At 31.8% G+C, this 62,593-nt stretch overlaps 8 protein-coding genes across 26 annotated transcripts; 5 read left to right on the forward strand and 3 right to left on the reverse strand.

The window, feature by feature from the left end:
- Nucleotides 1-9,838: 9,838 nt before the first annotated feature.
- On the forward strand, nucleotides 9,839-12,096 carry LOC100815881 (transcription factor MYB61). The gene is made up of 3 exons (XM_006589027.4): nucleotides 9,839-10,268; nucleotides 10,369-10,498; nucleotides 10,634-12,096. Exons 1-3 carry the CDS (start codon nucleotides 10,136-10,138, stop codon nucleotides 11,739-11,741), a joined length of 1,371 nt encoding a protein of 456 aa, XP_006589090.1. The 5' UTR covers nucleotides 9,839-10,135; the 3' UTR covers nucleotides 11,742-12,096.
- A 7,801-nt stretch (nucleotides 12,097-19,897) lies between these two features.
- Nucleotides 19,898-29,260, reverse strand: LOC100811787 (pectin acetylesterase 6). Of its 2 annotated transcripts, none has more exons than XM_003535960.4 (12): nucleotides 28,710-29,260; nucleotides 27,755-27,837; nucleotides 27,490-27,619; nucleotides 27,281-27,354; nucleotides 26,636-26,722; nucleotides 26,432-26,556; nucleotides 26,279-26,339; nucleotides 25,958-26,011; nucleotides 25,792-25,869; nucleotides 25,278-25,383; nucleotides 20,562-20,707; nucleotides 19,898-20,113 (listed from the first exon to the last, which is right to left on the reverse strand). In XM_003535960.4, exons 1-12 carry the CDS (start codon nucleotides 28,930-28,932, stop codon nucleotides 20,000-20,002), a joined length of 1,281 nt encoding a protein of 426 aa, XP_003536008.1. In that variant the 5' UTR covers nucleotides 28,933-29,260; the 3' UTR covers nucleotides 19,898-19,999. The 2 variants fall into 2 exon arrangements, 1 of the variants encoding a protein (XP_003536008.1); XR_005886632.1 differs by lacking the exon at nucleotides 19,898-20,113 and adding an exon at nucleotides 22,722-23,942 and having other exon boundaries at nucleotides 20,570-20,707.
- A 1,081-nt stretch (nucleotides 29,261-30,341) lies between these two features.
- On the reverse strand, nucleotides 30,342-36,939 carry LOC100783266 (protein ABC transporter 1, mitochondrial). The gene is made up of 8 exons (XM_003535255.5): nucleotides 36,293-36,939; nucleotides 35,928-36,153; nucleotides 35,056-35,208; nucleotides 34,298-34,456; nucleotides 33,670-33,829; nucleotides 32,831-32,940; nucleotides 31,901-32,017; nucleotides 30,342-30,970 (listed from the first exon to the last, which is right to left on the reverse strand). The coding sequence occupies exons 1-8, from the start codon at nucleotides 36,805-36,807 to the stop codon at nucleotides 30,575-30,577; spliced, it is 1,836 nt and encodes a 611-aa protein (XP_003535303.1). The 5' UTR covers nucleotides 36,808-36,939; the 3' UTR covers nucleotides 30,342-30,574.
- Nucleotides 36,940-41,599: 4,660 nt separating this feature from the next.
- LOC100814291 (uncharacterized) lies at nucleotides 41,600-44,071 on the forward strand. 18 transcript variants are annotated; one of them, XM_014762577.3, is made up of 9 exons: nucleotides 41,600-41,617; nucleotides 41,880-41,976; nucleotides 42,146-42,215; nucleotides 42,424-42,489; nucleotides 42,565-42,662; nucleotides 42,931-43,056; nucleotides 43,147-43,410; nucleotides 43,545-43,610; nucleotides 43,716-44,021. In XM_014762577.3, exons 3-9 carry the CDS (start codon nucleotides 42,164-42,166, stop codon nucleotides 43,866-43,868), a joined length of 825 nt encoding a protein of 274 aa, XP_014618063.1. In that variant the 5' UTR covers nucleotides 41,600-41,617; nucleotides 41,880-41,976; nucleotides 42,146-42,163; the 3' UTR covers nucleotides 43,869-44,021.
- CYP28 (peptidyl-prolyl cis-trans isomerase CYP28) lies at nucleotides 44,041-47,431 on the reverse strand. Its single transcript, NM_001357154.1, has 7 exons — nucleotides 47,243-47,431; nucleotides 46,512-46,703; nucleotides 46,085-46,226; nucleotides 45,878-45,966; nucleotides 45,684-45,738; nucleotides 45,416-45,501; nucleotides 44,041-44,480 (listed from the first exon to the last, which is right to left on the reverse strand). Exons 1-7 carry the CDS (start codon nucleotides 47,312-47,314, stop codon nucleotides 44,325-44,327), a joined length of 792 nt encoding a protein of 263 aa, NP_001344083.1. The 5' UTR covers nucleotides 47,315-47,431; the 3' UTR covers nucleotides 44,041-44,324.
- Nucleotides 47,432-47,863: 432 nt separating this feature from the next.
- On the forward strand, nucleotides 47,864-51,800 carry LOC100816418 (uncharacterized). Its single transcript, XM_003535969.4, has 3 exons — nucleotides 47,864-48,473; nucleotides 50,374-50,541; nucleotides 51,524-51,800. Exons 1-3 carry the CDS (start codon nucleotides 48,033-48,035, stop codon nucleotides 51,731-51,733), a joined length of 819 nt encoding a protein of 272 aa, XP_003536017.1. The 5' UTR covers nucleotides 47,864-48,032; the 3' UTR covers nucleotides 51,734-51,800.
- A 2,685-nt stretch (nucleotides 51,801-54,485) lies between these two features.
- On the forward strand, nucleotides 54,486-55,626 carry GER16 (germin-like protein). The gene is made up of 2 exons (NM_001248827.3): nucleotides 54,486-54,721; nucleotides 54,829-55,626. Exons 1-2 carry the CDS (start codon nucleotides 54,604-54,606, stop codon nucleotides 55,374-55,376), a joined length of 666 nt encoding a protein of 221 aa, NP_001235756.2. The 5' UTR covers nucleotides 54,486-54,603; the 3' UTR covers nucleotides 55,377-55,626.
- Nucleotides 55,627-58,616: 2,990 nt separating this feature from the next.
- Nucleotides 58,617-59,647, forward strand: GER17 (germin-like protein 17). Its single transcript, NM_001254649.1, has 2 exons — nucleotides 58,617-58,731; nucleotides 59,100-59,647. The coding sequence occupies exons 1-2, from the start codon at nucleotides 58,617-58,619 to the stop codon at nucleotides 59,645-59,647; spliced, it is 663 nt and encodes a 220-aa protein (NP_001241578.1).
- The last annotated feature ends 2,946 nt before the right edge of the window (nucleotides 59,648-62,593 follow it).

Genomic DNA, 62,593 nt, shown 5'->3' on the forward strand with positions numbered 1-62,593 from the left:
CTGTGTGAGCTATAAGCCATGTTCCAGTGCCCGTCCCTTTCTCCTTCCCCTCCCTGTGTCCAATAATTGAATCCAAAGGCTTCTTTCAGATGCCATTTGTTTTCTTTTAAATTTCTATAACATTGCAACTTATCTTCTCTTTTGACAATGGAAGATATCGTCTTGCACATGTGTGTGTACTCGACCTGAAGATTGTGACATTACCTTGGATTGCCTATCTCAGCCTTCTCTCTCTCTGACCATGCTATATATTGTACCACTTCAATTTTCAGCCTCCTTACGGAAAGGGATGTAATAACTCACTTACAAACTCACAATTAATTAATGCTATGCTACTACCCACGCAACTCAGGATAATTAAAGTTCTTCTTTTTTCTAAATTGAGCAAATGAAATTCTACTATCGATTATTGACTTTTTAATTAAAAAAGTATATCATGACTTTGAAAATTTGTATTTTAAAATAAATGTATTACATATAAATGATTTTATTATTGATTAATAAAATATAGAATAACCTTAAAATATTAAATATCTAATAATAAATATACTCTTATTTGTTCATTTAAAAAATTATTTATTTTGAAATTTTTAATCTTAACCTTTTTTTTAATTGTTCTTTCTCTTTCTCTCTCATGTCCAGCCAGTTTTGCCCCGAAGAAAAATTTAGACAAAGAACTAGTGAGTCTTTTCATAAGGCATATGCAAGTGAAGAAAAAGCAGGTTCAAGTAAATTGGAAGTGAGTTGTCTCAAATTGATTTTGTGGTCAAGTAGAGATATACGTGCACGTAGAGGATAATAATAATAATAGACACGGCCTAGTAGAGGCAGAGGTACGTACTGAGGTAGGGTATAGGAAAAGAGAATCATCGTTAAGAAATTTTTAAAAATAAAAATAAAATTGCATGTGTTTCTATAAATATAAAACTTGGGGAATGGGGACCCAAAACCTTCCTAATGGTCTACTGCGCACCACCCTGCTGCTTAGCTAATTGTGAATGACATATTATATTATAATATTTATATCAGTTATTCATATTTTTTATGAGGTGAATATAAGTTATCTAATGAGTTTATTAGACTTATAAAAAAAATTAGTATAGATTTAATAAGTGAAAATCGGTTTATCCCATTAAAGAATAATGAGAATTTTAACACATTAAAAACCAAAAATACGGTTATGGTTCCCAATACATTAAATCATGAAACAATTTTTTTCCCACATTTGATGAAAAAACGAAAGTCTCTTAAGAAACATAACTATTGTCTAAATTTAGCTAAATTTGTTTAATCAATCATTATGAATTTAGATATTTTTTATAATTTCTTTTGATAATCTAATACAATATGTTTCGAGTAATTTTTGGGTATCAATGCCAGCTTGGCCTTAATTCAGAGGGTACAAAGGTGAGGAATACTTAAATCTGAAATGGATAGGACGGGATCAGAAGCACACTCGTGCGATATATATGATTATTTACTTGGTTTAAGCAATGCATGCATACATTATTGAAAGGTTACGCAGCCATCTTGGTAGGCCATGGTGTAATCTTCCGCAGTTGGCAATTTCTTGCAGAGGACACAGCTGTTAATTACCAACTCAAGTTCCCTCTTGGCCTAGCTAGGGAGAATATAATAAGCATATGTTATACCACTACTTTTCCCTTTTATAATCTATCGCTAGCTTTTGTTCCCACCGCTCTTAATTTTCTTTCTTGTTTCATGCAACACATATATGATATATAACCTCTTTTAACTCTAGTGTTAAATGCGCCGACGGGTGTGCATTGTGTTTGGTGTTTCATCAATAAATGTCGTTAATTAGAAAACGATCCTCTCCAAGGTGTAAAGTTACAAATGAATTGGCCTCTCTGTTTCAGCCACTAAACAAAACAGAATTCCCTCGTTATCCGTCTTTTTTTGTTAGGTTTATAAAAATTGACAATTAAACAATATAGTTTCGTTTTTACATTATATTCTTGCATACATACAATGCCAATGTTTAGGACGAATTTTATACTTACAAACGGGAGTAGACACTGTGTGAGATTGAGATGACTTTGGGGAATGTGAGGTACTAAAAAAAAGTAATTTGTCAAAATTTGTCAAAATTTAAACATTAAAAAAACATTTTTAAATTTTAGAGACAAAAATAAATATATCCTAAATTTAGAGATTAAATTAGTAATTAAACTTAAATTTTTTAGATAATTAAGTACATTTCATATTTAAGTATTTGTTTTATATTTGATTTGAGATTTAAATATTTTTTCTCCTTTTGTTGCAAATATATTACTTTTTTTTAGTCATTACATTTTTTTTTAGTTTTTGATGACATGATACTTTTGATGTGGTGACATTAACGTTTATTTTATGGCATCATTAGATTTTAATCCCGTGAACACATGGGTTTGCTTAAATTTTATTTTTATATTTGTATTTATTTTTTAAAATATAAGTACATAAATAAAATTATCAATTGTTAAAATATTCAATGACATATTAAATATGTTAATTATTGGGGAAGATGCTAAATTAATCTTTAATTAAACTTATGTTGTCTTCAAAAAATATTTAGCCTATTAGAATATTTTATGATTTATTCTTTTTTAAGAAGTATTAGTCATGCAATATCTATATGAAATGTATTAATTGAAAAAAAATGTAAATATAACAAATATTAATATTTTTAATTATTTAAATTCAAGTGTTTCTATTTTTTGGATATTATGTTAACATGTAATTGCTTATTGTATTTTTAATAAATTAATTTGAATGTATTTATTGTAAAAATTAAAATATATATTAAATTTATTGAAATATTTTTTTTATAAAAATATAGTTGTTAATTATTTTAAAATAATATTTTAATAATTTTGAAAACAATATTATTAAAATTTTGAATTGATTAACCTTATTACAGCATAAACTTAAATGCTATTATTATTATTATTATTATTATTATTATTATTATTATTATTATTATTATTATTATTAAGTTTTAAATTTATTTATCAATAAGGATTTTAATTTTATTTTTAACATGTAAAAATTCTATAAAAATTGAAGAGAAGAAGCATGTAAAATCGGTTTAAAGAGAAGAAGGAACACACATAAGAAGAAGACACAATAAAGAAAAAAAAAACATAGTAAAAAGTGTTGCTTTCTATTTTCTCCTTTTGTATTAATGTTAACTTTTTCCTTTGTTTTTTTAAGCTCCTAAAAAATCAATTAATCACCTATTTATCGTTGTTTTTTTCTGTTGTGTATGTTGATATCAAGGCATCATGATAAACCTGCAAAATAGAACACACATTTATTTAAGAGATAAAAGTGATTACACAAATTCGTTAACCAATTTAAAATCATCTTTTCTAAATTCAAATATGTAACTACACACAAAACAAAAAGATATAAATTTAGATAAAGAAAATTCACCGAGAAGACAAAATGAACAAAAATAAGTATATTTTTGTTAGATAAATAAGATAGAGATTCATATTAACAAAATTACCTAGAGGAGGCGGCAAAGGATGATCAAATTCTGTGTGTAGAGTAATAGAACCTAAAATACAATTTAAACCAACAAAATCAATGAAATTAGTGTAAAAGTGAGAAACTTTTCTCCCAAAACCTTGACATAGCAACATGGATAATAATTTGAAATTGGTGAATGTAAGAAACCTCTGTAGCTTTGAGTGGATGTGCAATCTTGTCAATAATGATACAAGTATTGAACTAATGATAAGGTTGAATTTATAAATTGATCTCTATGCTAAATCTCAATAATTTTATGTTAAATTTATTTTTTTAATCAAAATAATTAATATGTTTATACATTTGATAGAAAAAAGAAACTGACCACTAACACAATTTTATTGCCAATTAATTTCAGTTATAAATAATAAATAATTATTATAAAATGGACTTTATGTTGCAAATTAAGAAACGTGAAGTTTTTATTTTTTGTGAAAGGGAACGTGAAGTTTTTATTAAAAAAAAAAAGAAACGTGAAGTTATTTAAAAGTATATAATTTTAAAATATTTTTAGAAAAATAATAAGGTGTACATAAATATTTTAAAAGGGTCATGAATTTATTTTATAAAGTATTTTAAATTTTTGCATAAATTATTAATAAATAGTATTAAATTTAATATTGGTATGTTTTTAAAATAAATGAAAATTTACTCTATATTTTAAAAATAATCATTAATTTAAAAATTAATAATAGAAAGTAAAAGTAAAAAAAAGCCATAAGAAAAATAATCAGCCTTTAAAAAGAATCATAAGTAAAAGAAAAAAAAATAATTCATTTTAAAATAATCATTATTTTAAAAATTAGTTGTTTGAAAAAATTAATAATCTTTCATTAATTATTATTCAATAAATATATAAAAGATAATAACTATATTATTTTACTATCTCATCTCACATGTAATTTGTCAGAGTCTTTGATTTCACAGGAATCATATTATTTTTCATGGGAAGGTAACAGATGCACATGTGATTTTGTGATAGATTCAAACCTTATCTTGATCGTAACTTTTGTATATGGATCATAGAACATTGACTTATTCCTTTAGCAACTGACGTTTGTAGTCATTTGTTGTTTTAGGTCAATTGTATTTTTATTTTCTTTTAAATATTTTCATGCTTATGTATTTTATTTTTTTTGAGATCACACCTCATCACACCTTTTATTAATATATTGATCTTATTTTATCTTTTAAAAAAAGTTAACCAAATAAATTAAGTTCTAAATTTATTTAAGGAGACCATGTAAAATTCATCCAATAATAAAAAAATATTAAAAAAAATATGCTGTTAACATTTTTTTTAAAGTAATTAATAGTACCATATAATTTAGGAAAATGATTTTTACTTTGTTGTGTTTGTTACCCTGAGGTGCTGGTAAATGGTAATGGTATGATGATGTCTTAGCTAGACTATTATTTCTTATAGGAAAGAAACGTCAATTACTAAGTAACAAATGTTTTTTATGAATAAATCTAAAACAGTATAGACAATACTCAATAGTTGACTAGGGAAACAGCTCATGTGCAAGAATATGATAAGCTCGCCAGAGTATATATATTAGTATAATATATGAAGATCACGATAAGCCGGAGTGACAGTTTCTACTTTCTAGTATCTTTTCATCTTTTTTTTTTTTCTTTCAATTTTCTTGAATTATGTAGTTCCTTGATTCGTTTATGATTGAGTAATACTCCATACATTATTAAATATGCCAAATTTAACAGGACATTGCTAGAGGGTAAAAGAGGCCACTACAATAGTGTTATAAACAGACAACACATATATTATTATTATAATATAAAGGAAAAGACTCCCATATTCTCCTTCATTTGGAGGTTTCATTCTAATGCTCTTAGGCGTATTTTTCGTTTATGCTACTTTTATAACATCGAACATTTTTATTTTCTTTTAGGAGAAAGAAAGAAATAAGGTCGGGATATGCCTTTGGCTGTCTGTTTGTAAGCATGCATGCATACATCCGGCCGGTGCTGGAGAATATTTGCTTATCACCATGGCACAAACGCATTATTCATTATTTTCCCCTCTTTACCAACTTAAAACAGTTTCTTATATTATCGAGTTTCATAGATATAATCATTTCAGTTAAGCTTAAAAAATTGGAGAATCTCTATAATTTAAATTGATAAATGGCTTATATGCCGCCACATAGCACCATCGGCAGAAGGTGAGATATTTAATTTGAAGTAGCAGCCGTGACAAAGAGTACTACTGGTTTTTGTCCAGCCTAGAAGTGCATCATCATCGTTAGAGTTATGTATTTGAGGTATTGATTATGTTTAACTGCTTGATTAATTATCATAACTTTATTGTTGTAAAAGATATACTTCAAAGGATTAAGATTAAGAGGAGATGATCTTTATATTAATTCTTAAGTGATATAAGACTTTGTAGCTATTAAAACAGTTTTAATATGACAATATAGTTTTAGGCCGAGCCTTTTATTGGATTTGACATATCATTAACTTAGATTGATCCAATTTGACTTGATCGGTTTTTTGGTTGAACTAGTAAATCAGTATGATTAATGGGTTATTAAGTATTTTGGTTTAATTGTAAATTTTATTACTCAACTTACATTATTTTATATATTTTACTATTCAAATTTTATTTTTGTGAATTTTACCAAGAAATGGCATTCCCAAGAATTTAACTAAAGATCTAAAAATGATTTAGTGGATCAACTTATCACCAAATCACCATAATTAATTATTAAATTTTAACACATTTATTTTATACAATTCAACTAATGATCAATAGGTTGACGACAAATTAAATTTTTAGAACATAAATTGAGAGTGATAATAAAACTAAAGTTACATGTCTCTACTAAACCTTAAACCTTAAAAGTGTATAACTTACTAGAATCGCCGATCTTACACTAATGAAATTTGAGTAGTTTACATGTGAAATATAAAGTCCAAATCTCATTATTGTTTTTAAAGTTATTCTTCTTCCTCACCAATTATTTTCTTAGCATTTAACAGATAAAATTAGTGACTTATTATAACTATTAAATTTCAAGAAATAGTGAGGATGATGAATAACTCTGAAAAAGTTATTCTTAGTATAAGTTGATCTCTCTCCTCTCTCAAATTTATGATTAGATGATCATATAATTTTTTATTATTATTATGACTTTTAAAATAATTTTGTAAACAAATTTATTATATATATATATATATATATATATATATATATATATATGTTGTGATTAAATAATATTGTAAAATTATTGTGAGAATAGAGTAGGGTAGTGTAATGCCTATTTTCTCAACCTCTCTCAATATATAACCTTGAAACTTGAAAGTGTACATGTAAATTAAAAGGTATTATTGTTAATTTATATAAAAATATATCATAAATTTGATCAACTTTAATTCAAAGTACACACTGTCATTAATGTTTTTTTTATAGGTTTTCTTATCTGAGAAATACTTTGTCTATTTTTTTTAACTACTAAACGCACTCATCACGTACATTAATTTAACAAATCATATTAATTCCCATAAACTTTCACTTAATTCTTTTGGTACAGATCAGCATTTTTTATTATTTTAAGAGATTAACGATGCCGTGAAGTGGAAGGCAGCATCCTAATGAGTAAATCAAGAATATACACCGTTGGTTTTAATCTAATACTCTCTTTTTTTTTAATGATTTTTTATCCAAAAAATAAATGTGGGAAAAGCCCCAAAAACCGAATGAACTACAGCACTACATTACATCAGATGAGTAAATAGCATTTTCTCCGCTACATATATATTATATAAGAATTTCTCTTGGAAAATTATTCCAGAAGAGGAACTGATGCATGAGGAAAACAATTAACGAGATTATCCAAGTCTCAAACGCGCATAAAAATTATTAATATTTGATTCTAGAATAAAAGCATAATAATTATGTTTAATATATATCTAAACTGCAAGTTTATAACAGATGTTAAGTTTATGATATCCAACACGCGCGTGTATATATATAAGGTTTGTTTTACAATTCATGCGAGTCGGGGCCTCGACAGCTCATGATATGCAATAATTCAGAGTTATCCCTCCCCTGTTTTTTAATGTTGTTCTCTTGAGTTGTTTTTTACCTTAAAGAATGTGAGATTGATGATTTTTTTCCATTCAGTTTCCCTGATTAGGATAATGTTCTTTCCATGTCTGAGTTTTATGTCAAATTGAAGAGAATATTCTTTCCAATTTTATATATAGATGTCTTCTTAATTCTTATCTTGTCTGGGTTTTTAAGAAAAGTAATAGAAAAGATGCAGAAAGCAACCACAAGGAGGTAATTAAGCTGTAAAGAAAAGCATAAAACATCAGAAAGAGGAAGAAAGCTGCACTACAACCCTTAATTTGTGCTTTAGCTTCATAAAACATAAACATGTGCTTTGTGCATTTTTGTATGTATACATTACATGTGTAGAATATATTAATGAATAAATATTACTATCTTTCTCCTCTTTAATTTTTAGCATTTACAAATAAATATTATTTAATATTTAATGCATGAAAAATCACTAAATATTCCCAAAACTGCAACTATTATTACTTAGATTATGAAATGATTTTTTTATAATTTCTTTAATTATTATATAAATATTAATTGATGAAAGTTCAATATTGAATATTTAGTGTCGAAATATTTTGATGTGATCAAACATGCCCTAATTTCACAGCATTTATCATATAATTAGTTGTCACTTGGCAGAGACATGTGATATCGATAGATAATATGAATAGATTTTCTTGCAAGATTTTATTATTAATATGTAAATATTAGTATTTCTTTGATTTCCTCCCTCCTTTCATATAAACATATTATTTCTTATAAGAAATAATGATACAAAATCAAATTAATCAAGCAGAATTTCCCACTGTATGGACAAATCAATATAATTAAGTTGTTTAATTATATATTGGACGAATGGAACTTTGGTCAATATATAATTATAGATAATTGTACTAAATTTTCAACCGACAAAATCAGCTACTCGATGATTTCGCTCGTATTCATAATCAACAGAAGAGCGTTTATTTAACGGTTTGAATAAGTTCCTACCTAGTCAATTAAATAAAAAATAAATAAAAGTGAGGAACTTTAATTTCATTTGTACAAAGAACTATTGCACATGTGAAGATCATACATGCCGGTGGGATGGTTGTGGAGTTAATGAAATTTTAATAAAACCATTACAAAATTAATATTAAGTGAAATCACTAATGCGCCCAAATAGTTAGTTGTCTATAATAAAAGTTATGCTTAAAGTGGTAGGTTAATTATTGAGAAAAAGATGTTTTGTAAAATACAGATACAAGCCTATAGTATTCAAAACAGTTAGCACCAACGTACTAATAGGAATATTTTCCAAACTCCGTAGGTTTAACCTATTATCTATGCGTCTACGTGACCAACATCGCTATACATAACATAATTTTATTAGTTTTGTTATTACTTCGTAGAGTAAGAGTCAATGTTTTAAATGAGTGCAGACAAAAGGAGAATTGAGAGAATTCAATCTTCGAAAATGGAAACAATGATCAGAAGAGTAATTTGCAGCACCCGGTGGATTTTAACAGATAAAGGAATAACATGCATTATTTCAGATAAAAAAAACAAAAAAAATAAATAACGAAAAATTGTTCTTTCCACATAATGATGGAACTTTTCAAAGAAAGCATGACATGGAGGAATCGCACATAAAGCTCAATGAGTAAAGAATAGATAGGTCCTATTTTATTTAATTTTTTTAAGACACAGGTTTTACACTACTAGCAAAACGGGTATTTCGCATTTCGCTTTTCACAGACATAGACTGGCCGAAACTGTAGCATGTGACAAGGAAATTTTGCTATGGCTGTTTCTATATGCTTTCTTTTTCTTCAGGAGACTATAATCCAATTAATTCAGGTTTTTGAATAATGAGGACTCAAGTTAGTAAGATAACTTCTTAGGTAACTAACTTTGTCAGCATATAGTAAAATAATTCTGCCATCAGTTTTTCTAAGTATCAATTTTTTTTATCTTCAGTCACAAGCATTTTTTTTCCCTTATAATGTTTTCACTTGATTATGATATCAGCAAAGGTGTCCCACCATTCCTGCAAGAGGCATCAATGCTCACACCTTCGAAAAGACATGGTACACTGTTTCAAGTTTCAACCCCATTTTTTTCACCTTGCCAAAATAAATAAACCTTCCCTCCTTTCAACTCCGACCTATATACAACAAGAAGTCCTATTTCACATTGTTGAATCTCTATCAGATAGATCAACCATATAATTGTAATTCGACCCTTAAATACATTTTTTTTAAAATAAAGAAAATACAAGGAACCTTGTTGACTATGACCCTTCTCATGGGGCCTTGCTCTTATATTAGTTCAACTTCTTTTCTCAGCTGCCAGTTCATTTTCCTTCTTCATATCATCTCTCTCGCTGTCACATTCTCTCTATCTATCTCAGCCACTCCAATAGCTTTGGTTCACTGCCACCCCTGCTGACATTTTTCTCATTGGAATAAACAAACTTTGTGTTAACTGAAAAAGGTTTTTAAGGGAAAAAGAAAAAATTACAAAATGGGAAGGCACTCTTGTTGTTACAAGCAGAAGCTTAGGAAGGGTCTTTGGTCTCCTGAGGAGGATGAAAAACTTCTGAGGCATATAACAAAGTATGGTCATGGATGTTGGAGTTCTGTGCCTAAGCAAGCAGGTAATTAATCAAATTATCCAACTAAGCCTCCTTTAATCTCCTTTGTAACAAAAAGAGAAATTTTTTTATTCATCTCTCTGTGAATGATATGAATTGGCAGGTTTGCAAAGGTGTGGTAAGAGCTGCAGGCTTAGGTGGATCAATTACTTAAGGCCTGATTTAAAGAGAGGAACATTCTCACAAGAAGAAGAAAACCTTATCATTGAACTTCATGCAGTATTAGGGAACAGGTAATCTTAATTGTAATTGTAATTCAATCTCTCTCATGATTGAATTAATCAATTCTCTCCCTTTTTTATTTTCTACTGTGGTTAACTTTTTTTTCTTTTGCTTGACATGCATATTATTATCCTGTGCTGTTTCAGGTGGTCTCAAATTGCAGCACAGTTGCCGGGGAGGACAGACAATGAAATAAAGAATCTGTGGAACTCTTGCTTGAAGAAGAAACTGAGGCAAAAGGGAATAGACCCTGTCACACATAAACCACTTTCTGAAGTTGAGAATGGAGAGGACAATGGTAGGAGCCAAGAGAAAGCACCAGAAGTGTCTAACGAACTGAACCTCTTGAAATCAGAGAGCTCCAAATCTGATTCAGCTTCCTATGAGCAGAGAACATCAATTTCTCCAAAAGCCTATGCACCTGAGGTGGATGGTTCCTGCAGCTCCAAGATTGAAAGCAATTTTGTAACCAACAACAACTGTTACAGCAAAGACTTGTTCCTAGACAGGTTTATGAGTTCGAGTAGTAGCCGCCAAGAGAGCTACACCAATAGTTGCCAGCCCTTAGATTTGATGGGGAATTTTCCAATTCAGATGAGTTATGCAACCAATGATCACAGTCTCCCAAATGATTCAAATTCTGGTCATTGGTTCAGCCAAACTGGAAGGCCTTTTGATATGAACTCTGATCAGTTTCCTTTCAATGCTGTTGCCACTTCTATTAATCCAACACCTACAAGTACAACCAACTTGTTTCTTCCTAATAATTCTTTTTGCTACAAGCCTTCTTCACTTGCTGTTCCCTCTGACAGTGTTTCCACACCCTATGGATCCCATTACTGGGAAGCCAGTGCCTCCAACAACAGCAATAGCAGCATTAGGAGTAATAGCAGCACAGAATTGAGAAGTAGCAGCCCCTTGAACAACATCTTTTCTTCTTGGGGATTGGCAGATTGTAGCATCTCTACTACTACTACTAAAGAGGCACAGATTCATATGATGGAGAATCACAATACAGAAGAACCTAAGTGGGATGAGTACCTTCATAACCCTATCTCAATGCTGGCTTCTTCTGTACAAAACCAAGCTCCTGAGTCTTTATGCAATGAGATAAAAACATCCATGCATTTGGTACCTGATACTTTAGGGGCTATGTTACCTCATATTCATACCAAGCAGCACGAACAGTCTCAAACTTCTAGTTTCTTTTCCAAGGACATCCAGAAGCTCAGGGCAGCCTTTGGACACATGTAAAAGGATTGGAGAGAAAAACACAGATTTTAGAAAGGGTTCCAATTCAAGGGATTGCTATTCTTAGTACAGGTGTGTGAAACCACAGATTTTTGCTCTCGTATGTAGGTCTAATACAAAACATTTATTTTTACCTTTTTTTTTTTTTTCTTTTCACTTTGTTTAACATTTGTGAGCCAAAAACCATTTGTCTTTTGCTTTCTTCTTCTCGGGTGTGGGGTAGAATTGAAGAATAAGGGTTGCTATTCTGTCTTCTTTCTACTCTTTCTTTCTTTCTTTCTTTGCTACACACTGTAACCGCAATGGTGCATTTTGCATGTCCAAGTTCAAAGCCGTCGCAGATTTTAATATTGGTCCATGCAAAGTTTCATTTTTATTTTGATGCCAGGGACAGAGTTACTTTACCTGCAAACAATTTTTCAGAAACTCTTCTACCCGGTTCCCGGTATGATCTTCTTTTCCCACTTTCATACTACTGAAAATGACACCAAACTAGTGTAACCAGCACTTTTACCAATCCATGGTTCTAATGGTTGTCCATCGTTTTCTAGACAGTAGAATAATATATTCACTTCCATACTAGCCTCGACAATTTTCCACTATGCAAGTTTTGGGAGTGGATCCCTTCATGCAACATGACAAGTCATGTCATGCGTAAATTTTACATTTTCTTTCTGCCTTAAATATGAGCTTTTTTTTTTGGATGTAAGTTCATTTTTTTAATTTTAATTTAAGTAAATATATGTTTTTTATTTTAATTTTTTAAAATATTTTGTTTATTTTTAATTCTTATAAATTTATATTTTTCTAATTTTGATTCTGTAAGTATAAATTTATTGAAATTATACATTAAAAAATTAGAAGAATAAAATTAAAAAAATTAAAAAAAACAAAATATCTTTTAGGAATCAAAATTTAAAAAAGATCAACTTATATAAACTAAAATTAAAAAAAAAATCTTGCAAAAACTAAAAATAAAAAACGAGATGACTTACAACACCAAAAATATATTAAAACTTTTTCTCCTTAATTTACTGTATATCAAGAAAGAGGTTGACACAACTTAGGCCTCATTTTGTCGTGTAAAATTTAATTATGAGAGAATCTATTAACGTGAGTTTTACTTTAACTACTAGGACCACGAGACCGTTAGTTTTTTCCTTTGAGAAATTACAAGTGAATAATCATTTTTGCTTACCTCACCAAGAAAAAGACATGACCAAAATGAAGGTTAATTTTGAAATCAAAAGAGAGATTTTTTCTAATTTAAAAAAACAAAGAGGGACCATGTTCCCCCTGAATAATTATTAATTTTTTAGATGGATGCCTCTGGATATTCTTTGACATTTGAACACGCACAAAAGAGTAGCATGGTCACGTACGTTTGGGCAAAGTTAAGTGACACCACTCAAAGCCACCGATAAATTGAAAATCGCTTATTTCCGTGCAATGAGACAAGGACTTCCAAGCTAACAAGGGCCACATTAAGTATGCCCTATGTCTTCTAGTTACTTTAAGACACTTCAAAGTCTAAACATTATCCTAAACAACGCATTGCTAGCTATAGAGTTATTAAGAGACCCTCCAATTTCAAGTGGTGGAACAACTAAATTCCATAACGAAAAAATTTCCTACACGCTCCAAATGTTTCATTATTTTAACAATTTTGAATTCTGATTACCTACCTTCTTAACTTACCTTGTTAGAAAAGGCAATATATCTCGTAGCAAAACAGAAAACAAAATTTTGTAATCAGAGTGCATGTTTAGACCTTGATTAATTGTAACGCTGACATGATCATTTAGTTTGAAAGTTATAGGAAGATATACGTGTGAGACTGAAATTAACAAGTACCTTACTTTCCTTTCAGAGCACTTGGACAATGGACATGAATTAGAAACTAAATAAAAAACTACCACCCATTCACTGTAATATATCATAGAAGACAGCTTAATTAAATACAAGCGTATGGACTCAGTCTTTTTTTTTGAAAATTTTAATCAACACTGCACGATAAATGAATGGAAGAGCAAAGAGAAATACGTACATGATAGTGACTGGAGAGAGAGAGACATGGGAAGCGGAAGCATGAATTGTATTATTGAAAAAGTGAATTACATGTACATATACGAACTTAGAGCTACTTTGCAGACAATGCATCTAACTAATGAAAACTGTTGGTAACTATAACTAACCTGAAGTAATAATGTTAGTAAATTGGTCAGCTAATGTAACTCAACAAGTTACTAATATAATTCCTATATTATAAATTAGAATCTATAAAGAGAGTAAAACCTACATACTCTCTATTAAATATTTTCAAAATTCTTATTTAAGAATGCTAACACATTCTCTAAAAACAATACTCAGTTGCTCTTTAATTAACAACTCTATAAGTAATTTTATGAGCAAAACAACACCATTGTTGGAGTGCATCTCATTTTTTCCATGTAAGAGCAACAGTTGCTCGGAAGAGAAACACAATTCTTTACTTTTATGGATTCCATGAAACATTTAGCTGTGATTTTTATTATTTTTAAATGTATTTATTTATTTTAATTTTATTTTGATTTAAAAACTTGTAAAAAAAAAATCTTTTTCAACGGTCTCAACCTACTTACTTATTATTTTTCTTATCTACATACTTGATTTTGTTAACTGATTATCTCTTTAATTTGATCGTTTTCATTATTTATAAATTAAATTTCAATAGTTTTTAAAATAAATTACTAATAATTGAAAATAACATTGTATCATAATATAAATTATATATTGTAAATCTAAAATATAATTCATATGTTCAAAAAAATATTTATTTATTATTATTTTTATTAAAATATAATTTGTATATCCATAAATTTTTATTCATTATAAAATTTAGTTATATAATATTTTGCAGAGTATAAATATTATAAAATTCGGGAGTATGCCAGTATTTTGCAGTGGAGATCATATAAAATCCAGGGAACAATAAATAACAAGTTTATTTTTCAATAATAATAGATTTTAAGTTTTTGGTATCACTCCTTTGATGATAAAAAATAAATTAAAGATATAACTTGATTAACTTCCATTCCCCCAAAATATTTTTAAAAGTTGGACTGGACCTGTCCAACGTGGACCGGTTCATTTGGGGCATTTCCTGTTGTTGGACCCTTCAATGATAATATATATGATCTCAAAAAGATCTTAATTTGTGATATTTTATTAAAAAAAAGATATATTTATTCCAAAAATATATATCTCCAAAAGTATAACAGGTAGTTGGTACAAAGGGAGAAAGGGAGATATAGGGGTGTACTTAGTATAAAGGTGTGTAAATAGCAAAAGCCTTCCAACTGCTCTAGATTTATATTCGGCACTTGCTCTTTACACTCCCATTTCTTCTGGAGACAATTAAGGTATACAATTGATATAGTGGGTAATTAAAATATAAAAAAGTGGGGTTTGCGTTGTACTAGAAAAATGGATGAATTGGGGTGTACTTAGAAAGTACCTTTATATTCTCGCTTATTTCTGATTTCACCATATCCATATCACACTCTTGGGAATAAGGATTAATGGATCTAGTCAGTAGTCACTGTCACCTAGGTATGTTTAAATAAAATTATCCGTTCAGCATATGCAAAAAGAACCAAGCCACTAAACTTGATTGATTTTTTTTTTTTTTTTACTTGAAAAGAAGTTCTTTTCGTGACATTTCGCTTTACTTTTGCATATAAAGTAATTGATTTGCTTCACAGAATGGTGCAAATAAAACAAAAATTAGCACAGAAAGTTGGATTTTGTGAATTGAATTTTTCTTCCCAAAAGGGAACACGAGATGATTTGGAAATGTTAAGAGTAATGTGGAAAAGTCCTTTGATTATACCTCCAAGATAATGCACGTACGTAGTCTGATCATGAGCCCTTTGATCAAAAAGTCAAAAAGCCTTAAACTTGGGGGTTCTTGTAATTGGATATTTGGATGGATGTTATAATTAATTAACACTATCTTCCACTAACGGTGGAGAAGAAGGTTCGTGCCAGGCTCTTTTCTCATTATTAGTACGTTTTTCCTTTATGTTTTGGTGCTTAATCATATTAATACAACCGAATTGACCTAGCTAGCTCGCGTGAATGTGTAATATAGACAAGATAATATACCAGTTAATTATAAAATGAAAAAAAAAAAAATAGCATCAAAGGTTGTGGCGGGAGTGATATCACAAACCATTATAAATCCGTAGAGTGCTCAGTTAATTATATACCCCTAAAGTATCAGTTGCAACATGTAAGAGTTTGATCTAACCATAAACTTATAATTAACTCGACTGTAAAGTATATTTAATGGTATAATAGTGTATCTTAACGTACGTCTTTTAACTAAGCTAATAAAACTTCTACTAAATAGGTTAATAGGTGTAAGACTTTATGGAAGCTAATAGGCCTAGGCATTTAAATAGATCAATAAATATACAATCTCAAAATATTATGATAAAAATTTAATAGTAATAATAACGATAATTTAAAAACATATCAAGTTTAAAATGTTTTCTTAGAAGGTTTTAAAAAATTTGACCAATTTATCTATTTTTCTTAATAGATAAGTTTGGGTTTATATAGCAACTTATCTATTTTTTTCTTAACTAATTTTGGGTTTCAAACTAACCATGATTCAAAGAAGTAAAATTAGTTTTTTTATTAGACCAAATCAGAATTTGCTGATTACAATCCAAACACGTACACCCCCACTGCGCTTTGAAAATAAAGAGAATGAAAAAAATAAATGTATATTGTAAAAATGAAAAAAAAATTATTTAGTCTTAAATCATCATCATATATAGTCTCAATATATCAATCTTTACATAACTTATAATTGAGATATTCAGAGGGTTATCTAATATTTTTTCTTAAAATTAGGGAGTATGAGTGAAAAAATAAGGAGGAAAAAAAGTAAAGGAAATAGAAAAATAATAGACATGAGAAGAAATAAAGAAGTGGGATAGAAAGAAAAATAAAGTAAAAAATGAGATAGAAAAAACTAGGCATAAATAGGCAGTCTCTTCCCACCTCTCTTGACTTTATAAGAAACGTATGATTCACAACAAATATACAACGCCGCTACATTTCCTTCTTTCTTTCTTTTTTTTCTCAATTCTCATTTCTTACACACACATGACACAGCACTGCTTCACTCACTACTCTATATCTTCTCTCAATCCCACTTCAACCAAACCACGCACACTTATTTTTCCCCCCAAAAAAACACTAATAATAAATATGATATAGTTGCTTATGATCATGATGCTTTCTTGTATATACTATAATGATCATAAGCAACTATATCACACCATGCATATGGCTACGTATGACACCATGGCCTTTCAGTTTCACTCTTCCTTGCATGTTGAAGACGTTAAAAACGAACATATATGATCCTGCATCTCTAGTCCTGGTACGTTTAATCTTCTAAAATTACACTACACTCTTACAAGTTACAACAAAACTAACATATATGATCCTTTCCGTAAAGTCTAGTCTTCCAAGAATATGTGCAATAATACATCTAGTCAATCGTTTACACTGTGAAACATTAAATTTAGTCTGCTTGCAACTATAGCCATAATTAATTTACAGTCTTTTTGTGTGGTGATTTAATTTATGATATATCTGAATTCTCTATAAGAACGACCTCTCTAATCGAGTTCTTTTTATTTTATATTTTTGTCCTAACTTTGTAATTAAGGTGACGATCCAAGAGATGAAAAGGCTCGGCTCAAGATGTGGGCACAGGCGATAGCAGCATCTGCATCCAAATATGGTTCTTGATATGGTAATTTTCTCCTAACTAAACCCAACCCCTTTTTCTGTGGAGGCTGTATAAGATCTAACTATGGCTATGTTGGATTGGTGAAGATGATGGAATTGAGAAGAATATGATATCAAAAAGGATTCATGAACATTTCTTATCTATTTGACACCTCTGATAAAGATAAAAATATATAAATATAATAAATGACATCGTAAAATAGGATGAAAATGTAAAAGAATATTATAAATATTAATGAAGTATTTGTAATAGAAAATATATCATTATTAGTAAATGTATTACGTTTCATTATTTATTTATATTAGTGAAACAATAATGCAATACTTAATTGTGGAACACTGGAACCCTATTTTATTTTATTCTATTTATTACCTTCATTTTTTTTGCCCCTCTAATTTGTAAGGAATGAGATTCAATAAGAAGCTTTTCTTAAAAAAAATGCAATTAAGAATTTTAATTTGTTCTATAGTGTATCTAAACAAGGAAACAAATTATTTTATTTCATCGTGCTTCATTTTATTCCATTCTATTTTAATTTATTTCATTTTATCTCATCTTTTTTCCATTTATCCGAACATGGAGAATAGGGTTGTATAATTTTCTTTTGATCAAATTCCCCAACCCTTTGGGAGTGTTGGTTTTTCAAATTTATCTCCCGTTTTTTTTTTTTTTTTATGGATCGTCAGTTTCGTCACGTTTTAACTGTATAGTAGTGTTTGAAATGAACTAATGGTGAGAACATAATTCAGATCAATGAGGTAGAAGTGGATGTGTTGGAAGTTTTAATGCATAAAAGTCAATTAGTGGTCACTACTGCTACTACTTTCTACTACTTTGAGTACATAACAAATTGACACAGAGATCCTCACCTCACTCTCGGTTCTCCTTTGATTTGTACAATAGAAAATTTGTTTGTTGGAGTTTTTTGGTTGAGTAAAAAATAGCATTAGAAAGTACTTTTATTTATTTTTTTAGACCACATGTATATTTCATGGGAGGTAATGTCACTCGAGTCAAATATAACTATTATAGATGGATTTCTTCTTCTTCAAGTATTTAAGACAATTACATACAAGGTTATTTTTATTTTTGAATTAGAAATCAATTATAAATTAATAGCATTATGAGATTTTCAACAAAATAATCGTGTTTAGATGAAGGCTAAATGACAAAATTTTAAATATCGAGTAATTTAATTGAAAGCAATTAAATTCCAATCAACTGTAACTTAACTTGTTTGGATTATAAAATTTTACAAATAATTGAATTTTAAATCTAATGTTTCTCATGATTTCTTCTCATCGAATCTTGAAAACTTTAAAAAAAAGTTATCTTATGGTAAGGATGCAAATTCATTTACAACCACTTCTAGTCACCAATGGAGGTGTTGTCATGGTCTAGCACTTTGCGGAAATCAATGACATTGACAATGGTGACGATACAATAAAGGTTCTTCACGATGTTGATGGCTATGCGGTGAATGGGATGTTCATTGAGTGAAAGACAAAACAATGAAACTCAAGCTTGAATGATTCAACATTATCAACCACTATGCGAACTTTGTAACACCGCTATCCCTATCGTACTAGTTAGCCACTAAGTCACTAAAAAAATGGAAGGGATAAGGAGATGGAGAGTGAGGAATTTTTTAAATCCCACCTATTTTGGAGGAATTTTGAATTCCTAATCTTAACAAAGGATAAATTTTTTGGAAAATTCTTCAAATTCTCCTATTAAACATCCAAAGGGAACATTTTAATTAACAACAATTAAAATACCCTAAAAAAACACATTACCCGCTTTAAATGATTTACCCAAAAAGGTTAAGACTTGTTTGCGTGCACCTTAAGTCATCATCTATGACTATTGCAAAATTGTTCATAGTGATTGTTTAACTTCATGACTTCGATTGAAAAAAATAATTTTGATACATTCATTTTCCCATGATGATAATAACTCATAATTGAGGGTGACTAATAAGTCAAGCACCAGATCAACAGTCCTAAAGGGTTTCTAAAAAAACTTTATTCAGAAACGCTTGACGCGGTGCCTTTTCAAGTAGAAGTTCTGTACCTTTGTTGAATCGGGTTTCAATTTTTCGTGGTCTTCTTGTACCAATTTGTCACTTGATTGTAAACATGAGATGTATGATCAATTAAAAGATGTAAAAGATGCCACAAATTTGCGAAAGAATGTCGTTAAGGGAAAAAATTAATATTGTGAACGATAAAAAGGTAGCAACCAATGCACGAATTCATTGTCCATTTTTGGATATTTATAACCAAGAGTAGATAAATGACTACTAATGAATCTTATTGACATAACTTAATATCAGTGAAAATGATGATAACCAAGAATTGTCCTTCCATAATAATTAATGAATGTTGATTGTTGAATACTCATTGCAATTACAAGGATTAAAGTGTAATGAGGAGACAACAAATTTTGTTCACTTAAAGTTAAACACCAGATTATGGCAGCTGTTGTCACATGGGTAAGCACAGTCAATAGCTTTGACAACTTCTCGATCAAAATACCAGTCTCCAACAGCAACTGCAATTGGCTGCATCGTAATAGATTATTATTTTCTGAGACCAATAAACAGAATAGGGGGGAAGGCATGAAGCTTGAGTAATGAATTATGAATTATGAATATTTCATCCAAGGCATTAAAGTCGTATTGGACTAATCAAACTTGAGTTTGCAGTCAAAAGAAAACAAATTAGTCTTTTGTAAGAGTTGAGTCTAAACAAATATAATGGAGCATTACCCCTTATTCCCCTTATAATTTCTTAAATCTAACAATGTTGTCTTAATCTCCAAGATGGTTTGGACCATCATGGTCTCTATTAATCTCCACATGACACCTAATTAAGTATTATTAATTTTTTCTTGTAAATTAACAAAATCGAGTACATGTCAATTAAGATTATTCAAGGCAATAGACAGGTAGTGGTTCCAAACTACTTATCTATATCCTAAGACAACGGAAATCTAAATTGAGCATATACCTTGTCCTCGATAAGGGGAGAGTCATCAGCAAACCATGTCTCCTGTCTCTCAGACTGACAATGAGCAAAACAAGAATTTATGAATAGCCCAGTTTGAGATGAGCTTGAGAAGTCTTTAATGTCACCCAGCATTTGATTTCTGAAGTCTGCTTCAAAGAAGAGACATGATATGTTACAATGAAATCAGATAATTGCATATGTACCTTAATTGATGTGAATTATTCACGTTAGTAGATATACCATTTATTACAATAAACTTAGAAATTTTCATATATGTACTATTGAAGAGACTAGAGGTTGTGAAATGCTTGAGTGCTAAACCCAGTTGATCTATGTTTATCTAGACTTAGGGAGTAAATACAATGTGAAATTTATAAGAATATTAATGAAGTTCTAGTACCTATGTATATGCATGTGAATTTCTAGATACATGAATATGTGACTAACTAGGTATATTAATAACTATTCTTTGTTGGAATAACTATCCATACAATGTGTGTAATTCCAACACTCCTCCTCAAGCTGAAGCATATAAGTCAAATGCTCCAAGCTTGGAACAAATATTTTGAATTCTTTGTCCCCTTAGAGATTTTGTAAAGATGTCTGCTAGTTGATCATTAGAACTAACGAATTCAGTAATAACTTCCTTAGAAAGGACTTTCTCTCGGACAAAATGACAATCAATTTCAATATGTTTAGTTCTCTCATGGAATATTGGATTAGAAGCTATATATAGGACTGTCTGATTATCACAACATAGTTTCATTTGTTGAGTATTTCCAAACTTCAACTCTTGAAGTTGTTTAATCCAAATGAGATCACATGTGACTACAACCATAACTCTATATTCAGCCTCTGCACTAGACCTTGCAACAACATTGTGCTTCTTACTCTTCCATGAGACAAGATTTCCTCCAATAGACACACAATATCCTGAAGTGGAACGCCTATCAATGGGTGATCCTGCCCAATCTGCATCGCAAAATCCAACTATTTGAGTGCTTCCTTTGTCTTCATAGAGTTGTTCTTGTCCTGGGGTCCTTTTAATGTATCTCAAAATTCGAATTACTGCATCCCAATGATCATTATGAGGAGATTGGATGAATTGACTCACCACTCCAACTGCAAAGGAAATATCTGGCCTTGTAATAGTGAGGTAGATAAGCTTCCCAACCAATCCCCGATATCTTTCAAGATTAGAAAAAGGCTCCCCCTAATTGGGTAGCAATTTTTAATTTGGATCCATGGGACTATCAATTGGCCTACAATCTAACATACCAGTTTCTTTAAGTATGTCTAACGCATACTTCCTTTGTGAGATGATAATCCCATCTTTTGACCGAGCAACTTCAATTCCAAGAAAATATTTAAGTTTTCCCAAATCCTTAGTCTGAAAATGACTAAATAAATGTTCCTTTAGTTGAGCAATTTTTTCTTGGTCATTTCGTGTGATGACTAGATCATCTACATAGATCACTAAGTAAACCCATTTACTTGATGAGGTATGACAATAAAAAAATGAATGGTCTGCTTCACTTCTTTTCATCCCAAAAGCCTAAACAACAGAGCTGAATTCTTCAAACCATGCTCGTGGGGATTGTTTGAGTCCATAAAGAGACCTCCGAAGTTTGCAAACCAAGCTAGACTCCCCTTGAGCAACAAATCCCGATGATTGCTCCATATAAATCTCCTCTTCTAATTCCCCATGTAGGAATTCATTTTTAATATCCAACTGATATAGTGACCAATGACGGATGGCAGCTATGGCAAGAAAGAGTCGAATAGAAGTAATTTTAGCCACAGGGGAGAAAGTATCTCCATAATTTAGGCCATAAATCTAGGTATAACCTTTGGCTACCAATCGAGCTTTGAGGCGATCAATCTGTCCATTGGCCCCAACTTTTATAGCATATACCCATCGTCAGCCAACAGGTTTCTTGCCTGGGGAAAGAGAAACCAGCTCCCAAGTACCATTATGCTCTAAAGTCTTCATTTCATCAATCATGGCTTGTCGCCATCCTAGATGATCAAGTGCTTCACAAAGATTTTTAGGAAGAGAAATAGAAGATAAAGAGGAAACAAAAGAATGGTATGAAGAAGAGAGACAATGATAACTTAAGAAGTTATAAATAGGATAAGGATTACGTGTAGACCGAGTACCTTTCCTAAGATCAATGGGCAAGTCAAGATTCTCTTTGAGTAGGTCCATGGTCGGGTTGTCCGCTGGGGTAGGACATGATTTAGCTAGTCTTTCATTACCTTCAAGTTTTGCGTCAGGAATTCAAGGACGACGTCGATATACGATGGGTGATCTTTGAGTCTGCTCAAGTGGAGGATTGTCAGGAATATCTATGGTAAAATCTACAATTGACTCTGATTCCTGCAAAGAAGGTGATGGACCAAGATAGGGAATAGGAAAAAATTCTTGAAGAGTATTGGACTCAACCATGGAGGAAGCAAAGTATGGTTTTTCTTAAAAAAATGTTACATCTGCAGAGATATAATAACGATTGTGAATAGGAGAGTAACATCGATAAGCTTTTTGTAATCTAGAATATCCAAGGAAAACATATTTGATGGCTCGAGCAACAATCTTATCAAGACCTGAAGATAAGTTATGAACAAAACAAGCATCTGATTTATTAGGAAACAAAATGGAATGTGGTATTTTATTTTTAATAGAGGAAGAAGGCATTTGATTTATCAAAAAACAGGTTGTTAAAACTGTATCGCCCCAATGCCGGACAGGTACATTGGCATGAAGTAATAATGTCCGAGCAGTCTCAACAAGATGCATATTCTTCCTTTTGGCAATGCCATTCTGTTGAGGAGTATGAGAATAAGAGGACTGATGGAGAATGCCCTGCACTGACAAAAAGGAAAAATAGAAGAAGAAAAGTATTCTTTCACATTATCACTCCTAAGGATCTTAATTGTCTTACCAAACTGAGTTTTAATTTCATAAACAAAAGAAGTGGGAATGGACAAAATTTTAGATCGTTCTTTCATTAAGAAAACCCAAGTACATCGAGAAAATTCATCAATGAAAGTAACAAAATATCTATAGCCCATAGACAAAACACGACTAGGACCCCATATATCAGAGTGAATAACCGAAAAAGGGGAATAAACACGAATTTCAACATGCCTAAAAGAAGAACGGACATGCTTTCCTAGTTGACATAACTCACAAAATAGGTTCTTTATTTTTTCAAGACTCAAAACCATTATTTTTAATTTAGATAAATGTGGGTGTCCCAAACGTTCATGAAGGAGCTTTTATGATGTGGCAGCACTGCAAACCAAAGAAAGATTAGGCTTGAGGTAGTAAAGACCATGAGATTCATGTCCTACGCCAATCATCCGACGTGTACCACATTCCTATATGACAAAGGAGTTAGCATCAAATGTTATTGAACAATTATGAGAACGAGTAAGCTGACTAAGGGATATTATATTGAAAGGACAACTAGGTATGAGCAAAATAGAGTTTAAAGACAAAGAAGAAGTGGGTGATACATGGTCGATTCCTGTTGTTGCAACTCTAGAACCATCGACTAAAGTAATGAAATGAAGAATTTTAGGAGGAGAGAGGGATGAAAATAAAGAACACTTGTAGTAGATGATGTTTGAGATTCCTTGGTAGCTTTTAGTTGGAGATACTCTTGATAGTCAGTCTCTGAAAACTTTATCTCAGGTGTTTTAGACTTTGAAATATTCACCTATTTTTCGGGGAATCCGTGAATAGAATAACAAGTGTCTTGTGTGTGGCTCACTCTCTTACAGTAAGAACATTGAGGGTGATCTCCTCTTCCAGCTCGTCCTCCTCGATTTCCATGACCATCTCGTCCCTTCGATTAGATAACATGACATAAGTTTTAATACTGTCAACTGAATTTCCTCCTATTATTGGTGAAGGGACTCGAAGGAGCCGTGTAATTAAATTCTCTAGAGAAGGAACTTCTTGGCCAGTTAAGACTTGATCACGAATATGATCAAAATCTGAAGCATCCCACGTAGTACCAACACCATATATAGATTGTCAAGTTTCGTCTTTATGTCTTCAAGTTTATCGACTTCCAATGATAATTTTAACTCCTCCACTACAGATTGGGCTTTCGAAACATAGGCAATTTTTTTCCATTCAATTTTTTTGAAGTGATTGTTGGTGTTCCAGAGATAGAGAAGACAGGACCATCAATTTTCTGAGAGTCTGAAGTCATTTCAACACTTGTCAAAGAGTTGTCTAATCGAAGAACTGATCACCTAGGAAGGAAGAGGAGAGGCCGACGACGGTGGATAGTGGGCAGGTCGATGGAAGGGACTTTTGGATATTGAGTTTGTTGTTTGGATAAAGGGACAAAGATGGGACTTTAGGTTCTACTGACCAGATGTAGAAACCTTTAAAGAACAAACAAGGTGGCTCTAGATACCATATTGAAGAGACTAGAGATTGTGAAATGCTTGAGTGCTAAACCCACTCGGCTGATCTATATTTATATAGACATAGGGAGTAAATACAATGTGAAATTTATAAGAATATTAATGAAGTTCTAGTACCTATGTACATGCATGTGAATTCCTAGATACATAAATATATGACTAACTAGGTACATTAATAACTATTCTTTGTTGGAACAACTACCCATACAATATGTGTAATTTTACAGGTACATAAATTTTTGTGCATAATTCACAATAGGAGATTGAAAACACCTTGAAGGAACTGCATTTGAGATGAGCTACAATTTGCATGGTTCGATTTGCATTCATTCCAAGAACCAAGGCGGTCAGCTGAAGGTGGGGCTAAACTGGCTTGGACCTGATGAAAACAAAGTTCTCATCATAAAAAAATAGTAGTAATCAGGTAAAAGTACCTATAAAAAATAATAAAGGTGTCAACATCAATGATCACAGTAATTGTTATTGATGATCATGGTTTGACTGTTGGGCTCAGATTTCTTAATTGGGGGATGGTAAAAGAAGTTCAAGGTTTGGGAAATGTTAAATCCAAAATAGTATACCCTATTTTACAAAAGAAAAAAAATGACTATGGGAACCATTTGAGGCAAAGGGCAATCTCAGACAATAAATTAGTCAAGCTAGAACATAAGGTGCCCATGTGATAGAACTTAGAGGACAAATGAAGATATATGCTCCATGTAATTAGCATATAATCAGGTACATCATTAAGATAATACAGGATAAACAATGTGCTGATTCATGTTACCTGCCACACATCATAAGCAGCATTGAGTAGAAACAATGGGGTCTCAACATGTTCGATCATATTCTGAGGAAAGAAGCACTGTGGGAAGAGACCCGGCATGATTAAATTATGAATGTATAAAGCAATTTCAAGTTAAGAATAGCGTGACATCCAGAATAAGAATTACCGAAGTTGGGTCTAGTTGGTCGAGACAACTTTTTGGCAGATTTTTTTGTACATCCTACAATTTCAAAACATCATACAGATGACATATTTGTACAGGTTTTCTTAACCTTACATAAAAAATAATGGAAGAATATACTGATACGGTTGTGTTAGACAATCGTATGTATCTTCATTTAACAACTTAAGCTTTTAAGATCCCATCATTGATGATTAAATTGTATTTTATCTAAATATAAGCATAACCACATAAGTCAACTAATCCCATCATTGATTATTAACTTCTATTGAAAATATTTTACTACATAACTAAATTAAATTTTACCTGCAACTGAACCACACCTCCGAAAAGAGTCCTCAGTGTGCGTCCCCCAGATACATCCATTCTACATGATTGGATAGACCATTAATTATACCTAAGTTTCTAGGCAAGGGAACAGGCTAGAGGATGTAATATAATGAAAAATATAAAACTTACGCATCAAGAAAAAAACCTCCATCGCTCAAACATTTAACTTTGGAAGATTTTCCAAACAAGCTCCCGAACTCATCACAGTGTATTATGGATGCCAGACCACCCGCAGAGCATCCAGAGAGAAGTGCCTGATTTTCATTTGTTGATTAGCATTCATGATTCATGCATATGAAAGACTGAAACACAATATAAAGAGACATAGGAAACCTGATCGGCTTTCTGCATTCCTTTGGACATTAATTCCTCCATTGCAGCTAGCCATATTTTTTGTCCTCGAAACTGGAGCTGTGCAGACTGAAAAAAGAACCAATCCACATATCAGTGCAAATGCAAATTCCAAAACAAAGGATCTTTCCATGACAATTAACTCATCATCACTAAAGGGTATATAAGAGAAACTTGTTCATTAGAAAATATATGTTATCCTCACCAGCAAATATTCACAAAAAACAAATAGTTTTTTTTTTTCACAAAACAAATAGGTTTGTTAGTTTTGCATTTTAAATAGTTTTATAGGATACCATACTGAAATTTTGCAAATTCATGTGCCACTACTGTGAGAAACTATATTGCAAAAGGTTCCTGCATGAGGTGCCAAACATGATATATATGACTAGGAGAATCCTATTTATCACCTTAGAGATGAGGTAATGCTAGTGCTACATTTTATTTTATTTTTGTGTCCCTAAGTTTTGGTACAAGCTTTTCTATTAGAAATTGGTGATTTTATTATGTAACGGCATTGATTGGATGAATCAGCAGTAACTCAGATTTCCATCGAAATATGAAGGGCTGTTAATAGTAATTGTATAGATGAAATTAAAAAAAAGGTGGTATGTTACTCTCACTGACCTCATCTTCACTATCTCCACTGAAAGATGCTCCATCACAGTACCGTAATTTAACTCTATTCCAGTTAAAGAAATCTGTACATGGAAGATTACATACAGAAAAATGACAGAACACAGACTTGAGTATACATAATTGCAGCCTCCAGGAGGGGAGATTTTAATTGAACTACAGTTAAAAAATGCACGCATGTTTAAGATAAAGGGAAAAACCAGGGTTTTCTTCAGGTTTGTTGCTCAATATTCCCGTGAATGGTATTTGATTTTCCATGTATTTTGAGGATCCACGACGAGTATTTTTTCTATAGACACAGTTTCTGATGGTATTACACCATCCTCCTCCCTGCAGGTATTAAAAAAGTATCAGTAATAACATGAGTAGAAGTTAGAATGGTTAAATAAATACTTCAAATATTATTTTTTCTTTCTAATCTATTGAACCTTGAAACACTGTTATTAAAACTAGAACATTCTTTACCTCCAAATGAATAAGCCAACTATCTGCACCAGATCCAAATCCACGATCCAAATGGTATCCAGGCACCGTTCCATCCAAACAGACTAGCATTATAGGAGAAAAATCCAAAACTTATTTGCCAGATTTCAAAGCAAGTAGCAAATTTATGGATCTGACCATCTTTACTCTTTTCAACAAAATAGGTTTTCCCATCAATTATGGAAAACTAAACCAATTCAAACAAGCACACCCAAAAATATGAGGCATATTCAGACAGTAATCAATCAAAATAATATGCACTGCAAAGAGAGACAAACAAGTTATATTCGTGTGGGGCTATAACAAAGATAATTTGAGATAGGGAGGTAACAGGTCTATCTTCATCTTGAATCCCCCCACTATGGTATCTCATAAGTCATAACTAAGAATTCTGATTAGGAATTAATTAATTGGAGATATAAGGTTGGTTTCATGGTGAAGGGAGAAGGGAAGGAGGGAGAGGTCAGGAATTCAAATCCCCCTCTTAACAAAAACTAACATATTAGTAACAACTTCGATAAAAAAAAAAGAAAAAAAAAAAAAAGAAAGGAAGTAACTAATTTCTAGAGGAAAGAATTTGGAGGAGATAAGCAAAGAAATGCAACTCCAGCAAATAATTAGGCAAACTAGAGAAGAAGAAAAAAGTACATACTGCTTTTAAAGGAGAAACACGAAATGGGGGTTAGCTACAGATTGTGGAATTTCATGTAATAGCTCAAAGGTATATTATTATGCGCAAGACTCTCATCTAAGGAAAGTAATCCACTAAATTGATTCTTACAACCATCAATACCCAACAAATCAGATACAGAGAATGCAATGTGAAGCAGTGAAGTACTAATGAGTACCAATTACATAGAAACTCAAAATGCAGATTTCGAAAAGAGACACATCACACAAAGAAGCCAAATAAAAACAATTTAGCTGAGAGAGAGACCAGCTCCTTTAGAATCAGCTTCATGAATGAGAGTGAGGTCCACCATAAGAGGTTGAGGTTGAGGTTGAGGTTGAAGTTGAGATGAAGAGGAAGGTCTTGTTGTTGAGACGACATCATTTTCTAAGAAAGAAAGCTCAGAGAGTGTCTCAGATCCAAAGGACAAGATCCCAGAAACTAAGCATGCAACTTCAACAACAACTACCAAAACCAGCTTCATTGTCATCTTTATTATGAAGCTGACAATGTTCCACTCTCCCCAGCTACAACTACTTATTATTATTCACACACTCTATTTATCTGTTACCTCTTGTCTTTCAATATTTATTTGCTTTAAATAAGAACCATTGGTAGTTTCTCACTTTCTCTTCTCATGTGGAGGAAACAAAGCCTATCTTACTGATACTAAGTAACAGACACAAAGATTGTAGACCCACGTCGTAATTTTCTTTTTTTTTCATTATGATGTTTTTCTTCAAACAATCACCATTCACGATATTAATGATTAAAGTTTAGTCTATGATGTCTTAAAAATTACGCAAGATCTTCATTATGAAGCGATTCCTCTTGCTTTCCGTTGAGTAGTTATATTGAGAGTGCACCCATAGCCACGTACCCATCAAATAAATCAATTATTTTCTTTTCAGCCCCCTTTTTTGTTAATTGGTGGGCTATGTATGGAAAGCAAATATTCTTAGCTTCTTGTTACTAAAAGAAGAATAGTGATAGTTGTTTTGCTCCCATTAACTACTCTTTTTGAAGAGGTAAAACACTATGATTGTCATCACTAATTGAAGGCACTGACGGAGCCAATCACGTTAAATTGTATCTATTATGAAAGGGTATCAAAATTTTCCTGTTCGCTATTATAAGATCTATAAATTTACACTTCACTTTGAGGTTTGCTCTGCTTTATTTTACAAAACATGGTTCATTATGCTCTTGTCCGAAAACATGCAGATGGATACTCGCTTGCAATTCTATATTTCTATTAATCAACTATCCCGATAATATATATAATTTATTTGAAAAATAAATAAATACTTTTTAACCTTTAATCGTATGAAGTACTTTTATTTCTAAAATTATTAGGAAGGCATTACTTGAATTTACTTGTCACGAGCTGTTCAATTGAGATCTTTTTTAGTGTTGCTAAATGCTAAATCAATAACTACATGCGCAAGTGATGTGTAAACTAATTAGCTCTGCTTTTTCTGTGTGTTCAATTCAGTGGACCCAGGGGTAAAAGCAATGTAATGCCCAAAGTTTGCTGAGTCCACTACTTATTGCGGGAATTGATTCTTTGCAAAAGTAGGATTGCATTCTACCGTAAGGTAAATTAATCAACATTCCGACTCCGAACAGCTTAAATTACAGCCTAAACTATTAATTTACGGTTTACAAATATACGTTAGAAATGATTTATATCTAAGTAATAGTCACACAAGTTTTGCTCAACTTTTATGTTTATAATGAGACACTACCCAATGGCATGCTTAATAGCTTGTTTTCAAAAGAATCACGTTTAAAAAATTCGATAAATCTTCCAAGAGTAAGTTGGTTTTAACTTTTTACTAGCAGCACTGTCAAAATTCACAATGATGATGTAAAAATCCGACACAATACAATACAATACACATCCAATTCGAAATACATTCTTTTAAGGAATCAATCACCTTTCAAATAATCTATCTGATTAAAACTCTATAGGCAACTAAAGTTACAAATGGGGAGGGAGCAAATTGTCCCCCGAAAGCACTCCATTTGTGGAGCAAAGTGAAATATTCCTGTTAAGGAGCCTGGATCAAAATTAGCTTCCCACGGATTATTATTATTGGCAAAAATTAATTGGAGAAAAAATAATTAACCTATGCAGACACTGAACCAGTGGATAATATCTCATTTTCTTCACCAAACTTATGATGCTTGTATACTTCAAGCAGCAGTTCCCTACATGGGACAACGGCCCCAATCTTAATGCATGCCAAAAAAGCACCGGAAAGCTTTCTGTGCAGACTATAGGCTTCATCAGGTGGAGGAGTGAGCCTGTGTCTGAGCATTGTTGCCCCAAGATGAGAAATGCTTTGAGTAATGTTGGTTGATCGGAAATCAAATCCACCAGGTCTTGAGAATGGCAAACCCACAATAAACCCAGCTTGGACGTGGGCATCTAGCATCACATCTGATTCCATTCCAGTGAGGAACCCTAGTCTCCTGGACATCTCAACAACCCCATCGCTATCACCATTTGCACATGCTAGAACCTAATCAATTATGCATCATAGACAATAATAAGAATCCCGAAGAATTTTCTGCTCAGCTTTAGAAAAGGGTATAATAGTCAACTAGCTCTACCCCTCCCACCAAGTTGAAGTAGAAAGTTCAAGCAATCAAGTGTTAAGCCATAAGATGAAAACATACAGTAGAAAGTTGAAATTAAAAAAAAAAAGGTACTTAATATCTGTTAATCATATTAAATGAAACAGCCTAATGATCACATTAGATTAGTTACTAGGATGGGAACCATTAATAACGATCATATATAAGTGCAATAAACTGCTATGTACTATGTAGGAAGTTTGGGATATATGTTAGGACCAGTTATGTATTATTAAATGTATCTGTAGTATGATATAGGCGGGATTTATGTGTGTTGTAATTCTGTCAGTTTTGACAGAATAATCTCTTTAGGAATCATTAGACTCTGGGACAGCAACCCTTAACTGTATCATGTGAATTGTAAGAAAACTACCAAATTATCAATTGGTATTAAATCATATTACGATGACATGACTAATGAGCAATGGCATTTCAATTCTCTTTCCATATATTCTTTAAATATAGATCATTCCATACAGAATCAGACAAACATAACCTTTAACACGGTGTTCAACTTCCATATATTTATTTATCATTAACTTCAACTAAACCAATAATTTACCTTACATTAACAATTTTCAATAGAGAATCTAGTCACTTCCAGTTTAGAGTCAGTTTAATGTCAGTTTTTATTTCAATATTGTTAGAAGAAAAAATAGGAAGCAGTCAAGAACTGACATCTTTACTAATCTAGTTTGAATATCCAAATCTGAGTAACATAAAAATTAAACAGGTGAAACAATAAAAAATGAAGATTTCAAACCTCAGCATAGTTATTGATATAAAGAGATAAATTTGAAAGGAAGAGAACCAACCATTCTTAAATAATCATCAACAAATGTTTTAGGGTAATCACGTGCTGCTCCAAAATCAATCAGATTGATTGTCTTTGTAGCTTCATCAAATAAGAAATTACCCCAATTAGGATCAGTCTGCATTAAAGAACACCCTCCAAGGTTAGAAGAGATCAGAAAATCAGATTGGAAGGTGTGGTTTAAAGAAAAACTTCATGTTAACACTTAACATTGAAAGACATGAAGCAACAAAACACAATAGAAAGTGAAATTCATTAACATAAAATCTCTCTCTCTCTCTCTGTGTATACACACACACACACACACACACATACATGCTTTCACTGTATCTATCTTTTTAGATACTCGGTATTTGGAAGGAAAAAAAAAAGGTGATAATATGTGTTAGCCTCCAGTAGTCTAATAGTGTAGCTACCAAGTGAAGACTGGAAGTTGATTAATGCCTTGTCAACTGATTCAACCAGTCCCTACAAAATGGTATCGCCTAGGCTATAGTATTATTGGTATTGGTAACTCTATATCAGCCCTAGTCACTTCACTTATAAGATCACTATATCATATCAGCTTTGCTTTACAGTGTACAGGAAGTAAACTATGCACAAAATAGACTGAAGTTTTTCCTCTCAAATCTTAACCACTTTGCAAGCATTTAACATGGAATTTTTTTTATAGATACTATGTCAGTGAGGATGATAATTTCATTCAGACCTAATCCTTTGTCATATTTCACTCTTTTTAACAGTAACATATGTTTACTTGACTTAAACAACACCTGAACTACGTAACTAAACTAAAATTCATCAGATACACTTTAAATTTCATATGCTTGAACCATAATTCTCTGATTGCTGATACTACAATCAGTAACTCAACAATAGCCTTTAACATTTTACACGTGCACATATATAAACCCAGGGCAGAATAACATGCCTGCATAAATTGGAATACAAATAACTCCATCAATGTCAGTTCTAATAACTTTTTCCCGATATAATTACGAGTTTCCTGGTCCAGTAAAGCCACTTTATCAATTGTAATTCCTGTTGCAAGAGAAAATCACCCCATGTTCAAACACAAGCTAAATATTTAATTCACAAGAATATCATTCTATTTATTTAATCTAAATAATGTGAGCAGATTCATCGTTAAACTGAATAAGAAATCCAGAATTGTTGGCTACATATTCTTTTTCCCCCAATGGAATAATTAGAAATTTGTAAATAAAAGAAAAGCATCCCTTGTTTAATGAGAAGGACAAATAGCATCCTTCTCACCAAAAGTTAAGAAATACTTGAGCAAATAAAAAATAAAAGCATCATGCACAAATTTTTGTTCATAAAACTATCTGATTAAAGGTAACAGAATTTCTCAAAATATAACTATACAATGAATTAGATAAATGTTTCTTATTGTTAGGCCATCTTTCTTTTCACTTTTAAATAATTAAAAAATGCAAAGATGAAATAATTGAGTAAATGACTAACAAATGAGATTATATGAGATAAATAGGAACATCTACAGGAAAAATCTTCTATCCAATTTGGAAAATTATATCTTCCATGCAAATAATACTATATATTGAAAGCATTGCCATCTAAACAGGATGTCAAATGCAGCTGCAGCTGCTTCAAACACCACATACGATTTAAATCTTTTGAAACACTTAAATGTATAATAGCTATGCAAGTTACGGTCCCAGAAAGCTCTGTTTGAGAAAGGATGTATCAAAAGAACGCATCACAAGAACTGCTGAAATTCGTTATAATTACCATGAACAAGCTCGGTAGTTAATACTCTTTTGCTTGAAATATCATCCACAACTATTGGAACATAAAGTCCATCTGTGCCAGTAAGAAGATCTCGGAACCGCTTCTGATTCGCTGCCTCCAACTTGTAATCACACTCGCGAGATAATTCTTCTTTGGCCACCTAGAAAAAAATATAGGAAGAACGTAAAAAAGCAAGATTTTAACATATAAACAATTAGACATATATTCGTCAAATTATGGAGACATTTTTTCTATATGATAGGTAGGACTGTAAGAGACTCCAGATCAATATCCACCATAGAAAAATATCATACTGCATCATCCCCCTAGGGCAGAGTACATGGAACATTAGGTGGATGAGTTGAAAGGTGAAGAGGCAAAAAGAAAGAGGTAGTAATGAAAGAGTTGCACAAGTGTGTACACAAATCAAACTATTACAGATTGAATACGGTTTAGGATCTCACTGATAGATTTGAAGGCATATCACTCAGTGAAAAGAAGAGAGGGGCTAAGGGATCTCACTGATAGAAAATTTGCAGGTTTAAAAGACTACAAAATGAGAACATTGATATAAACACACAACTGAAAGCATGCATGAATTTATTGAATTATATTAATAAATACGCACCTTTATAGCTCTGTCAAGATAAAGTCCTTTAGGAATTAAATTTGTGTAGTTTAAAAGAAGCTTCACATTCTCAATGTCACTATCAATGCTATCTGCCACACCAGGATACTGAATTTTCATTGCAACTTGCATGCCATCCTTCATGACAGCTTGGTGCACCTAAATTCCATGAGGAACCTAATTAAGCAATACTATTATACTAAGAAGAAGTGCCCCAATATAGAGTTGCATGATATTGCTGTTAGGACATATGTAAAAAAATTGTCTTGCTAAGAATTATCGAACATAAGATTTCATATGTAAGGGAAGAAACTATAGCAAAATTTGGCATTCTTATAAGAATGACTTTTATGTTAGGATGAATCCAAAGTGAATTAGACAGTCCAAAGTCACCTCAGTCTGGCTTTATGGAAAGTATGGATAGCGGGACTGAGTTTTCAAAGCGTCAACATATATTTATTTGTGACTGATATGAATGTGACTACCACAGATTGAAGAACTATTAACTATATATAACTTATAAATCTTTAAGATATAAAAAAAAAAATTGTAATATCTTAGACCAACTTCCCTAAAAGCTTGTGTTGTAAGGTGAAGGGCTGAAGGCTAAAGAATAGTTTTTATACATTTCTAACACACCCACGCAAGATTGCAAATTTGAAGTGTGGACAATGCACAGGTTCATACTTTTTCAAATGTAATGCCCCCCTCCCAAAAAAGAAAAAGAAAAAAAAAAACAAGTAAAGAAGCATACATACCTGGCCAATACTTGCAGCAGCTATAGGTTCATAATCAAAACTAATTAATTTTGATGACCAGCCAGGACCTAATTCAGCATTTAAAACTTGATTAAGCTGGCTCTTTGGCATCACATCTGCACCTTGACGAACAATTTCTAATGCAGCCAGGATCTACATATATAGGATTAAGAGTTCGTTTAAAGTCACATAAAAATATAAACAAAAGTAATTTACAGATTCCTCCAACGAACTGAACTCATGACCCTTCAATAAGAGCAAACATATCTGTTTGGAAAGAATAATTTTTCTTCCCAGCATTTGTAAAAATACAAAAGATACTAGCAGCTAATATGAAATTATAACCACAAATAATAATAATAGGATTTTACAGCCTAATCAGTAAGTTGGAGATGACAAGCACATCTAACCATGGAACACATGATCATGGAAAAGTACCCAGTAAGAGGATCAGTACCCAATAAGCAGTCTTTAGTTATTTGTTTTCAAAAATTGCACTTTTACTCTCTGTCCAACCTCAACCATTTGAAGGAAGGATGCATGTCTGACTGCTGATGACATCTAATCCTTGTTCAAGTACATCATATATAATTACACTTACTGAAACAAAGACTTAGAGCCTATTCAAAATTCAATTCAGTGCTGTAAATGATTTAGAGCTGTATGTTTGATACATCCCAAAAATTAAGTTTAGAGTGTTGTACACCCATCATTTAATTTGAAGTGAATTGTAATCTTAACCTCCGTAGTAAATAAATTACAAGGATAAGCTCATAAAAACACCGTTACTTATCACTCTAGAGACAATCACACTTTAGAGTAGCTATTTTGATACCAATTAAGGTGCAAGCATAAAAGACATGTCCAATTACCGGAGCAGGAACAAGAGATTCATCCTGTATGCTCAACATCTGCCCAATTTTGAGCGCCGCTCCACGCATTCTGCATAGCGCAAGAGCCAAACGTTCGGCATTTTTTTCAGACAAAAACGGGGAAAGTGCAGATTGATTGCCTTGCGTAGTAGGCGTACCAAAGGCAAGCCTCTTGGCAGATTCCTGAAGTGTCCCCCACGCAAGACCTGCTCCTAACCCAGCAAACCTACAATTTCATACAACAACAACAAACAAACAATTGAGCTACAAATAGTAAATGCTGATTTCATCACAATTCAAAACAACCAAACGCAATGCATCATACCATAGTGATGAAATTTCAAACGAAATCAAACAACACTAACCCAATAGCCCTAGAAAATGGAGTTGCGGGAACCTTCCTCTCCCTCGGTCTTCGTTTCCTCAACGGGGGCGGAGAAGGTGCCAGTGCCGGTGCCACTTCCTCACTTTCAACTTGATTAACCGTTTCAGCAGAGGTCACAACCTCACTTTTCTCCTCCTTTGCATCGTGATTTGCGTCGGAAGAAGACTTGGCAACATCGTCAATATTTGTTACTGTAGTGGTTGTTGTCGGTGTAGAATGGGATTGAGAAGAAGGAATGTCGTCGGAGAAAAAAACAACGGAACTAGACGCAGCAGCGTCGTGGCGTCGTGTGGCGGTAGAGGAGGGAGGAGTATCGGGGAAGTGGCGAACCTTTCCTTTGGTGATGCCGGAGAGGTCGGTGGCGGAGACGAGAGCTTTCTTAATTAGGGTTTGGAAATCTGAGGTTGTGGAGTTAGGTAAAGAGCGCTTCGCGAATTGGTTGGCGATTAGGGAAAAGCCATTGAAGAGCCTTGTGAGGTCCCTGAAGGAGGCCATTACATTAGTTTCTTCAGAGATTCATAATCAAAATGTCATGTTGTTGTTCTTGTATTCAGTATTGACTAACTAACTAGCAGCAAGCCAATGCTCGTTTTGGTGGTTAGTTTTTAATTCATGTGTCGGGAACCAAACACGTGTACGTGGCCTGCTTCCCCTCCATCAAACTAGGGAAGGAGGAGGAAAAAAAAGGATTCATAATGATTTTTAGTCTTTTCAAAATTTTGTGCTTCTATTCTAATTTTTCATTTACAAAATTTTAATTTTTTTTAAGATTTATACAGAAACACATTTTAAGTTTTGGAGACATGTTATAATAATGTGAGAGATTGCTAACTCGTTCAAAAGTAATGATGGTTCCTTATTTATATATTTTATTTTAATATAAGATTATTTTTAATGAAAATGTACAACTTAAATTATTTCCAACAACATGTTATAAGGAATTATCTTGAAAAATGAATCTAAGGTTTCAATCTCATTGGATAGAGTCTCACAAGTTTCTTTTCAATACACTCTACATGAAGGCAACTCGTGCGGATTGGCTTGCCAAGCATGGATCATCTCATGATGAAGCTTTTTAATTTGAAATACTTATCCACAGATTATTTTAGCCGATGCTGTGGGGATTATGAGGATTCGCGTTTAGTTTTGTCTTTGTTTGTTTTTTGTTGTTCTTTATTTTTTTTAAAGCGCAAAAAACATAATTGTTGTATAAGAGAAAAAAAGAATTTTTCTAAAATAATTGTCATTTTAATTTTTTTAATAATATAATATTAATTATTTTTTTACTTATATCATTTATAATATTAATGATAAATAATAAAATTTATAAATAAAATAAGGATGGTATATGAAGTTATTTTTGTAAAATTACTAATCTTTTCATGTAAAATATGTTTAATGAAATTATGTGTATTTTTCATGCAAAATTTATGTCATTTATATAATTTCATTATTAAGAAAAAGAATATATTATCAAATGTATAATTTTAATGAAATTATGTGTCTTGGTGAAAAAAAAGAAAGATTGTATCTATTTTTTATGCAAAATATGTTTTCATCTTCAAATATTGTATATAAGTAAAATTAAGTTGGATCTTCTTTAAGCAAAGTATAAAGAGATGATGGTGGTAGTGACAACAACGATAATAACAATAATTGTAACAATAAAGGTGATGACAATCAAGATGAGGGTCATGTCTAAAGAATATGAGGCCTAAGATAAAAAAAAGAATTGAGGTGAAAAATAATTCATCAATTAATTTTAGTATTTCTTCACTCTTGATAGATAAGTTGCTAATTTATTTAATCTATTTTGTAATATTATTATTTTTAGCAAGTTTAATTTGAAAGTTTTTTTTTCTATAGTTGAAACTACGGTTGCATGTAGTGTTCAATAAGCTCGCTAAATCTTAAAAAAATAAGATTAATATAATATTTTTCAATTTATTTTCACCTAAAATTTTAGATTTTTGGATGCAAAATAATAAAAAAACCAGTTTCATGTAATAAAAATTGTTCAAATTAAATCCCAATGATAAAATTATTATTAGCTTTAATTAAATTATCTTAAAAATGGTAAACTTATCTTTAAAAGAGTACATTCAATTATTAGTTTTAACTGCTGTATTATTTAATGCAGTTAAATAATCAATAGTAGGTCTTTCCATTAAAAAAAAAAAAGAAGCAATAGGACAATACAAAGTGCACAATTTTTTTAGTTATCTATTAATTAATGAGTGATATTCTAATAAACATGTAGTATATTAATTATATATATATATATATATATATATATATATATATATATATATATATATAATTAGAGCCTATTCATAAAAGAAAAACAAAATTAGAGACATAAGACAATTGTCTTAAGTGTTTTGTGGGTTACACGCCCCTTACTCTTTAATGATAATTGAGATATTTTATTAAGATATAATTTATTTGTTGAGTTACTTAAAAATTTAATGATTATATTAAATTTTAATTTCACCTATTTATTATTTTTAATCATGATCTAATTATTATTGTTATTAATTATTTTCATATTTTAAAAAAGAATATTTTCACATGAATGAATCGTATTTTTGTCATTTGTCAAACAATTTTAACTTTAAAGTATATTTTAAACTCTACTCAAATCAAAATGCTACCTAAATATAAAAATATATTTAAATTACTTTAAAATATATATTATGTGATAATTAATCATCTAATTAAGTATGAGTTTACAAGGAAATATTTTAGCCGAATCCCAAATTCCTTTTCTTAAGTATATAAAAGGCTAACAGCTATTCAGTGAGACATGCGAATTAAGAAAGTTGTTAGGGAATACTGATCAGTGATAATATTATTTATTTTTTTACAAACTGATGACCGATGAGTGATGATCATGCACTAATGGTCACTTGATAAACATTTATTAACCGTTGATTTTTATCAAGTGCAGGACTGAAGCTAGTTGCTGATTAGAAAACAATTAAAATTATGAGAAAAAAAAAGTTATGTACTAAAATATAAAATTTTTACGTAATTATTCAATCACACTATTATATATAATAAATTTATTAACTTTTAAAATAATTATCTTAAATTAATTAAAATAATAATTTAATAATTTATGTTTAAATGATTATATAAAATTTAATTGTACCAACAAAAGTTTAAGCCCCGTCAGTCCCAATTACAGATCCCAAATTTCCAAATTTGGAAAGCACCATAGAAAATTTTAACTAAATTCATAATTATGTAGTATATTATAAACTATTATACATGGAATATACAATTGGGTTAATCGGTGGCCTGCAAGTATTTGATAGCAATTAAAAAAAATTAATTGCATGCACTTAAATCTCATCCCACGCTCCAATGTGTGGACCTATTGAATATGACTCCTCTGGCTTAGATGGGAAATCAAGATAATGTTTTTATTTACGAGAATGGAAAGAGTACTAAACATAAAGAATGCAAATACCAATCATCTTATTTATTTATTTATTTCTAATCAATTTTTGAATGTTCCCGATACTTCCCCGTTAAGCATTTACAAATAATATACCTAGATTTTTGTATATAACTTTGTTTTGCTTTTCCACGTATATCTTTCTTTATAGGTAATTTCGTTTAGACATTGCCAAATAATAAATGTAGGCAATTTGAACTCTCTATTAATAGAAATTTGAACTCTAATTCATCACCTTTTTTTGTGCAAACTAATTTTCCTGATGATCACGTTATAAAAGACTAATTATTTCTACAAAAGTCAACCCAATTCATTAATCATGTATCTTCATAATACGTATTGTTTCTTGTTTTATGTTTATTTGATTTGGGCTAATAATATATAGTAATTATATTATATATGAAATAATATTTTTATATAATTTTATAGAGAATTAATTCATTATATTAAAAGTTGAAAATGTTATTAAACAAAAAATTTAAACTAAACAATGAAGAGATAAATAATATTAATGTTTTTAATGAATATCTATTTTAAAAAATTATATCAAGACGCCAACACAGTTATGGAGCAAAATAGCAGATAAAATGACAAATCTTATAGCACATTTTTTTTTATTCAAGTAAATATTTTCTAATTTTATAAATAATTACAAAAAATGCTTCTGTTTTTATTTTATTTTTCTTTTAAAAATCATATAAAAACCAAAGACAGGTAAGCTTTTATTATTTTCATTATTCTCATTAATATTTGAAAAGGAAAAAAATAAAGATAATATAAATTTAGTTTCTCTTACTAAACCGTTTAAACTTCTTTTTATTATTTAATAAAGAATTAATGAGTAATTTGTTTAAGCTTTTTTTTTTTAAATAAAAATAAATATTTTTCTGTTTTTGATGTGTTTGTCTGAATGTTTTGTAAAACAAATTTTGACATTTTTTTAAGAAACAAATTTTAACTATTTCTTATAAAAAAATTAGTTTTTTTTTTTAAAAAAAACATTTTTTAAAATTCTTTCAATAAATTTTAACTAACTGGGTCAATATTGTATGGGGCGGGGTCTTACTCTCCTGTCTTATTCCATGTTGCCGTGGCAATATGTTTACCCTTAGTGGTGAATGGTGATGATTCAGCTTCTACTAGTAGCAGCCTAACATGGACGGTGGCATCTGATTTGGACGCAAAAGACATTAAAGTAATAGCTTATGAATGGTCCTAACTCCTAAATCTTTTATCGTAATCATAGACCCAATTGGTGATTATATATGAAAAAAATCGTGTTGGAATAAAAATATTTATGTTTATATGTTCATTGATATCTGATAAAAAATAATTATTATTACTATTATTTTTGATAAAAATAATTTCAAACTAATAAGATGATAAAAAAAAATATAAAATATAGTTATATTCCATCATAGTTAAACGAATAAACCTCATCTTTACCGCTATATGCCTCCTTTTTTCCCTTGGCATGAAAGTCTCATACCAAATAGCATAAACTGATCCCATTCCTTTGAATCAATTTTATATGGTTGGAAATAGTGCCCCCAGCAATTTACTTTTCTTCAAGTGGAGCACGTAGAGATAACACATTGTCAACATGCATTGGAGCATATATTTAATACTGTATGAAAAATGGAGCAATTATAGCACAGAAAGTGACTGAAAAATTAACGTTTGATGACTAATGTCGAATTCTAACAATTGAAAAATGACGATGCTCACCACCTCAGAAATTTTTGTCACCTCGCACATTATGCTTAGTGGTGGGTCCTCCTACAAAATTCATATACACGTACAAATAGATTTTGTGAGCCACGACCATTTCGTGCTGCAGAGGTATTACATTCAAACACTCTAGTTTACTTTTGGGTACATGTATTGTTTCGTTTAGTTTCATCCCACTCAACGTATTTGTTTTTTTTTTCACCGTTCACTAATGTCTTGTTAATGTGTGGAAAGTCTACTAGATATTATCTTATTCTAAGTAAGTTTATGTGGTTCACATTGTTAGGCATGTTCCACGCAATGAATTTAACATAACCCATGAAATGACTAATAACTGCTAACTTGCTAATTTTTTTTTTTTTTTTTAAATCAGGCAGATTCATGTGGAGGGTATCTAACTATAAATTTGAGAGTTGGGTTTTGTCAGTTCAGTACTACTCTTTTGAGCTACTTGATCGGTGGTGTATTTGGTGTGTTGATGTTTTATTAAACTTTTGTACTCTTGCTTTGAAACTAGTTGGTTAGGCAAGTTTTAGTTTTCTATTTTATTTCAGACTTTTCAGGTGCTCATATTCTTATGATGATCATCAAACTGCAAATATAGTGAGCCCATTAAGCTATTACTGAAATTTGTTGCAGATTTGAAATTCTTCTAAGATGGATACTTCTTATAGGACTGGTGGAGTCAAGTACGAGTGCTTGCTTTTTGGTATGATTGGTGCAACTCAATAACATTTCTGCTTTTTTTATTTAACTTCCTTTGGCTCAGTTTTATGTGGTATTGTTTGAGAATTAGAAGACATTAAGACAAACCAAAAGAAAGAAACAGAAGGAAATAAGGAATTCATTATGCAATTCTCTGTTTCAAATGAAAAAAAAAATTGGGACTAATTTCTGATTCCAAATGTTGGTCACAGATATGGATGACACTCTTTACCCATTGAGCTTAGGTCTCAATTTGTTTTGTCGCAAGAACATACAAGGTACATATATTCTAGTGTTTAGGTAAACTCATATGTGATACAAGTACTATTATAGTTGACCCATCTTTTTTGCAGAGTATATGTTAGAACTCTTGCATATTGAAGAGAGTGAAGTGCCAAAAATGTGTTTGGATTTGTATAGGGAATACGGGACAACTATGGCAGGATTAAAGGTATGAAGATTTGGTATTGCTCTCATTTTTCTCTTCATCATACTTCTGAAATGCTGATTCACTGTCAATGATATTATCCCAGTGAGTTTATATAATTTGAAGAGAAATCCTTTTTTCTACTCTTGTTTTCTACAACTAGAAAGAGAAAAACAATTGAAAGATAAGAAACATGATGTGACGGAAAGAGATAGAAAGAAAAAAAATGAGTTATAAGAAAAATGTTGAAAGAACGAAATAACTTTAATTTGATTTTATAATTTCCTCTCAGGTCCTTGGTTATGAGTTTGACAATGACGAGTTTCATGCTTACGTGCATGGAAGGTTACCATACGAGAAACTGAAGCCTGATCCAGTATTAAGGAACCTTCTGCTTTCCATGCCTCAGCGTAAAATAGTATGTCAGGGAAATGTCAAACCTTCTACATAAATTTGCACAGTGAGGAGCATTCCACAATATTCTTTGACTTGAAAATGTTATTTGCAGATATTCACCAATGCAGATCATGCACATGCAGTTAAAGTTCTCAACAGATTGGGTTTGGAAGATTGTTTTGAGGGCATCATATGCTTTGAAACGCTTAATCCTCCCAAACAAATCAATTGCATGGATGTACCAAATGATAATCATGTGCTCACAGATTTAACAGAAAATGGATGTTTCAATTCCCACCCACAAATCCTCTGTAAACCATCTGTGGAAGCCTTTGAAGCTGCTATTCGGATTGCTAATGTGGATCCAAAGAAAACAGTAAGATTGATTACTTTCCTAGAAAGTGACATGGGAAGATTACTTCTTTTATGTGGTTATTTAGACATGTTTTGGCCCTTTGTTTTTAAAACTCTTGGAATCAATTCATAATAGTTCTCTTCTATGTCCTGCAGATTTTCTTTGATGACAGTGTTAGAAATGTTGAAAGTGCAAAAATAACTGGACTTAACACTGTTTTAGTAAGATACAATTTGCTATCTATGCATTTTATGAGAAGATATAAGAAATTAATAACACATTTGTCGTGCAATGCAAGCTAACAAGTAATAACTCATTGTTGGCAGGTGGGCCATTCAGATTTGGTCCCTGGAGCTGATCATGCCCTGAACAGCATTCATAATATCAAAGAAGCGTTACCTGAAATTTGGGAGATTGAAGATGGCAACCAACAGCAAAAGATTCAACCCCCAACAGTTGAAACCATGGTCCTAGCTTAAGTTTTACATCGATAAAATGTTTTTAGCAGACTTATCAAGCAAATCAAGAGTTTCTACCTCTGCAGTATGTTTCTATCTAAATTTACAATAAGTTTGAAATTGTCTCCACGGCATGGTGATGCTTGAATATATAAATCTTGCAATTTGGCATCACGAAACGGATGTGAAATTATTAAGTGTAAATCGCAGAACTAAAAATTTGAGAGAAAAACATCTACTCATCTACTAAATAAGGGTTTTCGTACAGTTTGGTAATACAAAATATGGGTGTTGTATCTCTCAGAACAATGGTAATTAACTAAATGCACTAGTAGTAACATTCGATTTCTCCTTCAGCCAGTATCAATGATAATACAAACATGTAAAACATTGCAGATATCCATATCCCTCAACACCCTTCTCAACCAAAAACTGTGATTGATAGTCAGAAAATTGTACTGCACTTCAGTGCAAAGATCAACTATCTATAGGCAGCTCCCCAGAATCAGCAATTTTGCATGGCTTCCGAGGGTTATCAAACTTGCCTGTCTCCTGCGATTCAAGTGTCCTCACTACATCCATTCCATCAATGACATGTCCAAACACAACATGGCGATTGTCTAACCATGGAGTCTACAACATGAAGTAACATCATTTACTTAGTAAAAAACCAAAACAAATTTTAAATGATATGTATGCAATGGTTGGAATGAAAAAGATTAAGAGGATAGCTTAGCTAAGAAATTGAGCATTAAAATATGTGAATCTATATTCCATCCTATTCTTACAGCTGGAATCTAACATAACACTTGAAATCTAGCAGGTAGAAGATATAATAGTTTTAGATATGAAAACCGATTTGAAAGAATAACCATAGCCTTACTTATTGAGACTTCTTCGGCTATGTACAAAAGATCAATTAATGGATATTGATTGAACCTGAATTACACTATAGTTCCTTTTACTTTTATGAATTCTTGACTGTGGTTCCATAGTTTCAATTGCAGTAATGTTATCCCCATAGTTATTAAATTGATTCAAGAAACGCAAGTCAATATAAGGCACTTCCGTATCAGCAAAAATAATGCCCTGCAGACATCAAATTGTCAAGGCTTAATTAGCTGCAACAATTTGAAAACTACCAGGATACCATTGGATGAGGGAGACAAAAATTGAATTTCAGTGAGAATATGAGATCAGAAAGTATAATTATGCATAGATGATGGCGGCTACAAGTGTCCTACTCTACTTTAAACAAAGATTAGAGACCTTTGGCCAAATAAAACCCATGACCAAGAATAAGAGAGAGTTTTACTTGGGCAAAATAAGAGTTTTAAAATGTAGGCTGAATGTATTAATCTGGTCATCATATAAAGAGATATTATGATCTTCTGCTATGTGGTTTCACTGTTTTCACTAAAGTCCTCCAAAGTAATGTTATTTCTAAAAAATTCTTGTTTATAACGACTAAAGGGGAAGGATGTGATCGGAATTCAGAAAAAACACATAAAAACATATATATGCCTTGTCTAATTCTTGGATGTGAAAGGACAGCATATGTCTCTCACCTGTACAGTGCAGATAAAAAATTGACTGCCATTGGTATTAGTACCCGCATTTGCCATGCTCAAAACTCCAGGACCCACATGCTTCACTGCAATGTTTTTTTTTTTAATAAATGCCAACTAAATATCAGATATCCTTTATTTTAAAATCCCTATCTGAAGAAGATTAATTAAACAGTGTTAAATTGGAATACTGGCCTAAGAAATTTTTTGAATACCAATTACAATTAAAATATTTAAACTCAATATGACTGATCCAGAAGAGATATACAGTTAAAATTTTCATCGTCAAAGCTATCACCATAGATACTGATTCCACCAGTTCCCTGCAGCCAATTAAAGCAATTTTGAAGTGAGAACAAACATTATTACCCTAAGCACGATGCATATACACCACAGTGTGCAATTGCATGCACACATTAGCATGTATATGCAATCATACCTACAAAATATAACACAGCTCACATTTCCTTCAGTGAAGTCCCCTCCCTGAACCATGAAATTTTGTATTATACGATGGAAGTAGGACCCTTTGTAGCCATATCCTTTCTCTCCTACACAGAGATGATTCAACTTGATATATAAAATGCCGTGTCACACAAACCATTTCATTTCACTACAAAAATCGCCAGTACAACAAGAACATTGCTGTAGAAAAAATTGATTTCTTGCCTGTACATAAAGCCCGGAAATTTTCAACTGTTTTAGGAACATCTTCTCCAAATAGGCCGAAAACAACTCTGCCAGCAGGTTCACCCCCAATTTCTACATCAAAGAAGCACTTGTTTGTCACTTTGGCTTGCAGCTGTAGAACCTAATAGTTACAGAACCATGTAAGATAACAAAGAAATATCATAAATCATAGCAGAATTGCCAAGAATATTTCCAGTTAAAGCAATTCAATAAATTTCAGGACTAACCAAACACTAATCATTCTAAATGATTATGTGATTGCACAAACATATCCTAGTACCCAAGTGGGCAGAAATAAGCACAAAGTGCAAGTTAGAGATTCTGAAGGTACTATCCTACTACAAACATTGGCATAGAATGTGTGCAAACAAAGTTCCAAACCACAAATTTAAAGTGATACACTTACATTTTCCTTAGCATTAGTACATGTCATTCTCCTATATGTGATTGATTTTGCTTCAGATTGTCGTGAGACTGAAAATCTGGCAGCATAGTGAGATCTTGATGCCAACGTTTTACCGTAACCAAGCTGTGATTTGGTACTGCTACGGACCACATGTGTCATTGAAACCTTTGACACATCTTGGCTAAAATTCCCCTGAAAACAACAATAAGAAAAATAAAAACATTATTAAACAGACAGCTGATTTTAGTAGCAAATTCTTTTGCTGACTGATATTATAAAGTTAAAAGTACACACTATGCTATACATACATAGATAAAGATGAACCATGAAACATGCAAAGGTATATGAATTAGGTTAAATTAAGTATTTTGATCCTTTAATTTATTATTTATGTTGAATTTGAACTTTTAATATTTTTTAATTTCATATTCTAAATTTTTAAATCAATTCAATTTAATCTTTTAATTAAAATTGTAAAAAATCATATTTTGTGACAGTTTAAAATTCTCATTGATTTTAAATCGTCATAAAATACATATTTTTTTTTTAAAATTAAAAATTAGAGGACTAATTATAAAAAAACAGAACATCAAACTGAAGTTTAAATATTACAGGATTAAATTGAATAAAAAAATTAAAAGAACAAATTCAACCTAAATAATAAAGAGAAATTAAATACTATTTTAACCTATGAATTAATAAGATATGCGCATTTGCGTGGAAATAGTAACCTGGACATGGCGATGAAAACGAGGAGGTAGGTTCTGACTTTGCACCAACTGCGTTGAGAATGAAGATGTCATGACTAACCTGTGCTCTTTTTGACCCTTGAGTTTAGCTTCTCACTTCAGATGAAGATGCACTGCCACACAGAGGGGTACCCAAAGGCTAAAAGGATAAAGATAATCTGTTCTAACTTTTATTTCCCCCCCTTTAAAAATGGTTTCCAAATCCAAAAAACAAATAAAAAGAAGGTGTAAAAAGATTAAATTTTTTAACTAAAATAAAGTATAAAAATATAAATCCCATCTAATTTTACTTTTATTTTTTTTCGCTCTCTTTCTCTATAAATGAACTAAAGCAAGCTTGGCGTTTGCAACACAAGACCAATTTGTTTCACGACCACTTCTACCATATATACAAAAGAGAATTTGAAATTTAAGTATTTGTGCATTGGCCCTTGTCGAGCACGAGCAGGGTCATTATGTAAATAATGTAAAATTCCAATTTTTCATTTATAGTTATCTGCCAAAATTAAAAAATATCAATACATTATCAACTAAAACTAAAAAAATAAACTTAATATCTAACAATGAAAAAGTGCTAACTGAAAAAACCATAAATAGTTGTAGTAGCATAGATATTCTCGGCTTGGACAGTAAAACTAGGCTGGGGCATGCAGATACCTTGTTTTGTTTTGTTGGTGAGGAGTAGAAGTTGGACTTGTGGTTATGCCGTTTTGCAAAGGTAAAAAACAAAAAGGGTATGTTAGAGAACTAAGAAGAGAGCACCACAGAAACAATGCGCGCCATTCCTGTTTCCCCAGAATCACACTGCGTTTTCCTATTCCCTCAACCAACAACCCCTTCCTTCTCTTCTAATTCCATTGCCATAACCCACTCCTTCCACCCTTTTCATTTCAAGCCCCACCATTCCCTATCCACTCCCAAACCATGCTCCTTCAAGTTCAGATCTTTGTTATACTGTGCTTCCAAATCCGACCCCACCACTTTGGAAGATGATGAGGTGTCAGAAGAGTCCTTAGTTGAGGATGGGGTGTGCATAGAGGTGATGAAGCTGGAAAAGAACTCGCGCAGAATCCAATCCAGGATTTCCATCGAAGCTCCTCTTTCTGCTGTTTGGAACATTTTGACCGATTATGAGAGGTTGGCTGATTTTGTTCCTGGCCTCGCTGTCAGCCAATTGCTCCAAAAGGGTGACAATTATGCTCGTCTTTTGCAGGTTAATCACTATTACTCATGTTATGCTCCAAATGGGGTTCTTAAAGTTTGCTTCTTTCTTTTTTTATCAAATTAGTTGCATGTTTTTTTGGCAATTTGTTAATTTGGTAAGTCTCAATTAATGTGCTAGGGTTGTTTTGGGCTTGCTTTCATTTCTGAATCGAATTCCATTATTCTTTATTAATTTGGAGACGTAAAGTGAGAAGATTAGAGTAATTCCCCAATGTCCTCATTAGAATAGAGGTTATTTGTATTGGACAACTCTCGTAAGAACTGGGGACTAGTGCAGTGAGGTATAAAGATAAAAATTTAATTGAATTTTGTGTTGCTATTGCTATGTAGGGGATCTTCCTGTACTTGATAGTTTATTTTGTATTCTCTATAATGGAACTCATGGTCCTTGTGGCCTACTTGCTGGAAATTGCAATGTAAATTAACAGAATAGCACTTAATTGAGAGGCTCTCACAACACCAGAGTTTTAATGCTATATAATTTGTTTGGTGTATGCCATGAATTGTCGGTCCTTCAAGCCAGTTTTAAATCCTAAAATATTACTAGCATTTTCACCAGACACGCACAACTGCCTTACAGTAGAGTGGATAAGAAAAAAGAAAAAACTAGTGTTAATGTTGGATGGAATGACTTTTGTCTTAAAGACGTGGAACATCCAGCTTCATGATATATGATTGTGCATTATGTTTGACTAGAGCTGTCTGACTTTCACAGATGACTTGTAAAGCATTTAGGGTGTGTTTGAAATATGTTAAGGGACAATACAAGCCAAATAGCACAGTAAAATTGCTTGAGTCTGTTAGGATATAAGGAGAAGGGAAAGTTAGCTAAGATAGTTAGTCTGTTAATGAGTTAGTTAGTTAGTTAGAGGGGTTTATTAGAGATAAATAGGATAATAAGGATAGGAGAGAGGGAGATCTTTTCATGTGTAGATTGAGCATTAGATCTTTGTGAAAGGAGAAATCTTTTTGTGAAGGGGAAACCCTTGGAGGAGACTTATCTCTCCTATTTTCTGTTCTTTTCTTACTAGTCAATAAAATCCTTTCTTTTCTTTCACATTTCAATTCTTGGTTCCCAACAGAATCACAACACAAGTTTTTCTTCTATTTGCTGTTTGATGGTCAATGCACACACGACAGTGAATTTTGTGCTATATGCTATTTGATTTGCACATACTAATGCAAATTTTACTATAATACCCGTTGGAAAGAAACCCATATTGGAATGTGTTCTTGAACATTTTCTGCACCAACACAGGCCTCAACCAACGCACCTTTAGGCATCATTGTGGGTGATGATGGCATGATGCATATGTATCTACACTGTCAAAGTACGGGAATACTAGTGTTAGTGATATGTATTGCGCATTAGTTGGTGCAGTGTTTTACTTTGGAAATGATAGTGTGATCCTATGCTTATATTGATGTCTTAGTTTTGGAGACAATGAATGATTTTGAATGACTCCTTGTTAAAATCAAACTCTATAGATTCTGTTTGGATAAATTTTTCAATATGCACTTATAGGAGAAGAAAACATAATATAAAATGAATTAAACTATTTCCATAAGTTAAAATCAACTTCTAAACCTTAGCTTTAGGAAAAGTTAAATGAGAGAGTTTTTTAAAAGTTGAAGTAGATAAGTTGATTTTAACTTATGGGAGAAATTTAATTTCTTTTTATCATCATTTTCTTTTCTTCTTATAAGTACTTTTTGAGAAGGTCATCCAAACAGAGTCTGGATATGATTACATTATAGTAAGGCCAACCATGGTTTTACCTAATTTACTGCCACCTGTTATCTGATCTATGAATTGATATCTTTTGGAATTTTCTTTGTTAATGCATTTGGCTTGAATTATATTTATTTTTGTTACACTATCTAAACAGATTGGACAGCAGAACATAGCATTTGGGATAAAATTTAATGCTAAAGTAATTGTAGATTGTTATGAGAAAGAATTGGAGACTCTTCCTTCTGGTATGAAGCAGGAAATTGAATTCAAGATGATTGAAGGAGATTTTCAACTCTTTGAAGGAAAATGGTCTATTTTGCAGGTAAGATCTTAATTTGTTCCCTTAATTCTAGAATTCTTCTGGATCCAGCATAATACATCATATTAATTTGCATAAATCATCAGTGTATAGGCACGTTTCTGTATCATAAATATTTTTCAAATGTTTAGGGCTTGTTTGGAGTGCTTGCGAGTTTTTGGTTTTTGGGTTTCAAATGCAATTTTCAAAACAAAACGTGTTTGGCAAAAAAGGAGTTGAAATGATTTTTAAATTATTTTCGAAACATTATTACACTCAATTTCAAAACCAACAAAAAAGGTTTTGTGAATTTGATTTTTAGTTTAACAAAAAACATACATTTCCCACATTCGACAATGATACTTTTTGTTACCACCACCCTTACCACCGCCACCACCACCATCATTGCCACCACCAAATACTGCCTTCGTCATTGCCACCACCACGACCACCTCACTACCAGCATCGCTATCACCTCCACCGTTGTTGTTATCACCACCATCAACACCAACATTACCATCACCACCAACATTGTTACCACCAGCCCCATTAGTGTCACCACGTCATTGTCACCATCGTTGCCACCGACATTGCTTCCATCACCACCATCAATTTCACCACCATGTCATTGTCGTCACCACCACTACCAACAATACCACCTTTGTCACCGCCACCACCCCAAAACATGCCCTTGACTTTTAGTTTCTAAAATTGACATTGTGAATTTCTTAATGGATCATTCATGGCTAGTCTTTGTTGGAGACCAACTAGAAGTGAAGGTTATTATCATATCTTGGAAACTTAAATTTGCTGATTATTTTAGGCTATTGACCAAGTTGTGGCTATGATTTATGTGAAACTTGGCAGCTATATTATTGATGAAAAGGAATCTCTTTTGCTTTTAGCTTAACTTTTTCAATATTTATTTTGAAATTTTGAAACCACATATTCTACGGGGTTGGCATACTAGTACACCACTAATTAGACAATGATGATGGTTTTGCAGCATTTCAACAACGAAAGTTGTGAACAGTCTCAAGTCCGACAAGTTAGTACGACTCTCTCATACACTGTTGATGTTAAGCCAAAGATGTGGTTGCCAATTCGTCTCATAGAGGGTAGACTTTGCAATGAGATAAAAACGAACCTTGTATCTGTCAGGGATGAAGCTCAAAAAGTCACTCTCAAGACTGTGCAAACACATCAATTCGAATGAGTTATGTAATTAATGATATATTGTGGATCATACAAAAAAAATGAATACAAGTATAGTTCACTCGTCACTGCTCATTTTGTAAATCTTCATGCTTGGGCTTATACGCCCTCTAGAATATCTTCAAGGTCTGGACCACCCTGATCTTTACGTTGAAGGTTGAACCAATATGCCATTTTAGACTTTAGAGTTAAGAGAGAGTTTACAATGCTGTTGAATGTTGGGTTTGAACTAACCATCAGCGGTTAAGCAAACAACAATTGGGGTGGATGTGGGGTTTGTTGGTTTTCAGAGTTGGGTTCACAGTAATGTACTCTTTGTTAGACACACTTAACTCTTGGTTAAAGTTGATTAAAATCTATAAAATGAGATTTACCAAAATTTATAATTTTTAATAAATTTCAACCCATGATATAAAGTGTGTTAGATAATATACTACTAACAATTCTCTGTCATTTATATTATATCTGCATTTGTTGAGGGTGCTTAGGTAAAGGAGTCATATACCAATATCTTAGTGCATATTTGAATTAAAGTTAATGACCCTGTTAAATATGAACTACTAATATATTGTTAAAAATAATCAATAAATCACTAAAAATGTTAAAATAATATTAAATATTTTCATTAATAAATTCTTTTTCCATTTTCTGTATTTTCTAAATCCAATCCCACCTCCAACGAAATGTCTATAGTATTAGGCACTGCATATTGAGAGATATGTATTGAATGTTGGCCAAAAAAAAATGCACTCAAACTTTAAATTTATTAAACGATATAGCACACGCTTTGTCAAATTCTATCAGTTTTCCAGCACACAGTGGTGTTATATCTGTAAATTGGGTGGGTATTATGTTTTCTATGTAGGTGGTATTTTAGACGTGGATGTATGGTTTGGAGAAATATCAAGGGAGGAAATTTACTATAAGTGTGCTGGAAAACTGATAGAATTTTTGGACGTATGTGCATATAAAGTGAAATATATTCATACCGGTACCAATTATAGTTCAGTCTGGGCGCTATAAAGTGAAGGAAATTATTAGATTAAGGTGTTTTTAGGTATGTTTGTACATTCTCGGTGAATTTCATTTTATTATGGGGTGGCAGTGCATGTTTGCACATCTTTTTTGCTGTTGGATAGTTGGGGGACTGTCATGTATTTAGCTATCTCTAGATTCTCTGTATTTTTTCACTGAACTTTGTCACAACTTTGCCAAATGAGGTGTTTTAAAATAAAAATTTATTTGCCTTTCAAAAAAAAAAAAGTTATAAGTCACCCAAGAACAAGTAGATATAGGGTCTGTGTGGATGATTTTTTTAAAAAATACTTTTAAGAAAAAAATAAAGAGAAAAAAATGAATTTCTCCATAAACTAAATTGAGTTTTCCATTAATTAATTGATAAATATTTTCTCATATAATTTTTTTAAAAGATGAAATAATATCTACAAATTAACTAATGAAAAGTTTATTTTAACTTAAAAGAAGAAGTTTATTTAATTTTTTTCTTCTAATTTTCTTTTTTAGGAGTATTTCTAAAAAAGTTTACCTAAACATCCATAGCCAAATGTCATATTTAACGCCGCTTCATGCAATGATTGAAGCTTGCATGTGCCAATGTTGCGTGGCATGCAGAAGCATTCTTAGACATGCACCGTGTTCCTGGAATGAATGCAGAAGTGAAGAAGAGTGGATAAAATTGGAAGAAATTATAAATTAAATGGGCATGTATTTAAACCAAAACCAACATTTTAAAGGGGTAGTTAATTACGTTCCATGTTCAACAAGAAACAAGAAAGTCTCTACAGAAATGGGCTTCTCGAAGTTCTGATGCCTGATGGAAACTGTCCACTGACGTTGATGGAGACTGTGTAGAAAATGAGAACTACAAGTTCACATTTACATCCTCGATAATCAAGAGAATCAAGTTTACCTAATTCATAACACATAATAGTGCGTGCCCAGGACTAAAAGCATAACAATGAAAGCAAAGGTAAAACTGAAGCTGTGCGTGTCGCTTGTAAACAAGGCCAATCCATTCTCCAAGGTTGTTCGGATTTACTATAATATATTTAAGTCGAAAGTTGAATTCGAAAAAACGTTAGGTCATAATCAATTTCAATATTAGCTTAAATTACTAATTTGATAATTTAATCATGATTTAACTAAATAATATAATAAGATACAGTCAAATCAGAAACATGATTGGTGAACTGTTTGAACTGAATTTGGTTGGAGAAAAAAGAAAAAGAGGAGGAAAAAAAAAGATAGAAGATGAGCTTTCGAGTTAATCACAATGCATGGCAACTCTGGATACTCAATCTTACATCTCTCAACTCTCACCAAACCCCTCTTAATTGGATACTCAATCTTCGAATTTTCCCTGCAAGCAACATACCAATTAATCTTTTTTTTATATAAAGTAAATATATTTTTCATTGTACGCAATCCTGTTTAAATTGGGTAAGACTATAATGTATAACAAAGTTTTTCCGTATTTTTAATGTACTTACATATTCAAGACTCAGACATTGAAACCTTTGATTACCTAAATTGTACATTTCTTTTGTCGCAAATTAAGGCTTAACAGTTTATTGAATACCTCATAAGCATTTTTACTCAATTGCTTTGAATTTAAGTTGAAGGACTTCATTAATACTTTACCATCACATCACTACTTCCATCTACTCTGCCCATAACCATTCCCTGTTTACAAATGATGCTTATATAAAGGAGAGCAACTTGCCACATTTCTCACCATCCAAAACAAACATTCCTCTCTTATCTCTAGCTATATAATAAACTTTTCCTGTTTCCACTCATCGATATCTAACGCTTTAGTCTTGCAATTGATATATAATTATCATCCAAAACATGTCACCAACAAACAACACTTTTGCAATTTTTGTCATCTTCTGCTGTGCCATATCCTTTGCCTTCGCTTCTGACCCTGACACACTTCAAGACCTTTGTGTGGCACTTCCCTCTTCAGGTAATGTATATACATTACTATTCACCATTTTAATTTACCTCTATTCTCTTATAGTTCAAATAAATGTAACAAAATTAGTACAGTGATGTGTAATTAATTATGTGCAGGTGTGAAGGTGAATGGATTTGCCTGCAAGGCAGAGTCAAATGTGACAGAAGCTGATTTCTTCTTTGCTGGTTTAGCCAAGCCTGGAGTTATCAACAACACAGTGGGATCTGTGGTTACTGGAGCTAATGTGGAAAAAATCCCAGGACTTAACACATTGGGGGTGTCATTCTCAAGAATAGACTACAAAGCTGAGGGACTTAACCCACCTCACACACACCCTCGTGCCACTGAGATTGTGTTTGTGTTGGATGGACAACTAGATGTTGGATTCATCACCACAGCCAATAAACTCATCTCAAAGTCAATTAAGAAGGGTGAAATCTTTGTGTTCCCAAAAGGTTTGGTGCACTATCAGAAGAACAATGGGGATAAGCCTGCTTCTGTGCTTTCTGCCTTCAACAGCCAACTCCCTGGCACAGTGTCTATAGCTGCAGCTCTTTTCACTTCAACACCAACTGTGCCTGATGATGTTCTTGCTCAGGCTTTCCAGATTGATACTAAGAAGGTTGATGACATCAAGGCCAAGCTTGCTCCTAAGAAGACTTAATTTTAAGTTGAGCTTAATCATATTCAAGAGAGAGAGCAAGATTCAGTCTTTTAAGTCTACTTTCCCTATACTTTTCCCTATAATTCTTGAAGGGTTATGACTCAGTATCAGTATCACTTATGGTGTTACATTTTCCTCATTGATGTGGTATCGAGTATTATAATATAATTGTATCGCGGAATTATGGTACATGTTAAGAGTAATCAAAATTTAATTCTATATACTGTAGAAGCTCTCAACTTTTTTGTGGGTATATATATTAATTTCTTGTTTTCGTGGTTCATTGATTTTGTATACACTGATCAATAAAGGTTGGACCTTTACCACTTCACTTTCTCTTTCATGCTGGTTGGTAGTTAAATCAGTTTGGTAAGATGCGGACATCTTAAAGTTGGAGGCACTCAAAATATTTTTTGTTGAAAATTAATTTCACTTTTCAATGACCTATAATTAAAAAGAAAAAAGAAAAAAAAAAAAGGTAATGGACTGACTAAAGTGAGTGATTTAGATAGAAAAAGATATCCATGCAGATTAAATATCCATGTGCCGTTTTATAAAATTAAAGAAAACCAAAGAGTCCCCTCGAGACAAGAAGACAGCTTAACTTGTTAAGTTGTAAGTTATGAATTATAAGTACACACAAGTTTCATTTATAATTTGCAGTGTGCTCCATTCCTCTCCTTTCTCATTGCCGCAGGTTATAAGTGCACACATGCATGCAATTAAGTTTGATTGGATCACTCCATTGAAATTGAGTCAGATTTTAAGCATAATGCATGTGTGTTTTTGTTTGATTTGATTTATTTAGTTGTTCTTTCGAAATTAAGAAGTACTTAGAAATGATGGTCCGAACCATCCAATAATTTCTGATCCATATGTGTATGTTGTGTATTTTTGTTTTATATCTTTGTGCTAGACAGTACCCTTAGGTAGCAATGGTGGCACCAGAACCTTCATAAACCTCTGTCAAGGAAAAACTGATGATGAAGCAGCTAGCTAACTGCATTGTACCAGTAGGTATGGTAAGGCATTGAGTGTTGAACGGTAAAAACGTTAGGTTTAAACTTTGGCATCTCATTCTCATGTGATGCGTTACCGCTAAGAACATGGAAGATTCCAAACAACAACAATAATAGCAGCAGCAGCAGCAGCTGACCGAAAGAGACGTGTTCCGATACACGAATTAAGATCAACTAGTTCAATCTGAAAGCAATAATGTCAGAGTAACTGTATATCATCATGGTTTAAAATAAACTAGAATAGAATGAGATATGTTTTTCTTTTATATTAAACAAACAAAATGATAAGGTGATTATTGGTAAATAATAAATGAATTTAATTTAAATAAATTAAGTTTAAACATTATTTATTGGTTTAATTATCTTTTCATTTATATATGATAAAATTAAGCTTATAAGCCTTTAATAGCTTATAAAATGACCGTTAGGAGCTCAAAAACTAGAACCTTAGAAGCTAAATGATTAGTTCCTATATTTTATTATCTTATTTTGGTTACTTGTAGTTGTAATTTTTTATAACTCCTTTTAGTTTACTGTCTAAAGTTTAATGTCATTATATCGTGATTCCTTAAAATTGTTACAAAGTTAAAATTGTTTTAATTTATTTTGGTTTTTTATAGTCAATTTTAGTTTTAAAGTGATCTTAAAAGATCTAAACGTAATGACGTTAGACGATTCTAGACAACAAGAGTCAAATTACAACTATAACGACCAAAATGTAATATTTTAAACTACATAAATAAAAAATTATTACAATAAGAACCAAAAGGATAATTAAATCTTATTTATTAATCATAGATTTTCATATTCCCTTTTACAATAAGTTAACAATTTTATCCTAATTACAGTTACACTAGTAGGATTTTAATGGCTTTGAAGAGAAATCAAACTTACATCCATGGAGAGGATGAGATTAACTATGTGAGAATTAGCTATGGATCGTTTCCAATATACTTCTTTCGTCTTTAATTATAAGACTTTTTTTAAATTTTTTTTATAAAACTCTTTTCTAATTACCAAATGTATTAATTATTTTTTATTATATATTTTTACTTAATTATTATTTTCTAAACATCAATGAAAAATAATTAAGTGGATAAAAAAATAAAAATAATAATTTATAATAACATAAATAGTTGACATATTTGATGTGATTAACTAAACTAACTAGTTAAAAAAACGAATTAGTTAAAAAAATCTTATCTTCCACTTAAAAGATAATAAATTTTTATCATTTCACTAATTTGGAAAAACCATTTTTCATATGGGCCTAACAGTGAAAGCAATGGTGGAACTGAACCGGTGCGTGTCGCTTCTAAAGGGCCCTATGCCCCCATCAATTTCCAAAGGTTGTTCAGGTTTGGCAATTGAGTCTGTTAATTTCTCTTAAAACTGACTCAAAAGATAATATAATTAATTAAATCCAAATTGAATTTGCAAAACTTTAATTTAGGTCATACAGTTACATTAATTTAATATTATTTGATAATTTAATTACAAACCAAATAACTTACTGTATTAGAAAACTATCGAACCACAAACATGATTGCTAATATTAGTTTTAATTACTATTTTGATAATTTAATCATGATTAAACTAAATAGTATAAGAAGGATAGTCAAATCAGAAACATAATTGGTTTACTGTTTGAACTGAATTTCATGGAAGCAAAAAGAGAAAAATGGAGGAAAAAAGATAGAAGATGAGCTCTCGAGTTCACCACAATGCATGGAGATCAAGTCCTGATCTGTCTTTAATCTTGCATCTCTCACCAAACTCCTCTTCATTAGATAGTCAATGTCTGCATATTCCCTGCAAGCAACAAACTAATCTATACGTTGATTTCTATTTACATTAATATTTTTCTTTTCTAGTAGAGACTTAAAAAGTGTATTTTTATTTTTATTTCTGTGGAAATGGACTTAAAAAGTTTATAGAATTCCTGTCAAGTCTTTTTACACAATTGCTTTGAATTTAAGTTTAAGGACTGCACTAATACTTTACCATCACATCTCTCCCATCTACTCTGCCCATAACCACTGCCTGTTTACAAATGATGCATATATAAAGAGAGTAACTTGCCACATTTCTCACCATCCAACACAAACATTACACTCTCTTCTCTCTAGCTATAAAAAATATACCTTTTCAGTTTCCACTCATTGATCTAAAGCCTTACTCTTGCAATCAATACAATTAAGTATTATTCAAAGTCCCAACCATGTCACCAACAAACACTTTTGCAATTTTGGTCTTCTTCTGCTGTGCCATTTCCTTTACCTTCGCTTCTGACCCTGACACACTTCAAGACCTTTGTGTGGCACTTCCCTCTTCAGGTAATATACTCCCTCTATTCTAGATCATAAAATGATTTAGAGAGAAAAATATATATTTCAAATGTCATTTTACAAAATCAATGTTGCATAATTGTATTTAATACCTTCTTCTAAGACTACCCTTAATCAATACTTAATAGGAGTAGTGTATAGGAAGAGTAAATGAGTCATTAATTAGAGAGATAAATAGTATATATTAGAAAGTTATTAATGTTTTCTTTAAAATTCAACAAATTAATTACATTCCTTGATACTTGTACCAAAATCTTAAACTCACATAATCTGGAATGGAGGAATTACATAACAAATGAATGTACCAAATTGTGTTTAGGAAAAGAGTACAATGATGTGTAATTAATTATGTGCAGGTGTGAAGGTGAATGGATTTGCTTGCAAGGCTGAGTCAAATGTAACAGAAGCTGATTTCTTCTTTGCTGGTTTAGCCAAGCCTGGAGCTACCAACAACACATTGGGATCTGTAGTTACTGCAGCCAATGTGGATAAAATTCCAGGACTCAACACATTGGGAGTGTCATTCTCAAGAATAGACTACAAAGCTGGGGGACTTAACCCACCTCACACACACCCTCGAGCCACTGAGATTGTGTTTGTGTTGGATGGACAACTAGATGTTGGATTCATCACCACAGCCAACAAACTCATCTCAAAGTCCATTAATAAGGGTGAAATCTTTGTGTTCCCAAAAGGTTTGGTGCACTATCAGAAGAACAATGGGGATAAGCCTGCTTCTGTGCTTTCTGCCTTCAACAGCCAACTCCCTGGCACAGTGTCTATAGCTGCAACTCTTTTCACTTCAACACCAACTGTGCCTCATAATGTTCTTTCTCAGGCCTTCCAGATTGATGCTAAACTGGTTGATGACATCAAGGCCAAGCTTGCTCCTAAGAAGACTTAATTTATGTTGAGCTTATGATATTCCAGAGAGGAAGATTATGATAATAGTTTCATAATTAAGACTACTTTCCCTATATTTTTCCTATAATTCTTGAAGGGTTATGATTCATTGTATCACTTACCGTGTTGCATTTTGCTCATTGATATTACGTCGAGAATAATGATGTAATTGTATCGTGGATTATGGTACATGTTAAGAGTAATATAAATTCTATGAAGTAGAAGCTGTCACCTTTTATCTGGGTATTTTCATTTCTTTGGTTTTGTGGTCATAGATGTTGTAAACACAGCATAAAGGTTGGATCTTTACCATCTCACTTTCTCTTTCGGGTTGGTTAGTGGTTAAATCAGTTTGGTAAGATGTGGACATCTTAAAATTGGAGGCACTCAAATTATTATTTTGATAGAAAATAAATTTCATTATTCAATTTCCTGTACATTAATAAAAAAAACTTTAAACACATTTATTTAGTCCTGTAAGAGTGGCAGAAGCTCAATTTGATTTCTATAAATAATGTGAAATCTGATTTTATTCGTACAAACATTATTAGTTTAATTTTGATCGATTTTCATCATGATATGTCTCTTATGGTTGAACATTGACTTCTTAATCCCTTAATCTCTTATGCACAAGCTAACTTAACTTATTAAGATCCACTTATAGATTAAGAAAGAGAATCATGAGAACTGAAACTCATGGAGTTTAATAATTTTCAATCACACAAAGTGTTACAGAGAATATCCTTAACATTTTCGTTTGGAATTATAAACGTACACTAATTATATTTTGCAAGCATAGGATCAATGGATTGAATTTTCGGTAATACAATATCTTATCATAATCTAAAACATAATTTATATATTTAAAATATTTATATATTATAAATTTAATTATAATATAATATATCAAAAAAAATATTTACTATAAATTTTAATTATATAAAAATATATTTATCATGTGCATCACACATACTAGAATATTTATACTTATATTATAAGTATGAATTTTCATCCATGAAAGAAAATATTTTAAATAATTATTTTTGAATGAGAGCAATTTTAGGATTTTTTTCTTGGATGAGAGTTTTTAAGAGTTATTTTCATTTTCTTTAAACAATTGTTTTATTTATTATTATTATTTTCATTTCAAATATATTTCTTAATTTTAATCTGATTTATTATCTCAAACAAAAAAAATGAATCAATTTAAACTATTAGCCATGTATATTTTTTTTTGGATAATTATCATTGTATCTTTATCGATACAAATGATTTTTTAATCATTTATCATTTCTAACACTACTAGAAAAATTGTGTTTTACGACACGGGCACTACGACGGTTATTGGGGGAACCGCCTTAAAAAGATGTGTGGTGGCTTTTTTGTAATTATTTGAACAATAATAGGATTTTACGACATTAAATCTAAGATGGTTAATTAAAACTGCCTTAGAATGTACTTTTTCAATTAATTTTACGACGGGTTTAATAAAAAAACCGTCTTAATTTGTTTGGGTTAAAATAAATCCTTTCGCGCTTCCTCACCTCTTTCCCCTTTCGCACTAAACCTCACCTCTTTCCCCTTTCGTGCTAAACTCTCTCTAACCTTAGTCTCGCTTGTAACCCTTTTGAACCTCTTGCCCTTTCGGGCTCAAACCTTGCTTGTAGCTTCTAACCTGTCAGCACTTGTTGCTTACCTCTTGCCCTTTCACGTTGAAACCTTGCCTCTAGCTTCTTTTTCAACCTCAGCACCTCTAGGTTTTTCTTCAAACCTAGTCGCGCCCACGCAGCACCTTCGTTCCTTGCCTCTAGCTTGATTCTGTTCGACAACCTCTTCGTTCCTTCCCGACAAGGCTTTCGCAGTACCCCTAAAACTTCTGAATCAAGGACTGCCAGCAGGGCTTTCGATCCAACGTCGGCAACAAAGACATTGGTCTGACTTCGAAGAAAGCAGGTTAGTCAGTTAATTACTTACTTCGATGATGTGATTTCCCTTTTTCTTGTTTGAGAAGACATTGGTGGATGGCATTCTTTTGAACAAATAAAAAAAATCTAACGGTTTAGAAGTTGTCTTGCACCGGGAGGAGACTTAGGCTAGTGATCCACGCTAGCTTATGTCCTATAAGGTATACACTATACATACCTTCTTTCCGTCGCAAAGTGACTGACATAACCTTTTAAAGGTTCAAAGAACCTCCCTCGCCACCGCCGTGGAACCCTAGCCTCAGCTCCCTCGCCGCCTTTCGCCGGAGTATCACCCCAACGCCATCTTCGCTGGTGAGTTGTTCTTTCTCGTTACCACTTGCCCCTAAATGTTCTTCTTACTCAGAAATTAGGGAACACTTTGCACACAAGCCTCACTTCACTTTCAAAATCATCCTCTGTCTTGTTCGATTTCTCCCCAAACCTAATTTCTCATTCAATGCCATGGTTTTGAAAATTTCAATACGAAAGTGATTTTTTTTCTCGGTTGTTGTATTTCTACTGTTAATTGCTTTTAGTTCCTATTTTGTTTTTCGCTGCTCAATGACTCTAACACTATGCAGAGAAATCATCCACCAAAAGGCCTAACGCTATGAAGACGCCACAATCTGCCTCTAAATTGAAAAGGTAATACAAATTGTTTTGTTTGTTCTAATTGGAGTTAGTGCGTGTTTTGTTTGCTTATTTTGAAGAAATAATAGCTTTTTGAGTGAATGTTTTAAGAACAAGCAATTATTCTTAGAAATAATCTCTTACGATACTGCACTTATTAGGTTGATAATTAATAGGGTCACCTTGTGAAAGCTCTCTTATTTGTATATAGAAGTATACCAATGGGGTTATGCTATTAAACTCCTTCACTACTCTAGTAAACTTTTGAACATATCCCTCATCAATTGAAGTAGCCAAATCCATTGTGATGTCATGGTCCCAGAAAATTTCCATTAGCATTGTACAGGAGGGAA

The sequence above is a fragment of the Glycine max genome, chromosome 10, assembly GCF_000004515.6.
Source record: "Glycine max cultivar Williams 82 chromosome 10, Glycine_max_v4.0, whole genome shotgun sequence".
Taxonomy (NCBI): domain Eukaryota; kingdom Viridiplantae; phylum Streptophyta; class Magnoliopsida; order Fabales; family Fabaceae; genus Glycine; species Glycine max.

Bases quoted from the DNA above. Each gene is read 5' to 3' on its own strand.
- LOC100815881 (XM_006589027.4), top strand. From the start codon at position 10,136: ATGGGAAGGCACTCTTGTTGTTACAAGCAGAAGCTTAGGAAGGGTCTT. The intron at 10,269-10,368 runs GTAATTAATCAA...ATGAATTGGCAG, and splicing joins TTCTGTGCCTAAGCAAGCAG to GTTTGCAAAGGTGTGGTAAG. The intron at 10,499-10,633 runs GTAATCTTAATT...GTGCTGTTTCAG, and splicing joins CATGCAGTATTAGGGAACAG to GTGGTCTCAAATTGCAGCAC.
- LOC100811787 (XM_003535960.4), bottom strand. From the start codon at position 28,932: ATGACAATGAAGCTGGTTTTGGTAGTTGTTGTTGAAGTTGCATGCTTA. The intron at 26,723-27,280 runs GTCAGTGAGAGT...TTCTTTTTTCAG, and splicing joins GTGGAGATAGTGAAGATGAG to TCTGCACAGCTCCAGTTTCG. The intron at 25,384-25,791 runs GTAACATGAATC...TGTTTTCATCAG, and splicing joins CTGCTTATGATGTGTGGCAG to GTCCAAGCCAGTTTAGCCCC.
- LOC100783266 (XM_003535255.5), bottom strand. From the start codon at position 36,807: ATGGCCTCCTTCAGGGACCTCACAAGGCTCTTCAATGGCTTTTCCCTA. The intron at 35,209-35,927 runs GTAATTGGACAT...CTATATATGTAG, and splicing joins AATCTCTTGTTCCTGCTCCG to ATCCTGGCTGCATTAGAAAT. The intron at 33,830-34,297 runs GTGCGTATTTAT...ATTTTTTTCTAG, and splicing joins ATCTTGACAGAGCTATAAAG to GTGGCCAAAGAAGAATTATC.
- LOC100814291 (XM_014762577.3), top strand. From the start codon at position 42,164: ATGGATACTTCTTATAGGACTGGTGGAGTCAAGTACGAGTGCTTGCTT. The intron at 42,216-42,423 runs GTATGATTGGTG...TGTTGGTCACAG, and splicing joins GTACGAGTGCTTGCTTTTTG to ATATGGATGACACTCTTTAC. The intron at 43,411-43,544 runs GTAAGATTGATT...TATGTCCTGCAG, and splicing joins ATGTGGATCCAAAGAAAACA to ATTTTCTTTGATGACAGTGT.
- CYP28 (NM_001357154.1), bottom strand. From the start codon at position 47,314: ATGACATCTTCATTCTCAACGCAGTTGGTGCAAAGTCAGAACCTACCT. The intron at 46,227-46,511 runs GTAAGTGTATCA...TGTAACTATTAG, and splicing joins GTACTAATGCTAAGGAAAAT to GTTCTACAGCTGCAAGCCAA. The intron at 45,739-45,877 runs GTGAGCTGTGTT...AATTGGCTGCAG, and splicing joins GGGACTTCACTGAAGGAAAT to GGAACTGGTGGAATCAGTAT.
- LOC100816418 (XM_003535969.4), top strand. From the start codon at position 48,033: ATGCGCGCCATTCCTGTTTCCCCAGAATCACACTGCGTTTTCCTATTC. The intron at 48,474-50,373 runs GTTAATCACTAT...CTATCTAAACAG, and splicing joins ATTATGCTCGTCTTTTGCAG to ATTGGACAGCAGAACATAGC. The intron at 50,542-51,523 runs GTAAGATCTTAA...ATGGTTTTGCAG, and splicing joins GAAAATGGTCTATTTTGCAG to CATTTCAACAACGAAAGTTG.
- GER16 (NM_001248827.3), top strand. From the start codon at position 54,604: ATGTCACCAACAAACAACACTTTTGCAATTTTTGTCATCTTCTGCTGT. The intron at 54,722-54,828 runs GTAATGTATATA...AATTATGTGCAG, and splicing joins TGTGGCACTTCCCTCTTCAG to GTGTGAAGGTGAATGGATTT.
- GER17 (NM_001254649.1), top strand. From the start codon at position 58,617: ATGTCACCAACAAACACTTTTGCAATTTTGGTCTTCTTCTGCTGTGCC. The intron at 58,732-59,099 runs GTAATATACTCC...AATTATGTGCAG, and splicing joins TGTGGCACTTCCCTCTTCAG to GTGTGAAGGTGAATGGATTT.